The 72,089-nt window shown below is 34.7% G+C and overlaps 4 protein-coding genes across 4 annotated transcripts; all 4 read right to left on the reverse strand.

The window, feature by feature from the left end:
- Positions 1-9,111: 9,111 nt before the first annotated feature.
- LOC114302161 (tyrosine--tRNA ligase 1, cytoplasmic) lies at positions 9,112-14,568 on the reverse strand. The gene is made up of 10 exons (XM_028247153.2): positions 14,361-14,568; positions 14,092-14,242; positions 13,318-13,607; positions 13,144-13,240; positions 11,698-11,803; positions 11,525-11,607; positions 11,193-11,338; positions 10,811-10,916; positions 9,691-9,750; positions 9,112-9,429 (listed from the first exon to the last, which is right to left on the reverse strand). The coding sequence occupies exons 1-10, from the start codon at positions 14,456-14,458 to the stop codon at positions 9,409-9,411; spliced, it is 1,158 nt and encodes a 385-aa protein (XP_028102954.1). The 5' UTR covers positions 14,459-14,568; the 3' UTR covers positions 9,112-9,408.
- A 3,466-nt stretch (positions 14,569-18,034) lies between these two features.
- Positions 18,035-22,286, reverse strand: LOC145797310 (uncharacterized). Its single transcript, XM_082884086.1, has 8 exons — positions 22,053-22,286; positions 21,926-21,955; positions 21,586-21,836; positions 21,130-21,505; positions 20,948-21,034; positions 20,511-20,852; positions 20,330-20,413; positions 18,035-18,105 (listed from the first exon to the last, which is right to left on the reverse strand). Exons 1-4 carry the CDS (start codon positions 22,282-22,284, stop codon positions 21,287-21,289), a joined length of 732 nt encoding a protein of 243 aa, XP_082740212.1. The 5' UTR covers positions 22,285-22,286; the 3' UTR covers positions 18,035-18,105; positions 20,330-20,413; positions 20,511-20,852; positions 20,948-21,034; positions 21,130-21,286.
- Positions 22,287-22,433: 147 nt separating this feature from the next.
- On the reverse strand, positions 22,434-26,035 carry LOC145798283 (uncharacterized). Its single transcript, XM_082885792.1, has 4 exons — positions 26,017-26,035; positions 23,376-24,639; positions 23,187-23,286; positions 22,434-23,110 (listed from the first exon to the last, which is right to left on the reverse strand). The coding sequence occupies exons 1-4, from the start codon at positions 26,033-26,035 to the stop codon at positions 22,460-22,462; spliced, it is 2,034 nt and encodes a 677-aa protein (XP_082741918.1). The 3' UTR covers positions 22,434-22,459.
- Positions 26,036-34,989: 8,954 nt separating this feature from the next.
- Positions 34,990-38,217, reverse strand: LOC114302160 (gibberellin 2-beta-dioxygenase 1). The gene is made up of 3 exons (XM_028247151.2): positions 37,534-38,217; positions 37,079-37,427; positions 34,990-35,455 (listed from the first exon to the last, which is right to left on the reverse strand). Exons 1-3 carry the CDS (start codon positions 37,935-37,937, stop codon positions 35,207-35,209), a joined length of 1,002 nt encoding a protein of 333 aa, XP_028102952.1. The 5' UTR covers positions 37,938-38,217; the 3' UTR covers positions 34,990-35,206.
- Positions 38,218-72,089: the final 33,872 nt, after the last annotated feature.

The following is a 72,089-nucleotide window of genomic DNA, read 5'->3' on the forward strand; positions in this document are numbered from 1 at the left end:
CACAAAATATCTTCTAACACATCGTGGTTCTCACTGTTGTGTTCATTTTGGCCTTGAACGCGCCTGGTTTTTATAAGTGTTTCTAGAGAATTTAGCCTTTGCATTCTCATAGAACCGGCCCCAGTTCAACACTCATATAGGTGATTCTTATTGTGAGTATCTCTTTATACTCGTCTTGATTTTATGCCTTAATCAAGATATAAGTAATCATTAAAAGCAAAGCTTATCCTGCAGACAACATATGTTGCAGATATCACTCTCACCATAGGAATGGGTAGGAATTTTAATCCCTTGGTAATTTCTAGTGAGCCATACATAACTTACTTGTTCCTTTGAACTTAGTTCTTGGGATCTCCAGTCATATAAGTAGGGTTACCATTATGACGACTCTTATTTAATAGGCTTTAATCCCATCCCCTTCGATGAACTATACACTAGCTCTTTTGTCAAACCTTTGGTTAACGGATCCGCAATATTCTCTTTAGATTTTATATAATCTATTGAGATTATTCCGTTTGACAACAATTGCCTTACGGTATTATGTCGACGACGTATATGTCGTGACTTACCGTTATACATGTGATTCTGTGCCCTGCCTATTGCAGATTGACTATCATAATGAATGCAAATAGCTGGCACAGGTTTTGGCCACATTGGAATGTCTTCTAAGAAGTGACGAAGCCATTCTGCTTCTTCACCTGCTTTGTCTAAAGCAATGAACTCGGATTCCATTGTGGATCGTGCGATGCACGTTTGTTTCGTGGACTTCCAAGAAACAGCAGCGCCTCCTAGAGTAAAGACATATCCACTAGTGGATTTTGAATCTTTAGTATCCGATATCCAATTGGCATCACAATAACCTTCGAGTACTGCTGGATATCGAGTAAAGTTCAAACCATGATCACGAGTAAATCTGAAATATCTAAGAACTCGAATGATCGCTTTCCAATGGTCTTCTCCAGGGTTACTAGTGTACCTACTCAATTTACTTATAGTATAAGCTATATCAGGACGAGTACAATTCATTAGGTACATTAGGCTTCCAATGATTTGGGAGTATTTTAACTGAGACACTGCATCACCTTTATTTTTCGATAAATAAAGACTGATGTCTACAGGTGTTCTAGCTGAATTCAAATCATCCTTGATAAATTTATCAAGAATTTTCTCAATATAATGAGATTGAGATAATGCATATCCGTCAGATGTTTTAGTAATTTTCATTCCTAATATAACATCTGCGACCCCCATATCTTTCATATCAAATCTTTTGTTAAGCATTTGCTTAGTTGATTTGATCATGTTTTGACTGCTTCCAATGATAAGCATGTCATCCACATAAAGACAAACTATGACATATCCTTGGTCAGTGTTTTTAACATAGACGCATTTGTCACATTCGTTTATCTTAAACCCATTAGTAAGCATTGCATGATCAAATTTTTCATGCCATTGCTTAGGTGCTTGTTTTAATCCATAAAGGAATTTTACAAGTCGACAAACTTTCTTTTCTTGCCCTGATACTACAAACCCTTCGGGTTGTTCCATATAGATCTCTTCATTTAGATCACCGTTTAAGAAAGCTGTTTTAACATCCATTTGATGTATTTCTAATTTAAACAACGCTGCTATAGAAATAAGCATGCGAATGGATGTTATTCTTGTCACAGGGGAATATGTGTCAAAATAGTCCAGACCTTCCTTTTGTCTGTAACCTTTAACAACAAGTCTTGCTTTATACTTGTCAATTGAACCATCTGCTTTCATTTTTCTCTTGAATATCCATTTATATCCAAGAGGTTTACAACCTGGTGGAAGATCCACCAATTCCCAAGTATGATTTTGCATAATGGATTCAATTTCAGTATTAACAGCCTCTTTCCACAAAGGTGCTTCAGGACCTGTCATTGCTGCCTTAAAGCTTTGAGGTTCATTTTCTAACAAGTATGTCAGAAAATCTGGACCAAAGAATTTTGATGTTCTCGCTCTCTTACCTCGTCTTGGTTCATCATTAGTTAAATCCTTTTGGTCGAGACTATTACTAGTCTCTTGTGTTTGATTGTCATTAGTCTCTTGACTTTGTGTACAATCATAAGTTCTTTTCTGTGAACTTAATTCCTGTCCTTTCTTGTAAGGAAAGACATGTTCAAAAAACACAGCATTCCTTGACTCTATAATAGTGTTCACATTTATATCAGGTATATCTGATTTATAAGTCAGAAACCGATATGCACTACTATTCTGAGCATAACCAATAAACACTCAGTCTATTGTTTTTGGTCCAATCTTAGTCTTTTTAGGAACAGGTACTTCAACTTTTGCCAAACACCCCCACACTATTAAGTATTTGTAGGAAGGTGGTCGACCTTTCCACAATTCATAAGGAATGCTTTTGGTTTTCTTGTGGGGTATTCTATTAAGAACATAATTAGCAGACAATATTGCTTCCCCCCACAAGTTCTGTGGTAAGCCTGAACTTAGTAACATGGCATTCATCATTTCTTTGAGAATTCTATTCTTCCTTTCAGCAATTCCATTTTGCTGTGGAGAATAAGGGGCTGTAGTTTGGTGAATAATGCCATGTTGTGCACAAAATTCATTTAATGGTGCATCATATTCACCACCCCTATCACTTCTATTATAAATCAATGAATTTTTAAAACAAATTCAAGAAAAAACCAAAATAATTATGACTACTTAAGTCAGAATTAATGTTTTGACAAAATCATATCCTCATAAAAAATTTTGCCTAAGAATCAAACAATTCAAAAACCCATTTGATTGTATACATTCTTGCAACTCAATAACAAATAAATGTCACTGTCATAAAAATATTTGTGACAGAAGAAAATTAAATTATCTCAACTAATGCAAGAGATACACCCCCATATTAATAAAATGGTTCATGGTTTAACAAATTCTACTACGCAAGTAAAATAATTATTAATGACATCTCATGTCACATAATTCAATAATCAACATAAAAATTTCTTAAATTACTTCCCAATTAAACAGACCGATATAATTACATACATCTTCATGTTTAAATTTCTTTGGTGTTTAAACACCCATTCAAGATTGATTAGAAATATTCAAATTAACCTGCTTATGTCCAAAGTCGACATAACAATTTATCATTCCAAATCACTTGAAATTATTGTTAAGAAATAACTTGAGTTGATATCATACATGCATATCAAACGCATCAACTAAAAATAATGAATTAACAAAATAAATTAATCATGCACGATCCTATCACTTGCATCATGAAATAAAAGGATTCTCAAATCATAAATAAAATCCAACGCATTTAAACTTTAAACTTCAAAATGACAAAACATACCTTCATTTAATCAGTTTGATTTGTACATAAATAAACAAATTAAATATGCATTAAAATGTTCTTGTGAATATATATATATATATTTTTTCCCAACTCAAGTGCAGAAACAATTCAAGACTATGAATCCACATTGTAATAAAAATAAAATTAGTTTGTAAAACTAATATTTTTACTCTAGAAACAAATTCTTCCAAGTATACTCATGATGAACTATGATAAAGTCAAAATAATTAATACCTTTTCACAAAGGATTCAAAAATAAATGGTCTACCAAACGAAATCATAAGTTACTTACAAAATTAACAGATTGTGACCGAGTCACAAAGGTTACATGATAGATTAACAAAATTAATTTTCTAGTTACTAAAACTAGAAAATAAATTACAATACAAAATAATTTTATTTTCCTTGTTACTAAAATTAGTAAAATAAAATACCGAAATAATATCTGATTACAAAAATCAGAAAACCAAACCATAAATTAATTTTCTAGTTACTTAAACCAGAAAATAAATTATAACACAAAATCATTTTATTTTTCTTGTTACTAAAACTAGAAAATAAAATACCACAAAACTATCTGATTACAAAAATCAGAACAAACACAAAATAATTTTCTAGTTACCAAAATCAGAAAATAAATTAAAACACAAATTAATTTTCTAGTTACTAAAACCAGAAAATAAATTATAACAACAAAATAATTTTATTTTCCTTGTTACTAAAACTAGAAAAATAAAATATCACAAGAATTTTCTGTAATACCAAATAATATTCTGAATTGTTAATGACACCAGTATCGTACTACTAGATGTTGTCAAAGAAAAGAGACAGTATATTACTACTATCTGTCAAATAGCATAAATCACTATTTATTTTTCCAACCAGAATATTAATTTGAAAACACAGAAAATTAAATACAATGAAGATACCCAAAAAGGAATCTGTCTTAAGATTGTTGGACAATCTTCACTGTATTTAAAAGGATTTAATTCTGTTGTGTACAAAACAACAACAAGAATAAAAGAAATAGAGAAAAGGAGAGAATATGTTTGATTACAAAAATCAAACTCATAATAAAAATAAATAAATAAAACCACAGATTTTATTTTGTTACAAAAACAAAATTAAAATCTGATTAAATAAACAAATAAAAACAGAATTAAATTAAACAACTTACTTGGTTAATTTATATGAATAATATTTCTGATCAAGTCCAGTGTTTAACACTGTGTCCTTAAGACAGATTCGTCCTCTCCACGGTGCTTTCAGAATATGGACGTCTATCTCCCAGGATGAAATGATCTACCACAAACAATAGCAGCACTACAAATTGTTTGCCTTACGAACACACTAAGTGTTTACACTCTTTCTTTCGAAAATAAAATGCAGCAAGATGAAGAATAGAATTAACAGAGGTGAAATACGAAATTTCTGAATGGAAAACATCAAATGAGGGTGGTCCTATTTATAGATATGAAGGTGGCTCTTGGATTTGAATTGAACAGGTATGTGGCTCTTGGTTTTGAATTGAACAGGTATGATACCTGTTGGGTTTTGAATTCAAACAGATTCAACAATTCAAACAGATAGCAATTACGGGAAGGGCCCTGTTTGGGCGTGCATTAATTCCAAAACAGTTTATTTCGGTTTGAAAACCGGGAAAGGCCCTGTTTGGATGAACAAAAAATCCAAACTAATTTAATTTGAATTCTGGATTTTATTTTAATAAAAAATAAAATAAAATTCAAATGTTTTTGGCCCAAAAAGATTAGAAGCCCAACCACACACCCGCGCCCAGGCCCAGCCCGCCCGACCGGACGGACGGTGGCGCGCGTGTGGTGATTTTTGGGTCCAATGGGTCTAGCCCATTTTGCCCATAACCTCTCCCTCTAAAACACTTGGGTACCCCTTGGGGCACACCCCAAGTATCTCACCCTAAGCCTTATAAACCCTTTCAAAACTTCCCACCAAATCAATGTAGGACAAGCCAATTTACAACCTTAAGGAATTTCCACCAAAACTCCATTTCCATGGAGCACACTTTGGCTTCAAGTTCCCATTCACTCGATAATGGTTTTGAGCAACCAAATATACAACGTGAATCACAACGCGGCATAAAACGCGTTACCACTTTGATCCGAGTAAATCGACACTCGGGACCCACCTAAAAAATAAACCATTTCCAACAATAATGTGACAGACTCTGTGCCCATTGACTGCCCAGCTTTCTGCTGCTGGTGGTTTCTGTTGCTGGATTTGATGGTCACCTTACTCATCTAAGTTCTTTCTTCTGATATTTTAATATCAATTTTAAAAATTCAAAAGCTCAGTAGCACACAAAAGTTGGCTGGATATAATTAATTTGTTGACTTGACTGTTTGTGCATCCAACATTAGAATTGCATTGACAAAATACTGGGGCTTTTGTTTGAATCTTTCTTATAAATTTTATCTTTATTGATTTGATTGAAACTCGTATTTATAGTAATACGTAGGGATGTGTACGGTGCGATTTGAACAATTTAAGAATAAAATTATAAACTAAATTGTGGATTAGCGGATTGGCAGATGGGCAAATTGTGGTTTGATGATGGATTGAAAAATATTTTAATCAATTATTAAGTTTTTGCATAATATATAACATTAATTTGTAATAAATTTCACATAAATAACACAAATTTTTCACATATATGACACAAATTAATTTTACATAATATTTTTTATATACGTAACTATTAATTTATAATAAATTTCACATATTAAATATCTTTCACACTCATTTTTATTTCGATAGTTCATCATAGATTAAAATATGTGTACGTATTAACTACAGCGGAATGGAACGGTTTCAAAAGCAAATTATAAATTTTAAAGCTTAAACTGCGGTTAGCGAATAAAGCGATGCGGATTAATGCGAATCAGTACGGTTTTGGCAGTATTTTGCGCAGCCTTAGTGATATGTGATTGAATTTATTTAAGAAATCTTTTAATTTATATACAAAATCTTTCAATTGATAATTATGTCAACATATTTATTTAAGAAATATAATATAATATGATTGAATTTAATTTAATTTTTTTTACACATACAACCCAATATTGAGCTTAGGTTTTATAATTATTTTTGGAGTCAGAGTTTGGACAGATGTGTTGGAATCGGGAAAAAAAAATTTATTATGTAGTGTCAAAGTCGATGAATGTCACCTAGTTCAATTCAAGTGGCAATCTGATGAGATTGGCTTAGTTAGTAAAAATATTGATAACATATTTAGAGTTCTTAGAATTTTTCAAACAAAAAATTTCAATTTTTTAAAAAATAAATCCAAAAAACTAAAATCAAACATTTTTCTTTTTTAGGGCCAAATTTGTAAAGACGGGATTAAGCCCTGTATCAGGCTTGGGCCCAACTCTACAATTTTTTAATATACATTTTTTTATAAAAAGTTAAAAAATTATCTCAAATAATCATTTTTTTTCCTTAATTTTTAGTCTAAAAATTTTTAAAATGTACTTATTTAGAACACCCCAAATAATCCCTTAATTCACAACATTTGCAAGAAGAGGCTGAAGAAAAATAACCCAAAAAACAAAAATAATGAGTTTTGGTTGCCGGGACTTGAACGTGGGACTCTCACTGAGAGCCGAGTATATCCTGACCAACTAGACTGCAGCGGATTTGGTAATTTCAACCATTCATTTGTTCCACCTCTTAGGTGGTGTTTGTTTTGAGAAATTGAGGGGTGTTATTAGACTATTGGTTCATTCGGACTAATAGTCTGTGTTTGGTTCAAAAATTTTGCGTCAGATTATTAGTCTCAAATCTATTGGACTATTGTGTCCCATGGAGGGATGGGACGCAAATGGAGGGATAAGAGGGATATGGAATTAGGTGATAAAACGACCATTTTGACTTTATACTATTTAATTATGTATTATATTTAGTAAAATTCAATAAAATTTAAATGTCTCAATTTAAAAATAAAATAATTTTGTTTAATTTTTATTGATGTTTTATTTATTTAATTTTTAAAATAATTTTTTATAGATATTTTATTGATGTTTTATTTTAAAATTTTGTTTATATTTTATGTTATTTCATTATTTAAATTTTAATAGATGTTTTATTTAATTTCATTATTTAATTATTATTTTTTTTTTAAAATAAATTTATTTAAAATTTTGATTAAAAAATAACATATATTTTTATTGATATTTTATTTATTTAATTTTTTAAAAATAAATTTATTTAATTACGTAAAAAATAAAATAAAATAAAATTTTATTTAATCTAGTTTAAAATAATTAAAATATTAAAGATATGTTTAATATTACTATTACTTAGTAAATAATTAAAAGGGTAAAATAGTTATTTGAACATTTATCCATCTCCATAATATCCCAAACAAGCATAGGATTTATATTTTATCCAACCAAATAGTCATTTTCCGACATTTAATCCCATGACTAAATAAACATGGAATACAAATCCAGTTCAACTAAATAGTCAAGGACAATGTATTTCAAGACTAACAACAATTCAATAGATTCCAATTCCCCTTATTTAGTCCGTCTAAATAAACACACCCTTATTTAATCCATTGTCATCGCTTCATCCCTTTTCCCTATCTACTATTACTTCTCCCCCTTAACACACAAAAAGTCGTTAAATATTGGAATGCTCAAAACTAGCGACATTGTTTTAACTAATAAATTATTTTAACATATCTTCAGATTTAAAATATATAATCTTGTTAATGTGTCTTATGATCTTATCCTAAGGGGTTATTTGTTTCATTGGTGTTGGATTAGATTTCATATCCAATAAATTTATTAATTCATCGTTTGGTTAGTTTAATAAAGGTCGGATTAATGGTTAAAATACACATCATTTCTAACTAAATAGTTCAGAGACTATTTATTTAAAACTGCCTGTCTATTATATTATAATTCGCCCTTATTTAATCTGTCTAAACAAACACTCTCTAAGAGTATATGTTTCGAAACTTGAAATATTTATACAAATTTTTTAAACTCTTTCCCTAGGCAATCCTATCATATCATATACATCAAAAGACTTCTAATTTCAGCTGGTAGTTCATTCACCACTAGAATTTCCTCTGGTCGGTCCGCTCCCAACTTGACTAATGCATCAATACGTAAGTTCCCTCTTTGTAGACATGTTAAATTGTGCACTCACATTCTAGCATGATGATCTCGGCGTCCTTCACTGGGCATGCATTTTTATACATTTTTAATGCATGCATCTTTATGCACAAAGTACAAATATTTTAAAGAAAAAATTACGAGTCTGTAGTGTTTTCAAAATAAATTTCAAATCAGTGATAAAAACTTGTCAACATTAATAATGGAAATTATAATCTTTTTCATAATATTGTAATTTTTTCTGGTTTTACCACCAACCCACAATTTTTCCTATTTTAAATTTCTTCACATGTTCCATAAAGAGACATGTTAACAATATCCAAAAATAAATTAATACAAATCTATCAAATTATTCTAATATAATTTTTGCATTTACATACCATTATTCAAAATTAACTTTCCTATCCAGTTATCTTCCTTTAAAAGGAAAGATGTATTACTATCATTTGGGTTCGTCTTACCATGCAAAGAAATAAAAATTATTTGACATAACTTCTGTTCACAACCTGAAAATGCTGATAATATCCAAGAGAATTGAAAAATAAGTTTCACTAAACAGGCCGTTGTCCAAATGATTAAGAATGTCTCCGCTGAACCCAGATGTTTGGAAAGGGATTTACTAAGTAATCTTGGTCGCATCGTTGCCAAGTTCCATAATCAAGTTGTCGAGTTCCATAATACAAAATGTAATCAAATCTAAACGAACTAAAAAGTACTCCATTTATGAGCTATTAAATTAAAGTGTACAGAAAATGAGTCAACGTCTTGTGCCAAGTAGGGACCAAAGGATAAATATAAAAATAAAAATAAAAAGGTGCTGCTTCAAGCAAGAAAAACAAAATTCAATTTAGACCCAAGACAGCCTCCAACAGAAAAAGGTGTTCAGTATTCATGGCCACATCACCTCGTGACTTTGTAACCCTGCATTTAATATAAAATACAAAACATTGATTAGATCAATGCAACAAAAAGATTGGAGAATAAAATAATTTTAAAAAAAAAAATACAGGAATGAAGTTACAATTTTTGAGTTCTTGTAATCTTTTATTTTTTTGGATAGGGAGTTCTTGTACTGTTAATTCAATAAAATTGAAAAATGAACCTTACAATTCATTAAAAATTTATAAAGTAAAAAAACATTTGGGGTACTAAACAAGGCAAAGATACAGAACACATGCGTACCTTAACCCTTTTCAATAGCTCCTTGGCAGCAGGATCATTCTTGAAATGATCACGTACAGGCTGCAGAGTATGAGGAATGTTAAATCATAATGATGGTAATAAAATAGACAAAAAGCAGTCCACCATTGCCCGGTGTATTAGAATAAGAAAAACCATGATCCATCTCTACAGAAACAGGTGACATTTATTTCTAGACCAGGGAAACTGATTCCCCCTCTGAACAATCTAAGACACAATGACACAGATCAATTTGGCAATCTGATTTTTGCAAATACAAGATAACCACAATCAGCCTACTCATCGAGGATGATTACTGCAGTCCATAGATGATATTGTATCCTTCCATGCCAATTTCAAGAGGAATACTTTGAGAGACTTCGAAAGAAATGCAGGGAGTATTAGGGAATATTACTACTTTCATGTTTAATGCTGGTAACAAACAAATAAATTATCACATCAAATGCATGATTTTCCAACTTGCTTGTTTAATGTTGGTATTGGTAACAAACAAATCAATTATTACATTAAATGCATGATTATTACATGACTCTTCAAAATAAATCGGATACTCACGTTGGACAATCGACACTTAGACAAAGGTGTGGAATGTGTCCAATACTCTTCATTGGACAATTCTTATATATGTGTATTTAACACTAACATTATATGTATGTATTATTGTATAATTGTTATAAAATGTGTCAAATGCATTTTTGAATCTCACATAATTGATTAAAAATATAAAAATATGACTATTTTTTGCTGAGTCCGCATACTCTTAAATTTGAGGTTTGATGGGTCGAACATCAAATATGAACCCGCACCCGACACTCGTACCCAAGTCCATGTAACATAGGTTACAAGACAATAATGGAAATAGATAATAGATGGGCTAATTGAGTAGAAAAAAGGTATGACGTGGTGAATCAGCCCAAAATCCTTCAAATCCAGAGCTGGATATAATACAAAAGATCTACAATAAACTAAGCAACAAAAATCATGGATTCAATATTAACTTTTAATTAGGTGAGGACTAAAGACCAAAGCGACCAAATCACCAAAACTGGCAATATGAAACATGAGTCAGAGAGGAAAGAGCAAATCAGAGAAGAAAGAAAACCTGCAATATCTTATTTAATGCTTTTGATAGAGCAGGTTTCAAATCACCAGGATGCAATTGCCCACTTTCATAGTCTGCAACTAGTTCTTCAATATTGTTGAAGGTCCTGAATTTCAAACATGCACACACATACAAAGACAAGGCCATCAACAAAGGGCAATTATGGTCGAGATTTGAGAAGAAATAGAATCATGACACACCAGACAAACACAACAATCTGGCAATTTCAAAGAATTACAATGCTTTGATGGGTAAGTCTGAGAAAGCAGTGGCAGTGGTATCAATGCTGACATATGATCAAAGACTACTTGCATGAATATATGAATGAAATCAAAGAGAGACAAGTAGCTGCCAATACCATCAGAAGTCAAAGATAACTCACTTTTCACCACCATTGTCAGGACCACGTTCAACTTTGAATTCATGAAACCATGGGAAGATAATGTATTTAAGGTATTCCAGGCATGGGTTCCCTTCAACTACCATTGGAGGGCAATATGCCTTCTTTATCTTCAAATTTACTTCAGCCTGCCACAATAATTACATGTTACAATACTTTTATATAATGAACATGCACCAAAAACTAAAAATAAGTCAAATTCCAAATGAGGCTTTTAGTTACAGGCCAGTTCAACACTGAATTCAGTATTCATTAACAAAGACTGCAAAAAAAATGACTCCTTGACATTCCCTTTGTGTAGCACAGTATAATACCTCTTCATCCTCCATAAAGATGGAAGACGATGGATCACTTTTTGACATCTTCTCTTGCCCTTGCTGCAGGCCAGGAAGCATGTCTGCATGTCACAGTAACCAAGAGAAACTAACATCTGATGACAAGGAATATGAACTCAAGTAAAGTAGGAAGAATCATTATAGGGGCATACGGTGAGACAATATGATAGGCTTGTTTTTCCTCTTGATGTCATCACAATACTCTCTCGCAAGGACATTCACTTTCCGCTGATCCATGCCCAGTTGACAGATATCAGCCTGTTGAGATTAACAGATTGTTTATTTATTTGTATTATCAAAATGCAAAATCAACACACCTCTCAAAGTCACCTATAAATCTATGATCAATTGATAATTATTATCTATATGTACAACTTAACCAAGGGAATATCTTACAAAGTAAACTACAATGATACAGATACTTTAGCAAGGAAGTTTATAGTTGTCTCTACCGTCCGGGCTAATGGAAGTAATGAGAGTTCACATTCATACGAGTACCACAAGATGCATATAAAAACATACCAAAATAGAGCTTTTAGTTTCCTTACGTCAAAAGAAATCATAGGAAACAAATCACACGTGTGAACCCAAAAACAAAGACACAAATTAGTTATTCCTTATTTGGTCCTGCTCCAATCTTTTTGCAACAAGCCCTAAACAAGTTAATTATTATTCTCTTGGCAATCGGTCTCCCTTACCATTTGCATTACAAAAAAAAAAAAAAAAAAAAAAAAAGTATATCCCTTTATCTGCAAAGATGACAGAACCTAGGCATCCAAGTAGAATACACCCATACCACAATGTAGTTAACAAAGATGTCATTACAATCACCTCAGCATAAGTACATTTTAGTAGAATTAAAACATTATCACTGCTTGAGTCCTACAAGATTGTACAATTGAATGAAGTGAACACAGATCTTGCAACCTGGGTGGCTGGTTGAGAAGAAGAGGTGAAGGGGATAGGGGCATGTGGTTGGTTGGATTTCTTCCATAGCCAAATTTAAGTATGGAACAAAGTTTTTGAAGGCAATTGCCTAACATGAAGTGTTTTACACCTTGTTGTGAGGAATAAGCATTTCAAATTCTGAAGTTTTTATATTTAGCTTAGCAAATAAATAGAATATTTTATAGTAAAAAAGTTAAAAATTAAATATAAATGTATAAATACATACTCTTCTCACCGAGTTGTCGAACATTTAAAAGCAAAGAAAGAAGCTTGCTATCATTGAAGGTGAGATTATTCAGCTTCTCACTCAAAACCTTAGCTTTGTGCCTTTTTCTTTTTGCTGATCATTTACTTGCTTTTTATCATGGGGTATTGTTACAAAAGATGTTATTCTTGTTATGTTTAAACGTGTACACACTAAATTTAACAATAGTCCAAGGCAAGCTCTCCATATGCATATTTCTCCAATGTTTATAAGCAAAAGATGTACAAGGCGCACTTGACGTGCACACACCAAACTGTTATGCACAAGCCTTTGGAGAGTGTTTGAGGCCAGGCTCAATAATGACTTTCAAAACTTCGGTACTGAAAAGTGCTTGAATCAGCAGCCCAAAGTATATAAACCCATGATCCATAAGAAGAAAAGGTACCTTAAGGAAAAATATATCAGCACATTGCATGCATGGGTAGAGAATTTGGGCTGCCGTTAACTCATCCTGCTCACTGCGGCCCATAATCTGGACACACCTGCAAAGGATCGAATGTTTAGTTGTGCTAGATTGAATTCCCATCCAAGAGAGTACTTCCAATCTAAAATATTCTACCTCATTATCCTAGGAAGCTTGTTCTTTCTTGCAATGTCCATTACAAGAGGCCAGTACTCATGTGCCCGGGAGTTAATTTCTTCCGAAGACCATAAAAATTCCACTTTATCTCCTTGGAGATTTAACCCCACAGCTTTCCAAATCTCAATCATGTACTGTCCAACAGTTTGAATTTTTTTTAAATCCCCCCCCATTTTGTTGTTCAACTGTGCAAACCAATCTGCAATCCAAATTTTTACTTTGCAACCAGCAGAAGTCAGTTTGTTGACACTAATGATCTTCATAACGCCCTGTTCAAAAATAAAATGAAAATGAGAACACACCCAATCAACAAAACTTGTTACCACAGTTTGGAAAACCAAAAATTGAGAGAAAAATTTCAACTTCCAACAAGGCAGGGGAAAAGAGTTTGATTACCACAACAACCAACTTTTTCTAAACACAAATCAACAAATAAATACACATCTCAAGGGACTGCCAGGAAAAATCTAGGATTAAACAAAAAAAAAAATGACGCACTACAACTCAAATAATTTTAAACCAATATACTTCAATCATCTCATCAATAAATTCAAGATTAAACCCAAAAAATAAAAATAAAAAACTCAAAGAATAATCAATTCTAAAATGCAACAAGAACTTTCTAATGACAAAGTGGTTAGCTACATATGAACTAGAGAGTAAAAAATGAGCTTCAGATTACAGTATAATTTCTGAAACTTGCAAATTTTCGAAAAGGGTAGGTGAATATTGATGAGTTTCTGAAGAACAGACCTGGGCAATGTGCATTCGACCGGAGGGTTCAAACCCATCGTAGCAAACAGGTTCGGGCTTCTTGGTGAGAAGGTTTAGCAACTCATCCTCTTGAATACACTCTTCCCCAACACTCCTCACGATCCTGAACTTCTCTTCAACATTCATCAACCTATCACAAACAATTCACCAATTGAACTTTCAATTTCACAATCACACACACACCTCTACACATTCAATTATACGAAACAAACATAGATATATATATACACACAAGTATAGGGACTTACTCGGATGTGGAATTTGACGAATTGGAGGCGGAGACTTGATCGGGAGACGAAATCGAGAGAGATTCCATGGTCTGGGAGGTCGGAGTCTGGGGATCCATGGGAGGCTCTCCTCTCTCTAGGGTTTGATGTGTCGTGGGTTTAGCGATGGAGGGTCAATTAGGGTTTTGGGTAGAAGAGGTGAATTATGAGGAAAGTGGGTGGGCATTTTTGAAGGGTCAGTAGGGTGCGGTCAATAGGTGGCTAATAGGTGACTGCCACGTGTCACGTCCAATGCTATTATTCATTTTTTACTACCTACAATATAAAAATAGAGTGTGCTTTTTATTTTACCTAGCTGACTTGTTTTGACAACTAGATTAAAAGTTAGTTTTTTATTTTTTTGAGTTTTTTTTTATTACATCATTTATTTATTTTTTTGTATATTTTTTAAAAAAATTAAAAAGAAATTAAAAAATATTAATTTTTAACTTACTTTTTAAAATAAGCTTATTTTTTGACATTATTTTTTTTATTTTACATATTTATTAGTTTAAAGAGTCTCACAATACTCTTCAAATAAAATTAGCTTATAAGAATCTTGTATTATTCTTTTAGATGGTTTACAAGAATCTGTTCTTGAAGCTTTGATAAGGAGAAAAATGCTAGATGCAACTAAACTATGTGTTTATCCAAAATTAAGAACATTATAATACTTTAAAAAAGAATCATAACACGAAAGAATAAATTATATTCAGATTTTTAAAATTTGAAAATTTTCCTGTAGAGATAAAATATAGATGGGATTGTGTGTAAAATTATTCTACAATAATTTTGTTAGAATATCGACCGTACTAGTTAATTTGTTAGGATAAATAAAATAGCATAAAATAAATTATAATAGGTAACAAATATTTTTTAAAAAGTCCCTTGGAAATGCTCTTTGAGATAAAATTATATGCCTAAATTAATTGTTTAAAAAATATAGTAAAAGTGAGTCCCAATTTTAGGCATTGATAGTTTGGTAAATTAGTGAGTGCATAATTATTGTAATAGATATGTTAAAGTTTATTTGAAAAAAATATAATTTATTTTAATGCATTTTATAGTAATAAAATTTAAAAATATTTCTGTCACCTTACTCTTTCTCTTTTACTTCTCTTTCTCCTCTTAAAAAAATAATTTTTTTTTTTTTAATTCTGAAATCAAATTCTAAGAAAAACATATAAATCATTTAAATTTTTTACTATACTCATAGTTTTTTAAGCTATATTTAAATTATGAATTTAAATAAAAACTTGAAAAATGTATGAATAATGTAAATAAAATATGAATTAATTTATTTCCTTAAATAGCAGCTTTTTTTCACATTACAAATAGTGGTTGGGCCCAGGCTAGATCCAAATCCATGATAGGACTTGAGGGGATTGGGCCATGGGAATTAATGATGGGATCTAGAAATGGGCCTAGGCCCAGTGGTTGGGTTGTCACTTCTACAAAATAGGGGACCATCTACAGAGCCCATGTGACACATCTATGTACTTTGTGCTTCCCAGCACCCAAACAGCCTCATTGTCAGAAATGATTTTTTTCTAGTGTTATTACTTAGGCCTCGTTTGCTAAGTGATTTTTTTAGTTAAAAAGTCAAAAAGTCATTAAAAAAATCAAAAAATTAACAATTTATACTAAAAAGTTAAATATTTTATTCTCTCTACTTTTTACACATTTTTTTGTAAAAAATCAAAAAGTCATTCCAAACATACTATTTTTTTATATCACATTTTAATCAAAAAATCAAAAAATTACTAAAAAATGCTATTCCCAAACTAGGCCTTAGTACAATACTCACAATTTTAAAGAAAATGAGCGAGAGCACTAATTAGTGCTATCACTAATGATGTGGCAGTAGGCCCTACCAGGAATGATTTGATGTTTTGGCCTTGGTGTTATATTTTTTTTCTTTTTTTATTGAGTGCCATGTCATTAGTGGTCTTTTTAGAGCTCCAAAATTAGTGGTCTCTATCATTGTTGCAATTTTAAAATGTACAATTGCTCTCTCTTGTGGCTTCAATTGGCTTCTGTAGAATTTTATGCATCTCCATTTTAAGCATGTGTCTCTTCATCAATATTCTCACCATAGATTTTCCTTTCCAATTATTAGAAATCTATATTATTGAAAGTGATATGACACTTTATGTTCATTAGATTTCCAACATTTTTTCATATTTCATAAATCAACATTACTCTCACAGTACACATTGATATGAAAATTAATATCTTACCCGTTACTACAATATTTCAAAGTATGTGACTCATATTTATTTGAATTTCACACAAATAACTTTGTTTGGTGCAATTTATAATCAAGATTATTTGTAACATTTTCAGGGCCGGCCCTGCCCTAAGGCAGGTAAGACTTGTGCCTTAGGCCCCATATTTTGGCTCAAAAATAGGGCCCCTAAATTTAAAAAATTGTTATAGGTTCAACTTTTTTTTTTTTTTTGTTTTAAGATCAATTTAAAGGGCCCCAAATGTTTTATTGGGCCCATGTATAATTTAGCCCATATTTATTTATAAATGTGTTTGGCCCATATTTATTAAAATGAAAATATATAAATAAATAAATAAAAAAACAATAGGGCCCCTAAATTTGGTAAAACATATAAACATATATAACATAGGGCCCCTAAATTTGGCCCAAAAATAGGGCCCCTAAATTTGGTAAAATATTATAGGCTCAATGTTTTTTTTTTTTTGGTTTTAGGATCAATTTAAAGGGCCCCAAAATATTTTTTTTGGTCCATGTATGATTTACTCCATATTTATTTATAAGTGTAGTTTGGTCCATATTTATTAAAACGAAAATATATATTAAAAAAAAAGTGTTTGGGCTCAAGAAAAATAATACATACACTACAGGAAAACGTGTTTTTTGCGACGGCAAAACGCCGTCGCAAATGGTCCGTTAGCCGTCGCCAATACCTTTTGCGACGGTAAGTTGGCTTTTAGCGACGGCAAAGGGGGGTCGCGACAGGGGGGGTTGCAAAAGGGATTTAGCGACGGTAGGTGCCGTCGCCATTGTTTTTTGCGACGGGAGGATGTCTTTTTTGCGACGGTAATTTTCTGTCGCCAATAACCCAGGAAAATCTGACTTTTTGCGACGGCTAAGTATTTCCGTCGCTAAAAAAGGTTTTTGAGACGGCAAAAAGCCGTCGCTAAAAGTGTGGTAGCCTATACTATTGCCGACGGTAAGCTGAGCCGTCGCTAAAGGTTTTAGTTTAAATTAAATTACTAGCTTTTGCGACAGGATGTCTGCCGTCGCAAAAGCCTCCAAAAATGTTTTTGCGACGGCTTATTATGCCGTCTCAAAAAATTAAAAAAAAAAAAAAAAACCTGCTGGAAAATTATTAAAAAAATAAAAATAACCTGTATTAAATGAAAAATAACTATAAAAAAATCCAAAAATTAAATTTATAATATAAATACATACATAAATAAAAGTTGACAAATAATAAAAATTCATAATGTTGTTCCATTCATAACAATACAGAAATAAAAATGCATAAAAACAAAAATTATGCCACTACATAATGTCGCATACTACATACACAATGTTATTCACAAATTTAAATAACATAAATCAAAATCAAAACCAAAAGTTTTCGTCTTGATGTTATTCACAAGTTTGCGACGGGTTAAAAAAAAAAAGTTGGTAATAATCTTTGTACGCCCACATTCCACAAGAAGCAAGCTGCTACTCAGGAAATATCTGAAAAAAAACAAGATAAAAATAATTAATAACCATATAATGGTGTTAATATTTTAATTACAGAAAAATATAAAAAAAAATTGACTACTATATAATTAGAAAGATAGTTTAGTAAATAATTTCGACTAGACCGAAATCCGGCTATAACTCCCAAACCGGGAACCCGTTTCGAGCCCCGTCTTCTCCCACAAGTCTCTCGTGCCTAGGCGGACGCGTGTGCCAAGTTTCGTGCTAAAGCGACGCCGTTTGGTGATTTTGGAGCATTAACGCCTCGAATTCAAGTTTCTTAAGGAACTAGTTTGCCTAAAGTGAAATCCGGCTCTAACTCCCAAACCGGGAACCCGATTCGAGCCCCGTCTTCTCCCACAAGTCTCTCGTGCCTAGGTGGTCGCGTGTGCCAAGTTTCGTGCTCAACCGACGCCGTTTGGTGATTTTGGGGCGTTAACGCCTCGAATTCAAGTTTCTTAAGGAACTAGTTTGCCTAAAGTGAAATCCGGCTCTAACTCCCAAACCGGGAACCCGATTCGAGCCCCGTCTTCTCCCACAAGTCACTCGTGCCTAGGCGGCCGCGTGTGCCAAGTTTCGTGCTCAACCGACGCCGTTTGGTGATTTTGGGGCGTTAACGCCTCGAATTCAAGTTTCTTAAGGAACTAGTTTGCCTAAAGTGAAATCCGGCTCTAACTCCCAAACCGGGAACCCGATTCGAGCCCCGTCTTCTCTCACAAGTCACTCGTGCCTAGGCGGCCGCGTGTGCCAAGTTTCGTGCTCAAGCGACGCCGTTTGGTGATTTTGGGGCGTTAACGCCTCGAATTCAAGTTTCTTAAGGAACTAGTTTGCCTAAAGTGAAATCCGGCTCTAACTCCCAAACCGGGAACCCGATTCGAGCCCCGTCTTCTCCCACAAGTCACTCGTGCCTAGGCGGCCGCGTGTGCCAAGTTTCGTGCTCAACCGACGCCGTTTGGTGATTTTGGGGCGTTAACGCCTCGAATTCAAGTTTCTTAAGGAACTAGTTTGCCTAAAGTGAAATCCGGCTCTAACTCCCAAACCGGGAACCCGATTCGAGCCCCGTCTTCTCCCACAAGTCACTCGTGCCTAGGCGGCCGCGTGTGCCAAGTTTCGTGCTCAACCGACGCCGTTTGGTGATTTTGGGGCGTTAACGCCTCGAATTCAAGTTTCTTAAGGAACTAGTTTGCCTAAAGTGAAATCCGGCTCTAACTCCCAAACCGGGAACCCGATTCGAGCCCCGTCTTCTCCCACAAGTCACTCGTGCCTAGGCGGCCGCGTGTGCCAAGTTTCGTGCTCAAGCGACGCCGTTTGGTGATTTTGGGGCGTTAACGCCTCGAATTCAAGTTTCTTAAGGAACTAGTTTGCCAAAAGTGAAATCCGGCTCTAACTCCCAAACCGGGAACCCGATTCGAGCCCCGTCTTCTCCCATAAGTCACTCGTGCCTAGGCGGCCGCGTGTGCCAAGTTTCGTGCTCAACCGACGCCGTTTGGTGATTTTGGGGCGTTAACGCCTCGAATTCAAGTTTCTTAAGGAACTAGTTTGCCTAAAGTGAAATCCGGCTCTAACTCCCAAACCGGGAACCCGATTCGAGCCCCGTCTTCTCTCACAAGTCACTCGTGCCTAGGCGGCCGCGTGTGCCAAGTTTCGTGCTCAAGCGACGCCGTTTGGTGATTTTGGGGCGTTAACGCCTCGAATTCAAGTTTCTTAAGGAACTAGTTTGCCAAAAGTGAAATCCGGCTCTAACTCCCAAACCGGGAACCCGATTCGAGCCCCGTCTTCTCCCAGAAGTCACTCGTGTCTAGGCGGCCGCGTGTGCCAAGTTTCGTGCTCAACCAACGCCGTTTGGTGATTTTGGGGCGTTATCGCCTCGAATTCAAGTTTCTTAAGGAACTAGTTTGCCTAAAGTGAAATCCGGCTCTAACTCCCAAACCGGGAACCCGATTCGAGCCCCGTCTTCTCCCACAAGTCACTCGTGCCTAGGCGGCCGCGTGTGCCAAGTTTCGTGCTCAACCGACGCCGTTTGGTGATTTTGGGGCGTTAACGCCTCGAATTCAAGTTTCTTAAGGAACTAGTTTGCCTAAAGTGAAATCCGGCTCTAACTCCCAAACCGAGAACCCGATTCGAGCCCCGTCTTCTCCCACAAGTCTCTCTTTAACTTAGAATGTCTCAATTATGCAAAGATACATTTTAGCTTAGAATGCAAAGATACATTTTATACCTGATCTTCTGGTGGTGGTGTATATGGATTCTCGTCTTCTGCAGATTCCCTAAATGCCCGGTGGCCACTCGATGCATCAGGAACCTGTGATAGTCAATACATAATGTGGTAATCATATTCGATTTTTATACATAATCTTGTGTGAAAATTGAACAATCAAACAATTTAATTTATATCGAACCTGTCTATTGGGATCCACACTTGCCCCCTGTGACACTAAGGCCATCATCTCAGCTCTCATCTGCTGTAAATGTGTAGAGAACTCTGCTCGCAGCTCCTCCCTCAACTCATCCCTTAGCTCTGCACGAACCTTCTGCGTGATCTGATCAATAGTCGATGGCTGGGGTGTTGATTGTGATGGCCCAGCACCATCTTTATACACCGCTCTTCGAGGCACAATTCTCCCGTATGTGCGACAATATCCATGTCCGTCATGACCTATCAACTCATGGAAAATGGCATTCCTAGCCTCCAAAGTCCGACCATCCTCAGGTAGCATAGAGAGTTGACGATTAAACTCATCCTGTATTGAATAAGACATATAAGTATATGCCAAATTAAGATGGTTGACACACAAAAAGTAAACTTTAAATACAATCAAAGGTGTTTGGAAACTACCAAGGTCTGAATAACCTCTGGGTCATCTACTCTACGTGTCATAAGCCAAACATTCATCTTATCAGTAGACTCCCCCTTACTGGTCATCTGCATTTTTTTAGAAATATGAAAATTAGAATGTAAATAATTTGTAAATATACAATGTTTATTTATATACAAAAATATAACAATAAAATGTAAACCTCATGCCGTATCTGAGAGAAAGTAGTACGCCCTGTGGTATGAGCTATGCCGTGAGCTCGCCGATTTTTAGCGTTCCTACTTGCGATTTTCTATAACAGGTTCGACAAATGTGAGTATGTAAATATGATTTGTATGTTTACATATCATAAATATAACTTATTTGTATACCTCAGCATCAGAAGTACGCCAATACTCCACAAGTTCTTCCCACTGGCATGGCACAATGTGCATAGGAACATCATCCTTCAGATTAGGATCAGAACTTCTAGGCTTGAAATACTTTGCCTTAAGCTTGTTCTTGTGATCCTTCCATATGCTGTTGCAGTTTTTCATGCAGATTGGCTTGTACTCCTCTGGACATATATTCAAATTGTCCTATAAAACACAATTTCAAAGTTTAAATAATAATAACACAATTTTGGAATTCAAATTTGTGGACAAAAATATACTTTTACCTTCACATCCTTCCAGATAGCATCAATAATATCATCAGGCACATTGTTCCAGTCAAGAAAAGTAAGAGGAACAATGTTACCATTCCGCACAATAATGCCAAGTTGAGTAGTTAACTTAGCCACGTTATCCCCTATTGGACAGTAATTTCCATCAAATTGTATGTCTAGCTTTTTACCAGTACCCCACTCTTTAATGCCCTTGGCACATCCTCTACCACGCCTAGTCGAGGTTGATGAAGAACTAACATGACCTGTGAGATACAATAACAATAAACAATATGCAATGGTAATAAACAAATGCAAATTTAAATAATGTGAATACAAATCATATCACATAAACCTGAGGTGGGCTGTGAAGAAGTCGAAGGGTCTGCAAAATACAATGAGAATAAACAAGTTATATATAATGAGCATAAATAAATGTATGTTTAAATAATTCTCATACAAATCAAAGAAAATTTATATACCTGCGGATGGCTCATAAGCTGATGATGATAGCTGCAGTGGTGGCACTGATGGTGGACGCACCGATGGTAGGCGTGGAGGCTGAGTACATGGTAGCTGCTGTGGTGTCACTAAAGGCCCCTCCGATAGTGGCCGATGTGATGCCTCCTCTGATGGTGTTGCTACTGATGTCCTGTTATGTAGCACATCAGACATCATGCGCCGGGGATGATCAGGCTTCCTCTTCCTTCCCATAATAATCTGCAAGCAATATAACATTAATTGACATTAGAAACATAGACAATGGTTTGTTGTCAACTATAATATGACATTAATTGAACTAATACAATTATAAAGACAAAGTAAATTAAGAAATTGATGATTAACTACAACCTTGGCCTTAATTGAATTACTAATGTTTCCATCACTATCAGCCTATTTGAACATCAACTGTTTCCCCTTCTGCGGCTTCCCTCACCCAACCAACTTCTTCATCACGAAGCATTATATTTTCTTCCAATTGTTGGCTCATGTATGGCTCGATTTGTGGATCAGTCGAACTCATATCAAATAAACCTCTTTGAGACATCTTCACCACGACTTGCCAGTCTGGTTGTAACGGGTCTGCAACATACCAAACTTGCTCTGCTTGGGACGCCAAGATGAAAGGTTCATTGGTAATTCGATCATCTCGGTACAACAAATGATTGAAGTTCACCAACGTGAAATTGAAGACATCTTCTTTCTTTCCGTGAATGTTGTCAATCCAATCACACTTAAACAACACATGTTTCTTCTCATTGGAATATCGAATCTCAACAATATCTGTCAATTGTCCATAATAGTACACAGACCCCACACGAGGATTCTTGTCTTTTCGACTAGCATAACTTATGGTATCTGCCTTCAAAGCTACACCACAATTTTGTGTGGCTCGACGATCATCCATGGCCTTTACTCGATACCGAAACCCATTCAGTATATACCCGTTGAACCTCCTTGCCAAGTTATGAGGACCATTTGCCAATAGAATAATCTCTTCAGAAAATATGACATCAGTAGTCCTTCGCAAAGTTTGGACCTATTTTACACGAAAATGTAAAATTTAAAATGTAGTTCGACTTAAGTAACTAGAATCTATAGAGTTAAATACATACATGTTCCTTGAACCAAATGTGAAAAGTTTCAAAATGTTCACGCCGAAGCTGATGATCGTCAACACGAGGCATTTTGAGCTTAAGTACTTCAAGGTGTTCGCTGTGTAGATTGAAATTTTAGCAATACAAAAAATTTTGTAGAAAATTCAATAAAACATAATAAAATATTGAGTGAGTGACTTAACCTACTTTATGAATGGTTGAACCGCGCTTGTATTGAATAAGATGTACCGATGAGCTTGTACCCAAGAAGTATTATCAAGATAAAAGCTTGTGTTTTCACCAATAGCATGACCCAAATTATCAGCACCACTATAGTTCCTCACGGGTCGACTAGATTTGGTTTCCACATCATTGAGATATTGTGCACAAAAATTCAGGCATTCTTCCATAAGATATCCTTTAGCAATTGATCCTTCAGGATGAGCTCTATTACGCACGTATTGCTTCAAAGTAAGAAGATACCTCTCAATTGGATACATCCATCGAAACTGAATCGCTCCACCCAATAAGGCTTCATCAGCTAGATGTATAGGCAAGTGCTCCATTATATCAAAAAAACTCGGAGGAAATATTTTCTCTAGATGACAAAGTGTTATAGCGATACGATCTTGAATATATTGCAAATCCGTCGCACGATTCACTTTTGAACACAATTGTCTAAAGAAATTGCTCAATTCAATCAAGGGTTCAATTACATTCTTCGGTAACGATCTTCGAATAGCCAATGGAATAAGTTGTTGCATCAGAATATGACTATCGTGGCTCTTAAGACCCCCAATACTTCTATCATGTGAGCGCACACGACGTGATATATTGGATGAATAGCCGTCGGGAACTCTTACTTCCTTCAACACTTTCAAGAACAAATCTTTCTCATCCTTGGTCATTGTGAATTGTGCTGCTGGTAAATAGGCTTTATTCGACCCTCTTAACTGCAAATGTAGGGGTTTTCTAATATTCATATCTTGTAAATCACGCCGAGCATTAACGCCATCCTTCGATTTTCCTGCAACCCCTAATATTGTCCACAACACATTGTCACAAACATTCTTCTCTATATGCATCACATCGAGGTTGTGTCTTATTAGATTGTGCTCCCAATATGGCAATTCATAAAAGATACTCTTTTTCTTCCAACTGTGGGTGCGATGTCCAGCTTTCTCCTTCTCTACCTGTCTCCTATGCCTCTCCTTAAGGTCATCCCTCTTGTACTGGGTTAAAATACCCTCAGATTCTAATTGTAGCAACATCTCAGTTCCAGACAACAATTTGGGTTTGAGTCGGACTTCCCGAGTACCATCAAATGATACTTTATCCTTCCGGAATTTATGGCCAGTAGGTAAAAATCTGCGATGACCCAAGTATGATTGTTTCCTACTATGCTTCAACCAACACGATGTAGTTTCCTTATTGCAACAAGGACATGCATATTCCCCTTTAGTGCTCCATCCTGACAAGTTTGCGTATGCAGGAAAATCACTAATTGTCCACAGTAAAGCTGCATGCATTTGAAACATTTGATTTGTTGATGCATCAAATGTTGACACACCCTCATTCCATAGTTCTTTCAACTCCTCAATCAACGGTTGCATGTACACATCAATCTTGTCACCAGGTCCTTTTGGGCCGTCAATAAGCACGGCTAAAATTAGAAATGGTTGCTTCATGCACATCCATGGCGGCAAGTTGTATGGAACGAGCACAACAGGCCAAGTGCTATGAACTATGTTCATCGTTCTGAATGGGTTAAAACCATCAGATGCTAAGCCAAGCCTTACACTTCGGCAATCATTGCTAAACTAAATATTCCGACGGTCAAAATCTTTCCATGCAAGGGAGTCAGCAGGATGCCTGAAGACACCATCATCAGTTCGTTCCTCTGCATGCCATCTCATTAACTTGGCCGTCTTGGATGACATAAACAACCTCTGCAACCTTGGCTTTAAAGGAAAATACCTCATCTGTTTTGCAGCTATTCGTTTGCCACCTTTGTTAAGACCATTTGAACCACCATCACCATTTGATTTCCATCTACAACTGTTGCATATGACACATTTATCAAGATTGACGTCCTCGTTTCGAAACAACATGCAACTGTTGGGACATGCATCCCACGTCTCATACGTGAAGCCCAAATCTGTTGTGACCTTTTGAGCTTTATAATATGAGTCCGGGAGTTTCACACCCAACGGGAACGCCTCATTCAATAACTCAAGCAGCATGTCAACAGACTTGTCTGTCCACTGATTAAGCACCTTCAAATGTAAAAGTCGAACAATGAATGACAAAGATGTGAACTTCTGACAACCCGGATACAATTCACTTTGTGCATCTTGAAGAAGTTTGAAATAGTTTGCAGTCTCTGCATTTGGACCGAGCTGGGGTTCAAATGCATGGGGATCAGGCCCCTGTGGTTCATCACCCTCAACACTTGTATCGGCATGTGGATTTCCCATAGCCCCTTGTATCATTCCAATCATATCATCCCCAATGTCTGAATTAGCTAATGTTTCATTCTCTCGATTACCATGCAGAGATACGTAAGATTCTCCATGATTAATCCAATGTTTGTATTTTTTAAAAAAACCATTCAAAATCAGATGCTCCCGTACACCCTCTCGTACAAAATAGTATCGATTCTCACACTTCCTACACGGACAACTGATCATCGAACCTTCAACCCTATTGGTGTAGGCAAACACAAGGAATTCATCAATCCCATTAATGTATTCGCTCGACATCCTATTTGGAAAATCGATCCAACTCTTATCCATCATCTGTACACATCCACAAAAATATCTCATCAAAGTAACTCTAAATATAATACCAACGTATTCATGTACCATGATACCTATCCATCCAATTTCTCTGAAATAGGTAGGTAGTCTTATCCTAGTTAATTATTTATCGATTTAATAGGAGAACATAAAAAATGATATAATTTCATACTTTCTGAGTCATAACTTAAAAAATAAATAAATCATAACCAAACACCACATGAGACACAAGTTGCACCTTAGGATTTCTATTCCATAGAAAGATTTTGTCAATTATCAAAAAGTTGAAATTGCAATATTCAAAGGAAACAACCAGGTAGTTCAAAACCAATATAGACGGATCACAAAACGAAATAGGAGTACCATTTACATTCGAAAATGCAAGCAGTGTTATTATAGAATACAACAAATAAAAAGAATAGACTCTTCATAGCCCATTTTTGCAATTTACAATTCCGATTACACTTTGGCCTTTCAGCATGAAAATGCACACCCTTCTTCATATAGAAAGTCAAATATATGAAAATAAACATATAGGGAGAAAATATTACAACTACAGAACTACTTTCCATGTTACCTTCCTAATTTTCATAAATGAAATCAAGTAGAGTCACTTCCTCCTGACCAAACTATTCTTGGACTAATTTGGTTGCATTTCGTGTTCAATTTTTTTTCCTAATTTTTTTTTTACATATATAAAAATAGGTTGTGAATTTTTAAAAGTTTATTATTTGTCAAAATAATAAATGTTATTATTATTTATAATATTTCCATAAATGTCAAAATAATAAACTTACTAATTTGGTTATACTAATTTTTAATTTGGTTATAAGAAACTTAATAATTTAGTTATAATAAACTTAACAATAAACTTACTAATAAACTTGGTTATAATAAACTTAATAATAAACTTAATAAGTTTAATTTGGTTATAAACAACCTAAGTTTAATTTGGTTATAATAAACTTAATAATAAACTTATTAATTTTTTTTTTTACATATATAAAAATAGGTTGTGAATTTTTAAAAGTTTATTATTTGTCAAAATAATAAATGTTATTATTATTTATAATATTTCCATAAATGTCAAAATAATAAACTTACTAATTTGGTTGCATTTCGTGTTCAATAATATTTCCATAAATGTTATTATTATTTATTTAAATATACAGATTTTATAATATCAATGTAATTAGAATTATAATGTATATATATATATATATATTTATATATAATTTACATATTTATATATATATATATATCAATATGTATATATATATATAAAGATGCTACAAATTTATATATATATATACAGATTTAATAATGTATACATATTAATTTACATATTTTTATATATATATATATCAATATATATATATATATATAAAGATGATACAGATTTAATAATGTATATATACAGATTTAATAATGTATATATATATATAAAGATGAGACAGATTTATATATATACATATTGATACAGATTTATATATATAGATTTAATAATGTATATCTACAGATTTAATAATGTATATATATATATATATAAAGATGAGACAGATTTATATATATACATATTCATACAGATTTATATATATATATACAGATTTCATAATGTAAATATTATCAATATATATATATATATATAGATGATACAGATTTATATACGTATATATATAGATGATACATATGTATATATCTATACAGAGAGAGAGAGAGAGAGCATACCGCACCACCGTTCGTCCTCGCCGCACCACCGCCGCACCACCGCACCACCGTTCGTCCTCGCCGCAGCACCGCCGCAGCACCGCACCACCGTTCGGCTTCGCAGGGATTTGGGGGAAAGAACTTGGTTTCACAGATTTAGGGATTTGGATATAGGTTTCACTTTTTGATCGAGCGGCAAGATGAAGAGGGGGAAAAAAAAATTCACTTTTTGCGACGGTAGGTTTTAAACCGTCGCAAATGTCAAGTAATTTATGCATAAAACGACGCCGTTTAACTTACACTTATTTGCGACGGACAATTGCCGTCGCAATATGTAACATACTCGCGACAGCAACCGTACGCCGTCTCAAAAAAATTGCTTTTGGCGACGGTAAAAATAACCGTCGCTAATACTGATGCATTTACTTCCTACTGCGCATTTCTTATTACCGACGGGGACAATGCCGTCGCTAAAGCCCTCATTTGCGACGGTTGAGGCTGCCGTCGCAAAAAATCATTTTTTGCGACAGGAAAATTGCCGTCGCTAATGCTTCCGTGTTTTTTACCCCCTTTTCTTGTAGTGATACAATATATGGGCCTTATTTTTTTATTTTTTATTTTTACCTTCTTTATCTATTAGATTTTAGTGGAATAAATAATTTTGCTCAAATTTTTTTACCTAGGTCTTTATCAATTTTAATTGAATAATTTTTTCCTAATTTTTTTGTTCTAATTTTGTTTTATTAAATTGTTTTATTTATAATTTTAATGATTATATGTGTAAGTAAATTTTTTTATGGTTACAAACAAATAAAAAAATTGTAACTTATCGTTTTATTCATGAATTTTTTTTCAATATAAAAGGGCCCCCATTTTCAAAATTCGCCTTAGGCCCCGACGAACTCAGGGCCGGCCCTGAACATTTTTTAGGTTATTTGAGATATTTTTATTACAATTAAGATTTTTGAGTTAGTGATCAGATAGCACAAGTCTGTAATGTGAGATTACAGGTTCAAATTTTATGGAAAAAAATTTGAAACCATATCTGTGTTACCCCCTTCTCTTACTAAAACAAAATCAAAAACTATTTTTATCGCATAGTGTGATTATATAAAAACAAGGCCTAAAAGTTAACATCAATGCTTAATAGTATGTTTAATTGATATATTTATTAATGTGTATTTGTGTTCCTAGCATTATTATTGAAAAGTTAATGTCATTTTCATATCATCAAAGCATAGGAACTATTAATGAATATAGTAAAATTGATTGAGAGGACAAAAAATGTTGATACCAATAACATGTTTAGAGTTGAAAAATAAGAAAACTTAAAAAGAATTAAACAATTCAAATCATAAATGATCGGATGAGAATATCTTCAAAACTAAATTGTACATGTCCACACCACCATGTACTCAGTTGGGACCATTATTATTATTATTATTATTATTATTATTTATTTGAATGTGGCTAGGATGGTGACTACTGAATGGGAAAAAGATCCAAGCCATCCAAGCCCATAATTTCTATTCTGTTTTTTCAAGCTTCCACAACCTTCCCATTGAATTGGCAAACATTTGTTTTCACCACTTTAAATGCACTCACCCTCCTAATATTTAGTTGTGAGATTTAGAAAAAAAAAAAAAAAATATGTGTAAAATTAGTTGAAATTTAAACATATTCATTCACATTTCACCTTTCTTTTTTATTTTTCTTTTCAAATCCTTTCTCAAATCCTCCAATCAAATACATAAATAGTTCTCTAACTTTGAGTAAGATCACACAATGGAATATCCTCTCATGTACATATGTGAGCATAGATATTCGTATTAAATGTTAGTTTGAAACCGATTGAGGTGGTTCGCACTGATTTGTCAGTGCTTGAATGGGCTTGCAATATTGACCAATTAGTGTCAATCAATTCAATCGATTTCATTAATTTCGCTTTCAGCTTGAATATGATAGTGTGTCTTCCTATAGTCCCAACATTGATTAATTTGATAGTTACTAATTGAGCGATCCATGAAATGAAAGTAAACATCTTAAATTATATTTTCATTAGGGATAAAGTTTAAATTTAACCCACTCTATGTGATTTAGAAGTAATTACATATATATTTTCTATGAAAGGTATCCACCCTTTTGGGTTTTGACAAAATGGGCACAGCATGGAAGCCAACCTCCATTTGGATAAAAACACAAATATTTACATAATTCAACTTAAATTAGGATTACATAATCTACTGTTGCAATTTTATTATGATTTTAAAAAATTATAACATAATACAAAATAATATAATATGACACTTTGACTATAAATACACAATACCATTATTCCAAAATCAATAGTTAATGTTCATGATCCACACTACCCAATAAAACATATACTGTTAGAATAAATAAATAAAGTGCGCCAAACAGTGATTAAAACATATGAAGTGATGGATAAAGAGTAACCGACTTGCAAGGGCCAAAACAGTCCAGATCCCCTCCTTGAGCCCCTCTTTCATTCCCTCCTTGCAGGGGCCTTCGGGTCCACTTTGAGGCCCAGTTTTGATAATCCGAACTGTTCATATTTTTAGATTTATTTAGTATATTATACCTGTAAAAAATCAAGTTGATCGGATATCAGAAAGTATGCGTTCAGAAAATTGAGACTACAAACTATTTTTTAATAAACAGTTTTTCGAACACATACTTTATGATATTCGATCAACTTGATTTTTTACAGGTATGATATACTGAATAAATCTAAAAATATGAACGATTCGGATTATCAAAACTGGGCCTCAAAGTGAACCCGAAGGCCCTTACAAGGAGGGAATGAAGGAGGGGCCTCAAGGGGAGGATCCCAATTCCAAAAACAAGGCTGACATGCATGTGTGTGTCCTATGACTTTAGACAAGTCCATAAATATCTTGGAAAAGTCTAACATATATACACCCTTAGATGAAAGGTGTATTATATATATATATATATATATATTTTAATTATATATATTTTTTAATTATAATATTATTTTAATTATGACTCATAAATTTTTTAATTATGTCTCATATTTTATTTAGGTATTATATTTTTTTATAATTATAATTCAGAAAATATAAACTTATATTATTTTATTTTTTAATTATAAAATACACACAATATACACATTTTTAAAAGATATGTATCATAGTTTTTCTAAATATTTTTTAAAAACCCCAATGTCTCATGTGTGCGTTTTGAACAAATTAATTATTTTTTCATTAGTTTCCCAACAACTCCATCTTTATCCCTTTAATTAATGATATCTCTGTGTTCTAAAGCTGTGTTGGTCGGTACCGACTATAGTCTATATCACATTTTTTTTTTGCTATAAATATAATTATTTATTTATTCATAGAACCTTTTTTGACTTTTGCTATTTTAGGTGAGAAAATAACATTTTTAATGATTGCAGACATTGGTCGATTTCTTGTCTCCCCATGGTCTCTGATTTTGAGCTTGGGTTGAAAATCTTTAAAATATTGTATAGTTTTAAACAATGAAAGAAGTTTCGAAAGATATACATAATGTTGTACATAATTTTATTTTTTATTTTTAGATACAAAGTAATAGAATTTTATATTTATAAATATATATAAGACTTGATTACTTATGTTTTAAAATTAAAAAAAAAATAAAATTATAAGTTGCATTTTTCAGTCTCTTCATATTTCTTCAAGTTGAGTTTTTTAATGCTTTCCCATCCATTGTCACTATTCTTTATAGATTTAAGTATTGTTAGAAATATTAAAAATTTTATTAAAATTTTTACTAGATGTTTTATATAGGTGTAGGACCCACACAATATAGGTTCCATGTCAGTCTCGCACTTATACGAGACATTTGATAAATTTTTTAGAATTTTTAACATTTTTGTATAGATTTATTAACAATCTTTGAATTATTACACATTTATAGTGTAATTACTAATTACTGCATAATTATTGTTTAAACATTTTAAATTACAATAAGTACTATTTAAGTCTATATATTATGACTAATTAACGTGTTTAATTGTGACTGGTTATTACTACAGTAGGGCCAGTGCTAAACATGTAGACATGTAATTTGATTTTCAACCGTGCTGGGGACCCCAGTGGGGGGTGACCCCAGCACCCCCAGTCCACATGGGGCATTGTGATTGGCAGATAGGAAAAAAAAAAAAAAAAAAAAAAAATTTCCAGCCAATAAGAAAACACTGGGGGTCATGGGGGTTTGAAAAATTGGGGGTCCAAATCATTTTTGTTTGATTTTTTAAAAAATAATTTTGTTACAAAGTAAAAGGCCCCACAATTCAGAAGAAGAACAAAAAAAAAAAATAGACCCTACTTTACTACTATTATGACAACATACAATTAGTGATGTTTTGAAAAGTAGGTAAAAAATTAATTTTTAAATTTTTTTAATAATTTTTTTGACAAAAAAATTGGGATGTTTTAAGTTAAAAAATTGACCTTTTTAACTAAAAAAATTAAAAAATCAAAAAATTGACCTTTTTTTTCTTTTTTTTGTAACTTCCCAAAAGACCTCGACCTTCTTGCGTTTTCAAAAGGTGTTTTTGACGATTAATATTCTTGTGCTTAAAGAGAATAATAAAAAAATTATTATCTGCCATGCCATTTAAGGTTTGTTTCGAAAGAAGGATTGGGTTGAGTTGGGATTATTTTAATCAAAAGAAAAAATAATTTTTTTAATTTAATAAGATAAAATGTCACATCCAAATCATACTCATTTCATTTTTTTCTTACAAAGTCAAAAAATTCATCACAAACAAAACTTTTTAGGTCAGGTTAAAAAAATTAAAAAGTCAAAAAATTAACTCGCATCCTAAAAAACGGCTTAGACATAGTTTATCTGGGTTCGTTTGGGAAGTGGGTTGGCTATTTGGTTTTTTTTTTTTTTGCTATTCTAGACTTTAGTTAAAAAGTCTCGTTTGAGAAGGATTTTTAGTTTTTTTTTTACTTTTTTGTAAAAGAAAAAATATAATGATTATGAATTGGATATAATATTTTGCCTTATTAGATTGAAAAACTTATTTTATTTTTTGACTAAAATAGTAGAAAAAAACTCCAAACTTGACTTCCCAAACGAAGCCTGAAAGGGTTTAAGGGGCTGTTGAGTCCTTTATAGAGTTTCATTCAGTGTATTTTTATTACTTATTTTGTAAGATTTATTAAGTAAAAGGAAATATTTACATGAAAAATTTAATTAATCAAAAATTGATAGCCATATAATTAAATTATATATATACATATATTTAAAAATAGCAGATAAATATAATTTTAAAAATAAATAGATTTTTTTTATAAAATAAAAGATAAATTGCAGTGACTTTTTTGAAATTTAGAAAAAATACAAAAAGCCCCACAAATATGACATAATTACATTAAACTCTCCTAACATTTTGATTAACATAAAATGAAAAAATATTCATATTATTATATATTTTACACAAAAATGTATATATTATATTATTTATCTATGTATTTTCACACTATCTACATTATTTATTATCTTTTTAGTCTTATATAGAAGGGAGATCAATATAATTACATAAATAATTTATTTTAAAACAAATATATTAGGTATATTCGATTAATATGGAAGAAGAAAGTTAATAGGGCCTGGTCTGCAAGAGTAATATTGGCTGTGAGTTTGAAAAAATTATTGGTTGATTTAGCGGTATTAGGTGATTATATTCTTGATTAATTATAAATTATTATATTTTTTAATTATTTAATATAAAATCGTAATTTTTTTTTTTTTTCATCCATCACAGCATATATAAAATATTACGTCACGCTGTCCTCAATCAATCAATGCCTTCTCGTGAGTCTGCATATGAAAGGGAGGAGGCTAGCAATGGCATGTTCCTGACCACCAAAGAGGCATCTTTCTTACCAGACAAGAGAAAGAAAAAGAAAAATAAAAAATAAAAAAATAAAGCACTATCTATCAATCTATGCAAACTCATTGCCCATTGGTTCATTCCCTACAACACGGTTCTCTCCTCTCCTCTCCTCACGCCTCTGACTCAGACTGAAAGCTACTTCCAACTTAACTTACCCAAAACATTTTCCATAAAAATAATAATAATAATTTAAATAAAATAAAATAAAATAAAATGAAATGAAATAGGCTAAGATTTTAATAAGGAGCAGTGCGTGCTTGGAAAGTTCAATCTTCTCTTTTTCACGTGATCTTCACATTTAGGGAGGGTCGGGCTGTCACAGACCACAATTTGTGCCACTTGTTTCTTTGGGAAGTTGTCAGACCCCATAGACACTCCTCCTCCTTCCTTCTCTCAATAACCGCTTTTAGGATTTTGAATATTATTATGACTTTGCAACAGGATTTTAACACTTGATACATATCCACATAAGGTTATGGTGTACGAAGATTATATAAAAGTAAATCTTTATTTAAATACAAAAATATATTCAAATATATAAGAAGATTCTCAAAAATACTTTTACTTTTGGAATCACTCACCACTTGATTTCACCCTTTATGCTTGTCTTGTCCCTTCCAAATGGTTAGAATTATTTTGATCAAGAACTATTATTAATTCTTTAAAATATTCTTACGTATACTCATACTTTTCAATATTTTAGAACTCTCTAAACTATTTTGAGTATATAATAACACTTTCTATACTTTTAAAATATTTTAAAACCTTCCAAAACCTTTTATATTTCTCTAAATTTCTACATATTTTTCTAATATTTTAAAATCTTAAAATATTTCAAATTTTTTTAAATATTTTAGAGTCTTCTAGATCTTTTCAAAATCTTCTAAATTATTCAATATATACAATTAATAATTTAAATAATTCTAAAAAAATCAATGATGACTCTTACCATACATAAACCACATATGTGTATGGGTTGTCATTGTTATGAAAATACATTCGATTGCTAGTCAATTGTCTGATGCTGCTAGAGGGGCCAAATATTGTCGATTTTGTAATTCGGACACTCTTATCTAATTCTATATATATATATATATATATATATTCCTTTGGTTTATAAAAAAATAAAAATAAAAATGCATTTATTGATCCAATATTAGCATATTAAATTTGATCTGCATCAATTACAATCAATTATATTAAAAAAATTAATTCTTTATTTTCATTAAAGAAATGATTAAACATTAGATTCCCTCTCTATATATGTACATATTTTTTTTGATGTGACTCATCATATTAAATTACTCATTTGTTATTGAATCTGATCATTTTGATTGATTCTCAATCATATCATGAAAGCTTCTACATTTCATAATGGTTACATGATCAACGAACTTCTGTTATTAACAAGAAGAGTAGTTACATGAAGTATGAAAGCAAAGAGGGAAAAAAAAAAAAAAGATAAATAAGAGAAACAGAGAGAGAGAGAGAGTACAGAGCTTTCAGATTTGATCAAACTATTCTAAAACCCTAATTTTTTGAGACTTGAAAAAACCAACCATTTCCTTAATAAGGTGGGGACAAGGGGGGAAAGATTATGAGGCTGCAATTTTCTCAAACAGGCCCAACCTATTATCAGCAAGTCTAGACTTGTATGCAGATTTTTTGTATTCAAACCATGTAAACTCTTTGTACAAGCTGTCTTCTCCTTCCATGAGTGAAGGCAATGGGGCTATCTTTTCACTCAATGGTGGTCCTCCAAAATATATCATTGAAACCCTTGATTTCAAACTGTTCGCTATAACTCTATGCCTTACACTTTTAAACCTCCCATTGGTCATCACCTGCAAAACCCACCAGGCACATTTCAAAACCAAAAAAATTACCCACTAATGCAAATCCAGAATTGAGTACCGTTGCCAGATAGTGAAGTAGAGATGAACCACACATACAAAGACCCCACAACAACAAAAATGAGATATCATCTTGATAGAAAATTTTTAATTGTACGGTATTCGATTATATAATTAGATACAACTATCTCATATGAAGAGAGTTATAGCACATTTTGTGAATAAATTTTGTGCACGTAGAAAAACTATTCACCATAAGCGAAAAAGACTCTTACTCAGGTATTGCGGTTGGTAGGAGGACATCTCATCTACAACCAATTCTTTAGTTTTTATTGAAAAAAAAAAAAAAAAAGAAAAGAAAATAAAGGACAACTTGAATAAAAGATCATATAAAAAGTTATATAGTAACTTTCGCAAATAAAGAGTGTCATGAAATGTTGCTCATTAACTGCAAGAGATATTTGAAAATCTCAAAATATCATCAAAATATATTAGATATATCTGTTTAATCTCTATTATTAGTATTCATGCAAATACCAACTTTTGCATATAAACAGTGCCATGAAATCTTATTCATTAACTGCAACAGAAATTTGAAAATCTCAAAATATCATCGAAATATATATACATATATATATAAATATATCTATTTAATCACTATTATTATTTGATGTGAATGCAATTTTTCCATGTGCTCAGTTGAAAATTTAAATTTTTATTAGTTACTGAAAAAAACTCTCATTTCGGCTGTCATAACTCATCTTCCTATATTTGACAGTTTTGTATCAATATGCACGAGCAATGATAATTTTTTCCTAAAGTTTCCTAAAGTGTTACAGTGTATGGTTGAGATTTATTGGCAAGTCACATCAATTTTTCTGATGTGACTTGCCAGTAAATCTCAACCACACAATATAGCACTCTAAGAAATTTTAAGAAAATTTTACTCTAGAGGATCCTTGGTGAATATGCACATCATATGTGTCCAGAGTCAAGTATATAAAATAGATAACATTTTTAAAGTTGACACATTTCTTACCCCAAACATGCCCATGAATAGCTTGCAACAACTTTTCGCGTGCACAACTCGACAGTCACAACTCATCTACCTCAATCTATATTTTGGCGATTGTATCAATATGCACACCATACGTGTCCAAAGTCTAGTATATAAAAAAATTTGAAGCTTTGACACGTTTTTTCCCCCTCAAGAATGTCCGTAAATAACTTGTAACAACTTTAAAAAAAAAAAAACAAACACATGTTGCCTACACAACTCGACACTGACAACTCATCTTCCTCAATCTGTATTTTTACAACTGTCTCAATAAGCACACAGAATCTAGTATATGAAACACAATATTTTTAAAATTTTGATACATTTATAATTTGTAACAGCTTTAAAATTTAACTCGTCTTTCCTCTTCATAGTAAAATTATCAATAATGTTAAGAATCATAAAAAAAAAAATATCATGAAAATAATCATGAAAGATTGTTCACCTCTATACTATAATATATATATATATATATATATGAGCACAAGCTACACCAACATAGATATGTGTGTGCATGTATATCTATATCTATATTTATATTATAATAGTAACCGTACCTGCAAAGAATCACCAACATTAATGAAGAAGGAATTCTGGTCAGGAGGGACAGAAATCCAGTTGCCATCTTTCAAAGAGATTTGAAGTCCAGATGTGTTGTTGGATCTCAGAACAGAGATGATCTGAGGGTCAGTGTGCTCTCCAAATCCAATAAAATTACTACCATTCATTTCTTGCAGCTCTGGGTATGGAGGGTAGTGATTCAGCCTAAAAACAGAGTCACTCTGTTCATCCATTAACAGCTTACTGAACACATTCCTCTGCTGAATCTTCAACCCATCAGCCAATAACTCGAGAACTTCACAGGCCATTCTCTTCACTGCCAACACATAATCATCCACAGCACAACTGCAAAACAATCAAAAACAAACAAACATACAAACAAACAAAATCAAAAATTGAATTTAACCCACAAAACAAACAGTTTTTGATCGACTCTGTTTCGATTTCATACCGAATGGTTTCTGGGGTTTTGCCGTAGATTGATTCAAATCCCTGGTAATTGAATTCAGGGTTGGTTGTGAGGAGGAGATATTCGACCCAACCCACATCGCCGTTGGATCCAATGCTCTTGTTTCCATACCCGAATGGATTGGGAGGCCCTGCTTTTTCTTTCTCGGAAAGTGGTAAGGAAAAGAAACTGACAGCTTCGGATTCTAGTTTGGTGATGCATTCAGTTGGGACGCCATGGTTGATCACTTTGAAGAATCCAAACTCTTCGCAGGCCTTAACGAGGAGGTTCTTTGAGTCGGGTTTCGATAGGTCTATGATGGGAATTCCAGAGAAAAATGTGGTGGTGAGCTTGCAGGTTTTGATGGCTGATAACTGTTCAATTGCTGGTTTAGCGAGAACCACCATGGTTGGTGAAGATGAAGATGGAGAAGAGAAGGGCGATTCAAAGATGGGTTCTTGGAATATGTTTGACTAATGAGAGAGAAAGAGAGAGTGTTGGTGATAGGAATGAAGGTGAAGGAGGAGGAGGAAGAGATTGATGATGCTGTGTTAGAAAAAAGTTTATACACAAATGGCTTGAGAGATGTTCAGCTATTTATAGGAGGGGGAGGGCTTTAAATGGAAAAATGAATGACCCCAAAAATAGGTGTTTTTTTTTTTAAAGTCCTTCTAAACATGTTAAATTACCGTTACCGATTAATTCAAAAAACTTAAATAGATAGGAAACATGGAAAAATGAATGACCCCCAAAATAGGTTTTTTTTTTATTTTTTATTTTTTATTTTTTATTTTTTATTTTTTTAAAAGTCCTTCTAAACATGTTAAATTACCGTTACCGATTAATCCAAAAACTTAAATATATAAGAAATGAGTTCAATGTAGAGATAACAAGATCTAGAACTAAAGCGCTGTTAGATTATCAATTACCTAATAATGTATATCAAACTAACAAAAATAAAATTTATTATGTCCTTTTAAACTTTGAATAATATACGTAAATACTGAAGTAAAGAAAAAAAAAATTTAAAACTTAATTTTTATCTAAAAAATGGGTATATTTGTACTTATGAGTCAAAATAGTGGGTGCTTGACTCTTTTTTTTTAATATCACAGAAAAATCATGATTTGAAAATTTTGAGTGAATATCATTACTAGTCATACAACAAGAAAAAAGAAAAAAATCAACCACAAAAAAAAATATGTTACTTGTTTATTATTTTAGTAGAAAAATCTTGACTTTCTAGCGTTCTAGTAATATATCAAGCAACGAGATGCTAATGTCGGAAAGAGAGAAAAAAAAGTATCTAATTTTTATAACAACAATGATTCATCCCACTAAAAACATCACCACTAATAGCATTAATGCATTAAAAAAGTAAAAAAATAAATAAATAAATACAACTCCAAAACTAAAACATCACATCATTAATAGCGAGACCCACTGCCACCTAATTAGTGGGAGCACTAATTTGTGCTCCCAAGCATTTTTCTTTTTATAAAATATCACTAGATCATGTCATACAAATCACACATTACATATAAAGCACCGCTTGGGGAGAAGAATATGGATTTTTTTTTTTTTTTTTTTAATCATAAAAGATAAAATAGGTTATTTTAGTTATAAAAAATAAAATATCACATTCAACCCATAATCATTACACTCTTCTCTCACAAAAAAAGTCAAAAAAGTTAAAAAGTCAAAAAATCTTTCCCAAATCAAACTTTTTAACCCAGGTTAAAATAGCTAAAAAAATCAAAAAGCCAATCCACTTTCCAAACCAACCCAAAGTCTCATATTATCTCTATATCATTTCGTTAATTAATTTTTAATATAAAATTATGAATCTTACCATAATTTCTAGAATAATACTATATGCATTAATTAATATATTAATTAGTGTATCAATTGATGATAAGACATAATTTAAAATATTTTTGGTATTTATAATTTGTATAATGAATGGGGTCAATAATAATGTCATAACTAGTGTTAGTACATTAATTAATACACTAATTGATACATATAACATTACTATATTCCCTAATTACAATCTTCAAAAGCATCACTTTCTCCATGCTGAGGAGCTGTTAAATAAGTACACTTTTTAACTTTTTTATGAAATATGGATAGGTTTAAAGTTAGATTTAAAGTGATATATTAAAGAGATAATGTAATTTAAATAAAATGATGTATCTTAAATAAGATAAAAACTTTTTAACTTTTTAATTTTTTTTTAAACATGTAAAACCAAGCTTTATTGAGCAAGGAATAGCTTCACATTGGAAATTGAAGCATACTATTTTTCCCACACCCTTTTTTCTTCACTCAAAATTGAAAGCTTGCGGATAAGTTTTAAATTGATGATAATACTGTATAAGGGCCACCATCATGAGTGGACATGTTTATCCTAATTTTTTTTCTTATTTTCACGAAAGAACATATTAGTTTGAGTAATGTTACATAAATAAAATAAAAAAATAATACTAAATTTTTTTGACAGAAAGAGAGAAATAAACTATAGCACGATACAATCAAAGTTGGTGTCAGTGGGGTAGTAGTATGTTGATCACCATATGAAGAGATATATCAGACATAAATGAATTATGGAAAAAATAAAATTAAGGGTTGGTTTGGTTTCCTGTCTCAAGCCAAGTTCAGGCTTACTTACTGGCTTGTTGACCATCCTATAGTAATTTGGTGGCCTAGTTTCATACAAAGGTCACTTGCCTCTTAACAGATTCTTGGCATCTGGTGCCTTAACCAAGGATGGCAACTGGCTAAGACCACTTGGGTATGCCCTCTTGTTGTAGGTACTGACTAGCCTACGATCTTTCTGCACATCTTTGTAATATTGTTTCTTACCAACTGGATGTCCTTTCAACCATTTGTAACTCAGCCTGCACCTGGGACACATTCGTTGCATAACAGCTACTTCGAGCGAGTCATCATCTAAAGTTTCTTCACTGGAATCATCCTCTTGGCCCACGAAGCTTTGCCCACTTGCTAGTGAACCCTGTGTGTTCTTCTTAATGGTAGTTTGGCTAGCAACATGCATTTGCACGTTGACCTCATCTAATTCCTGTAAGGAGAAGTTCTTCACACTTCTTGGGCAGGGTAGTCTGGTATGCCAATATTGGCTGCCGTTTCTCTGATCTTCGAAAATAGGTCAATGTCTATCTCCATTTCCTTTTTTGCTTTGGCTGGAAATTTTAGTCTTCCTTTCTGAATCTGCTATTGAATCCTGTCTAAAAACAAATATAGTTTTTAGCTGAGTGAGACCAACGGTTATGTCATTTATAATACATTTTGCCTTTAATTTCTTACGATGTTAGGATCTTAACTCCCTTAGGCAATTTTAGAAAATATGTTGTTAGCGAATGATCAAATATGTCAAGAATATTTTCTGTGAAGGTCTTTCTTTTTAAATTGCTAATCAATGGTTGTATCCCTCTAAATTGATGCTTCGCAAATCATAGGCTCTTTTCCTATGATCTCCACTACATTAATTTGAAAATTAGGCTCCCTATAATAGGTCCAATAGGATGCATTACTTTGATCTTGTTTGTCCTCAAGTAGAGTTTCATATATGGTGACATTATACGCTAATTCTCCTAGATCTCGAAACTCTATAGAGTCAAACTTATTTCCAAAGTTAAAGCCCATTATGGGCTAACCTCGCAAATTCAAGTTCAAGTAGTATGACCCTTAAACCTTTACTGTTCTTATTTTTATGCATCTGAATTATCTGCAACTTTTTATGTAGTCATCTGCATCTTTCTGATTTATTTGATTTGAGCTGTCAGGATTGAGGCATTACTTTTGCTATGTAATAAATCTCATTAATTCCTTCTACAGCTTAGATTGTGAGGTCCAACTTATTAATATCAGGGGATATGAGTAATGTATTTACACCATAAAAAACAACAATCTTCTATGAGCAAAATGTTTGTAAACAGCAGAAAACCGATCTTCTATACGAACTATGCTTGTTAACATGAATAGAAAGTTGATTTTGTGGCTTATATGAAGGTTAACTATATGACATCTGACCTTTTCTCTTCCTCCTAATTTTGTTTCCACTGCAGGGTTGATGCTGTCATCCATTTTGCTGGATTAAAAGCAGTTGGTGAAAGTGTGCAGAAACCCTTGGTGTATTATAATAATAACCTTATCGGCACAATCACTTTGTGCAGAAAAATAGAGAAATAATGTGATAAAAAAAAGATAAAAAGATGGATTATATAGCCTATGTCAAACCACCCCTAAAAAGATGGATTATATAACCTATGTCATTTGAAAATTTCAATAGTTTTCTTACACTTTAAGCCTCTTTCATTTTTTGAATACCCGACTTAGAAAATAACTGCACATTTGGTGCACATACAACAAAAATTTACAAATGGGAACTAAAATATAATGTCTCATCGTATGCAATATTATGCAAAATAAAATGGATTAAATTAGGTGATTAAAGAGGCATCATACTACTTTACTAAGAGGATAAGGGGTTTGACTATCATTACCCAAGTGTGATTGTTTTCTGTTATTTGATATTTTAATATTATAATGTGTTATAGGTATGATTTTTTTTTTCTCTCCAAGTTTTCTTCGCCTTTAAGTCAAGGTTTTCTCTCTCCAAGTCTTTCAAGTCTTTGCCTAAGTCAAGTCTTTTTCTTTGCCTTCAAGTCTCCTTCAATGAACTTTTTCACCAAGTTTCCTCTCTTATACTTATCCTCCAAGCAACTTCTAATAATCCTCCAAAAAACTTGTCAAAGCTTTCATCTCCTATAAATTGAGCTAACCTCTTATCTTGAAATATATAAGAAATTTTTGTTGTTTTATTATGTTTGTGTGAGATTATCAAGCAAATAAATAAAGGGTGTATGTGATAAAACTTTGGATTTAACCAATTGTGCAGTATTGGTGAACCATACGACTTAGTCGGGTTATTGTATCTTGGGGGGACAAGTCTAGATTTTTTCTACTGTACCGGTGTGAAACTTTGCCTAATCGCAGAGGACTTGAATCTCCTTAAAGAGAATGAATTTCCCGTGCCTAAGCCCTTATAATAATTATTATAATTTGAATTTTTTGATATTTTATTTGTAATTATCACTAATATTTTCCATTTACCTTTTGTTTAGAGTTCCTTTTTTATTTGAGAGCTGTTCATATATGCAATTTCTTTGCGATGTGGAGAAAACAAATAACACGTGAAATTTAAATTAAGTCATCAAAACTCCGACAATTGCATATTAATGGCATTCGTTTCAAATTAAATTAGTTTTTCAGGAGATTGTTTCATTCTTTTGAGAAGACAAGAGACTGACAATCTATAAAGTATGGATACTTTGAAAAATATGTTGTATCTGTATTAGTTATTTATCAGCGTATGGTATCTCGTATGGTACTTCTGTATATATATCGGGTACACAAAATACGTATGTAAATTTTTTCTTCTTAATTTTTGGCGTACCCAGATGTACTTACTGTGGGGATATATTTTTTGGATACCAACATGTGGCATGGCGACGCTGACGTGTCAGCCGAAGTGCCACGTGTCGTGGTAGTTACGCCGAGGTGATCTCGGAGTTACCGAGGTTATCTCCGAAGATATCAAAATCCGAGATAAGCAGATAACGGACAAGAGTCCTAGGACAACGAGGAGACTTAGCCAAGATAAGGATAAAACTCTTAGGGAGTTTATCTTTATCTCTTGAAGAATCCAAAGTCAGTATTGAATTGGAGTCCATAGAAGTCAGGCTTCTAGTGGGACTAGGATTGAGTAAACTATAAAAGAGAGGCACCCCCATGGGTCTAAGGTACGCAGTTTTATACTCAAGCTTGTGAGTTTAGCACTTGATTATCTTTGAGAGATATACTGACTTGATCGTCGGAGTGCCCCTGGGTGGAAAAGCCACCACCGGAGCCTTTTTCTTTCTGTTACAGGTTACTAAAGCCATCTATTCTGCCGGTGCTCTCCAGCTGATTACTAGGCGGGCAGTGTGGTCGGAAAATCACCCACACAATTTGGCGCCGTCTGTGGGAATCTTAGAAGAATAGATGGCCAATAACGGACAGGGGGAAAATATTGGAGGCAATACTCCTGCTGAGAGTGGCAGACCAATTAACCTTGACATTGAAGGAGACAACCACAGTACAGGAAATCATGGCCAGAGCCACGGAGAAAGAGACGTCGGCCAGGAGGGCAACGCTTCGAAGAGGACAGACCAAAGTAAGTATTATAATGAAAATAACCTTTAGGTATGGAAGGATAGGTGCCTACGGAAAGATGAGGAAGTAAAAGACTTGGCAAACAAGTTGACGGACCTACAGCCAGTGGTCAACTTCATGATGCAAAACAATGTTATGCAGCCACCATACCCGCTGCAAGATACGTCGATGCCAACAATTAATGCCCAGAAGGGAGGAAGGAAAGCAATCCCCGAAGCCCCTCAGCACACCAGGAGTGGAAGGCACTCTCACCAACCTTCCAGGGAAATCAGACAAGAGGAGCCAAGGCAATAAGAGTCCCAAAGGACACATCACATGAAGGACCCAAGGCCCAAAGAACATCGGAATATTCAAGGTCAAGCACTCTGCTTTGACACAACCCATGGAGAAAGATCGAAACGGGCCCACCACGAGGCCGAAAGTAGTGTACCAAAAAGATTGAAGTCCAGAGATAGCCGAGCTCCAGGAAGGAGTAAGGAAGACTTGAGGGATTACCTCAAAAGGAGGCAGCAGAATGTTGAAGCCGAGGTGACTTCCACAGTTAAGCCGAGAACACCATTCTCGGTGGAACTCGACAAATTTAAAGCACCAAAAAGATTCAGTATGCCGATGTTCCAAATTTATGATGGTAAGTCAGATCCCAACTTTCATGTTAGACTATACCTGAACTCAATGGCTTTATACAGTGGCAACGAGTCGTTGCTCTGCAAAGTATTTCCCTCATCCTTTGGGGAAATTGCATCCGATTGGTTCCATAAACTACCAAAGGGAAGCGTAAAGACATGGGAAGGCCTGGCCGAGATGTTTGTGGCCAGGTTTGTGACGAACAAACTACAGCCCTTAAGGGTCGACGCCCTAATGGCTTTACGAATCACCAAGGAAGAAGGCCTTAGGGCCTACGCGAAGAGGTACTACGAGGTGTTCAATCGAATACCTGAATGCAACCAAGAAGTGGCGGTCGTATCTTTCAAGAACGGCCTGAAAGATGACTGCCCACTACGGAAGTCTTTGGCAAAAACACTGCCAAAAAGCATGGAAGAACTCATGGCAAGAATCGAGAAGTACGCCAGAGCCGAGGAAGATACATCGGGAAACAAAGAGATAAAGCAGGAGAAAGGAAACGGCTCGCCGAAGCAAGGCCGAGGTAACAACGGACTGACCAAACAAGAAACAGAATTGAAGGGTAAACAGGCAGTGACCACGGTGTTCCGAATCCCCATCCATAAAGTCTTGGATCAAATATGAAACCAACCCTATTTCAGAACTCCAGCAAGAGCACCAGGGGAATTCATGGGAAGAAACATGGGTAGGCGTTGCGCTTACCACAATGAAGAAGGGCACCCAACCCAGGGTTGCAGAGCCCTAAAAGCACACTTAGAAGACTTAGTAAGGCAAGGCCATTTGAGGGACCTTGTTGATGAGGCCAGGACCAGAGAAGAACAGGCAAGATTGCCTCAAGCACCAGCAGCTCCACCACCTCCAGTACAGCAACCACAGGCAGGAGGACCAAAGGTGGTTAATGTGATCCACTCAAGGGTCAACGAGAACGAAGTCAGAGGAGAGACCCAGAGGGTAAGGCATTTACAGCATGTCTACCAAATCGGGGAAAAAAGACATCGGCCAGAAGAGTGCCAAGGGCCGGTGATAGCCTTTACTGAAGCCGACCTGGAGCTGGTCCAACATTCGCATAATGATGCCTTGGTAGTATCCCTCCAGGTTGGGGAATACTAAGTGAAACGCATCCTAATAGATCAAGGCAGCTCTTGTGACATCATGTACGTCAGATGTTACAAGGAGCTAGGCCTTTACCCAGACGACCTGGAACAATCCAGCAACCCTATGGTCGGCTTCAATGGAACACCGACATGGCCACTAGGCGCAGCAAGCGTGGAAGTACAAGCTGGTACTAAGAAGATTAAAACAGAATTTATGGTGATTGACACACCCTCGCCGTATAACATAATCTTTGGAAGACCATGGTTGTATGCAATAGGGGCAGTTCCCTCAACACTGCATCAACTACTACGATTCCCAACAGAGCATGGGATTGAAGAAGTCAGAGGAGATCAACTGCAGGCAAAAAGTTGCTCCATGGCAACAATGAAGTCTACCAGCTGCATTCGGGAGCCAAAAGAGGCAGAGATTGAAGACGAGGACATAGAGGTCCTAGATGATGTCGGCAAGGAGCCAGCCGAAAAGAGTGAAGAGACACTAAAGAAAATCCTTGTCTAGGAGGGCGACGAAGAACGCTTCTTTCTTCTCGGCTCAGGCTTAGCCGAAGAAGAGAAAAGAGAACTGGAAGACTTTTTGAGAGCCAACATTGAGGTGTTCGCTTGGACACCCTACGAGATGCCTGGCATTGACCCCGAGGTCACTTGCCACAGATTGAATGTCGACAGGTCGGCAAAACCTGTGAGTCAACGAGCGCGAAGACCGACATTAATGCACGTCGAAGCAGTAGAAGAAAAAGTAGATAGACTTCTGGAGGCCAGGGCCATCCGAGAAGTTTACTACCCAACTTGGCTATCCAACACAGTAGTAGTGAAGAAGAAGAACGGCAAATTGAGGGTTTGTGTAGACTTTACCAGCCTCAACAAAGCCTGCCCCAAAGACAGCTTTCCTCTGCCCAAGATTGACCAGCTCGTAGACGCAACTTCAGGGCATGAAAGAATGAGTTTTCTGGACGCATACAGGGGGTACCACCAGATTGCCATGTACCCTCCAGACGAGGAGAAAACCGCATTCATCACCCCTAAAGGCCTGTACTGTTACAAGGTAATGCCTTTTGGGTTGAAAAATGCAGGAGCAACTTACCAAAGGTTAGTAACAAAAATGTTTAAGCACCTGATTGGCAAAACGGTAGAAGTCTACATCGATGACATGGTCGTGAAGACCAAGGAATCTAAGGGTCATCTTGCCGACCTAAAAGAGGTCTTTAATATACTCAAAACATACCGGCTCTGACTCAACGCATCAAAGTGCGCGTTTGAAGTTGGATCAGGTAAGTTTTTAGGGTATCTGGTAACGAGAAAGGGCATTGAGGCCAGCCCAGACCAAATCAAGGCCATCCTAGAGCTGCAGAGCCCAACGTCGGCAAAACAGGTTCAGATGCTTACTAGAAAGGCCGCAGCCCTAAACAGATTCATCAGCAGAAGCTCAGATAAATGCAGACCCTTCTTCAACTTGGTGAAAAAAGCCACAGACTTTCTGTGGACAGAAGAATGCGAAGCCGCCTTAGCCGACATAAAGAAATACTTGACCACAACCCCGGTTCTTTCCAACCTAGAACCAGGGGAAGAACTGTTTTTGTACTTGGCAGTCTTAGAACACGCAGTAAGTGCAGTACTGATCCGAGAAGAAAAAGGTGAGCAAAAGGCTGTTTATTATGTTAGTAAAACCTTGGCCGATGCAGAAACAAGGTATCTACCACTGGAGAAATTAATGCTAGCCTTGGTAATGGCTTCAAAAAAGCTAAACCATTACTTTCAGGCACATAAAATTGTGGTCTTAACAGAGCATCCATTGAAGTCCTTATTACAGCAGAGAGACTTAACAGGAAGGATAGCAAGATGGGCCGTAGCCCTAGGTCAGTATGATCTGGAGTTCAGGCCGAGAACAGTGATTAAAGGCCAAGTTTTGGCCGACTTCGTGGCAGAATTCACCCCTGAAACCACCGAACATCGGGCTCCGTTGAGCCAGGATGAGCATTGTCCCAGCAAGCAAGGAGAATCTCAGCCAAAGACCAAAGAGCAAAGAAAGGAAAAACTCAGACCCTGCAGCATCTACATCGGTAACTCATTCAGACTATTTGTCGATGGAAGTTCAAACCGACAAGGCGCAGGGGCAGGAGTACTGCTGATATCTCCAAATGGAGAAATAATAGAACAGTCCATCCGTTTGGGGTTCAAGGCCTCAAATAATGAGGAGGAATACGAAGCATTAATTGCAGGGCTAAAACTGGCAGCAGCAGCAGAAGCAGATGAGGTAATAGTTTTTTGTGATTCACAACTTATTGTTAACCAGTCCACAGGTGAATTTGTAGCCAGGGACGAAAGAATGTCGGCATATGCAAAAGAGGTCATCAGATTGGCAGCCCTATTTCAGAACTGCCGACTACTGCAAGTCAGCCGAGATGACAACACCCACGCCGACGCGTTGGCTTACCTGGCAAGTTCAATACAGACTAGAAAAACAAGAACAATTATGATCGACTATATGTCGAGCCCGAGCATAAAACCAAAGAGCACAAAGTAGCAACCAATGTGTGTGGATATGGGGCCAAGCTGGATGGATGCAATTGTTGCATTCCTGAAAGAAGGAAAGTTGCCAGAAGATCGTAAGGAGGCACACAAAGTTAGATTGAAATCGGCAAGATTCAGTCTGACAGAAGATGGACACCTCTACAGAAGGTCCTTCGCTGGACCACTTTTAAGGTGCGTACACCCTTTACAGGTTGAAGATTTCCTGTATGAAATTCATGAAGGAATTTGTGGAAGCCATACTGGGGGCAGATCATTAGCCCACAGGGCCATTACCCAGGGGTATTGGTGGCCCTACATGCAGAAGGATGCTGAAGCCTACGTAAAGAAGTGTGAACAATGTCAAAAGTTTGCACCTTTGATACATCAGCCAGCTGCTGACCTAAACCCAGTATCCAGCCCTTGGCCGTTTGCCCAATGGGGCATGGATCTGGTTGGAAAACTTCCCCAGGCAACTGGGCAAAGAAAATACCTGCTGGTGGCAACAGATTACTTTACAAAATGGATAGAGGCAGAACCTCTTACCAAAATCTGAGATGTGGACGTCAAGAACTTTATATGGAGAAATATCATCACCAGATTTGGGATTCCAAGAGCAATAGTTGCCGACAACGGAACACAGTTTGACACCAAACTCATCAAGAACTTTTGCGCGAAATTCAAGATCAAGAATTACTTTTCAACACCAAGTTTTTCCCAAAGTAATGGGCAAGCAGAAGCATCCAACAAAGTAATTTTGGATAGAATAAAGAAGAGGCTGCAGGCAGCAAAAGGAAAATGGGTAGACGAATTGCCCAACGTGCTTTGGGCATATCGGACTACGCCGAGAAGATCAACAGGGGAATCCCCCTTTGCCATGGCTTATGGCACAGAAGCTATCATTCCATTGGAGATCGGCATCCCAGGGATCAGGACCCAGGGAGTAGAGAATGGCACCAACGACATACTCTTAGCCCGAGATCTGGATCTTTTGGAAGAACGAAGAGAGAAAGCTGCAATTCAGCTCGCAGTATACCAACAACAGCTTGCCAGAGCTTACAACAAGAAGGTCAATCCAAGAGATTTTCAAGTCGGCGACCTAGTCCTAAGAAAAGTCGTCGGCAACAAGAAGAATCCCAGAGAAGGCAAGCTTGGCCCAAATTGGGAAGGACCCTACAAAATTACTTCGGTATTAGGCAATAGAGCTTATCGGCTAGAAGATAACGAGGGCAAAGCACTACCAAGACCTTGGAACACTTGTAATTTGAAATTCTTCTATCATTAGATGTGCAGTATTTTTAGCTGATGTCATCAATAAATCTTTTCCCTTTTCTTAAAACACATATATTTGATGAAGTTACATATTGGTGTTTTTAGAAACATGAATAATGAGAACCCAAGTAGAACTCAGGTTCATATTGGGGGTAGAGAGAAGACAGAGACACTTAATTCACTTGTTGAAATTTATAGCAATTTACAAGTTGGAATTAAGCTGATTCCTTATCTTCACTTGTTGAATTTTGTAGCAATTTACAAGTTGGAGTTAAGCTGATACCTTATCTTCACTTGTTGAAATTTGTAGCAATTTACAAGTCGAAGTTAAGCCGAGATTATTCCTTAATTCACTTGTTGAAATTTGTAGCAATTTACAAGTTGGAATTAAGCTGACTCCTTAATTCACTTGTTGAAATTTGTAGCAATTTACAAGTTAGAATTAAGCTGATTCCTTATCTTCACTTGTTGAAATTTGTAGCAATTTACAAGTTGGAGTTAAGCTGATTCCTTATCTTCACTTGTTGAAATTTGTAGCAATTTACAAGTTGGAGTTAAGCTGATTCCTTATCTTCACTTGTTGAAATTTGTAACAATTTACAAGTTGAAGTTAAACCGAGATTACTGTTTCTCTTCACTTGTTGAAATTTGTAGTAATTTACAAGTCGAAGTGAAGCCGAGGTTATAGTCTGCAACTTATAGCAATCTACAGGTTGATCCAACCAAGGAAGATGCTTAACACTTGTTGAAATTTGTAGCAATTTACAAGATAATGTTAAGCCGACATGTGATCATCTGTTGAAATTTACAGCATTTTTCAGGTTGAAGTAAAAGCTAAGTATATTGTTCAAACACTTGTTGAAATTTACAGCAATTTACAAGTAGATCATTATTTAACACTTGTTATAACTTGAGAACAGTTTACAGTATATGTTAACACTTGTTGAAATTTGTAGCAATTTACAAGTAGGTTAGACCGAGATCACTGTTTACATACTTGTTGAAACTTGAGAAGAAACTTGCAGAGTTAATATTGAATAGTATATATTAAACACTTGTTGGAATTTATCAAGAGTTTTCAGGTCTGTATCTTGCCAAAGTAAAGTTTGATGTTGTTGTACCCGAGGTATATAACCCCGAGGAGATTGCACAAAGGTGGCAAAAAAATAAAAGGCATACAACCATGTAGAAACAAATCAAAGAGAAATTAAAAGATTGAAGCATCCATAGAAAAACAATTGCAGCTATATACAAAGGAAGGCACATCGGCCATAAAAGGAAGTTTACACTGTTTAGAAAACAAAACAGAGTATAAAAAAGGCAAGGAAATAAAGACATTCAAATCAGGATTCTTCAGCATTGACAGCTGGAGGCGCTGGAACCTCGGAAGATTCTGGTGGAACCTCCTCGGCAATCTTTTCTGCTTCAAGCTCGGCATCAATCTCTGCAAGTGTTTTGTCAAGACTTCTTTTAGCTAAAAGGAGGTCGGATGATAATATCCCTGTAACAACTTCCCTAGGCGCCTCTCCAACCTCATCACCCTCTTCATCCAAAGTTAAGTCCATGACTTGCTCAGTTGAAGGAGGGGACTTGGCCTCAGTAGCATCCTTGGATTTCCTCACCAAGGCCTCATCTTCATTATTATCTTCATCCTCAGCCTCAGATTCTGCATCATCTTCAGCTTGACTTGAAGATGGAGCAAGAGGAGGGAATGGGAGAGGAATAGCTTCAGCCTTGTGCAGAGAAGAATCTTCAGGAACATTGAGCTTTTTGGCCAAGGACATCCAACCAAGGGAAAAGCCCCTGTTGTATGCCTGCCTAACTTGCAGTTTGTAGTCCTCAGCAACATCGGCCATTCCTTGGGCGTAAGCTTTTTCATCGGCTTCAATAATTTCGGCGTTTTTAGTGGTCAAGGTCTGCTCGAGCTCTTTTTCGGCTTGAGCCTTTTTTACCACGGCATCTTTCTTCTCGGCCTCGGCAACTTTTTTGATGGCTTCAGCAGTGTCACGACCCAAACCCGGCCCTATGGGTTTAGCACCGTAACCGGCCAGTAATCTGAGATTACCGAAGGCCTGCAGAACAGTAATACAGTAAAACAGAGTACAGGGCCTGGCGGAAGCCAATACAGTAATTAAACAATGTCCAATGAGCTGTGACAGTCTGTATGCCAAAAAGATTTTTCATGCATTCATACATAAACAGTACAGAACAGTATGCACAATAATTACATTCATTCAACTAGGGACTCAACCCTACAGAACAGTACAGAAAACATTCCGTCTGTACAAAACAGTACGGTCTATACAAAACAGTAAAACAGTACAGAAGGGGGAATTCTTAAAACACCCCCTAAGCCTTAGCAGATAGGCTTGGAACCTCGCAGTGAGGCACGAAGGCTGGCTTGACAAAACTGGAGTTACCCTGACGCCTCTAGCTGCGGTCTGGTGCCTGTACACCTACATATATATATGAGCAGTGAGCTAAAGCCCAGTGAATAACATAAAGCGTAAAGGGGTTTAGAATGAATGTCCTTACAGTAATGAAAACAGTTCAATTCAATCAGTATTTCAGTCGTTCAGTACAGTAAACAGTCATATGTGGTACATCCATTAGCATAACAGTAACAGTAGGTCTTGAAAGACCGAACAGTAATGATGGCCATCAGTCAGTAAACAGTAGTGGTTCCACGAGGGAACCGACAGAGAATTCTGTCGCAGTAACAGTAACAGTAAACAGTAGGTACTAAGGATGCCACAGTACAGTTCAGAAATAAAGGACATACATTCATTCAGTAAATAATACCAGTTCAGTAAACAGTTCAGTTCAGTATTCAAAAGATAATCAGTTGAACATATCTTTACACAATTGTTACTCACAGAGTTCTGGGCTACAGTATGCTAGAGCGTGTCTCCCCAGTTGCCAACCCTACACAGTTCACAGGTTGAACACACACTAAGCTACACAGTTGGGCAATATCATAACTTAATCCCTAATTTGCCTCGGTGTGTTCTACGTCTATATCCTCAACAAGATGTCTTAAACTAGGCCTAAGAATGCCTAGAATGGGATGAGGATGCAAAGATGTACATTTAAAAGCATTTTCAGAAAAACAGAGTCCCGCTCGAGCTCAGGTTTACCCGCTCGAGCGGACATGCAACAAAGGTACATGCTCGAGCGTAAACTTTCCCGCTCGAGCGTACTGTGAAAGTACTGGATGGGTGAAATCCCCGCTCGACGCCCGCTCGAGCTTGAGACATGACTCCGCTCGAGCGCCCAATCCTCCGCTCGAGCGGACTGTAAAACAGTGCAAGATGCTGGAAGCTCGATTTTCCCGCTCGAGCGGCACTTCCCCCGCTCGAGCGGACAACTGAAATCTGGAAATCCCAGATTCGATCTCCAGGTCTAAAACCAAGCTCAAAAGCATCAAAACCAATCCTCTTGGGCCCATTTTCTGGAAAACACTTAAAAACACATAGGATATCATGTTTCAAAGCTCAATTTTTAAGAAATCAAAGCCCAAGGGTGTTTAATTCAAACCCAATTCCAAATCATTTTCAAGAACAATCTTCAAACATGACATGCATGATCTTAAATCGTTTTCAAAGCTTTAATGCTGTTTCAAAAGAGCTCAAACCTTCAAAGATAAGATGAACTCATGGAGTATGACCAAAAGATGGACATGCATGTGAGGTATGGTGAACTACCACCTCAAAACTTCAATATATGTACATGCATGCAACACTTAAGCTTCAATTGATGCTCTCAGGAGCCAATTCTTTTTCAAAACATGGTGAAATCATGGACTTAAACATGATTATGAACATGCATGTAACCTTTTGCCATGAAAACAACTCAAACATCTACACCACAAACATGCATGCAAAGATTGAGCTTCAATTCACCATTAATGGACCAAATCATGACTTAGCTCTACAAATTAACATGAACCATGCAAGAATCAACTCAAAACATGAACAAGAAGACAATGGAGCTACCTTTAGTCTTGTATTTAGGATAGGGAAGCTCAAATGTACAAAAACTCCTTCAATTCTTCAAGATTCTCAAGCTAAAACAACAAGAACAATTCTCTCTCTCTCTAACTCTCTTCTAGGTCGGTTAGAGGCAACACAAGAGCTGATGAAATGTTGATTTTTAATCAGATGCATTAAGTGTAATAAGCCTCAAAAGGTTTGAGGTAGTGGCCCACTACAAGGCTAGTTTGGTAAATAAGTCCAATTCATGCGATCAACTCATTTTAATCTAATTTAATCATACCTAATCAGTTTTCAGATAAATATTCCATAAAATTACATAAATTATGTTGATCATAAAACACCGATCAATTTCTAATTCGGTCGCCGATAAGGCCTTCAATTAGCAGTTTAAACATATAAGCATGAACAGATAATCATACTGTCAACAGATAGAATGCAATTTAACTAACATATACTCAATCAATTCGGTTTCCAATTTCAATCAGTCAGTTCAGTACTTTAATCAGTTCAATTATCAGTCAGTTATCAGTCATTATCAGTTCCGTTTAACAGTAATCGGTGATTATCGGTAATCAATCCGTCATTAATCAGTAAACAGTATGGGGGTTGTTACAAGCAGACTCCGCTTTTTCTTCGGCCATCTGTTGGGCCTTAGTGGCAGCCTCGGCCTAATCTTCCAGCTTCTTCATCTTTGTCAGAATAGCTTTGTTCTCCTTTTTGAGGGCAGAAACCTCCCTCTTCATGTCGGCCAATCTTTGCCAATTTTCAAAAGATTGCATTGAAAACGAATGGGCGTGCTGGATGGCCTAAAATAAAACAAAAGTGTTAGAAAATCTTCTAAGTATGAAGCAGAAAGAAAAGTCAAAACAGGAAACACTTACTTGAACGGAGTGCTAGAGCATTTGCGCGTAGTTTTCATACTCGTTGTACCTAGCATTTCGCTCTAGATCGCTTGGAAGAAGAAGAGCAGTACTGAGGGCGACACTGACATTAATGTCGTCGGCACTCTCAGTTGACATAATTGGCCTATCCTCCAAAGTCAACTTTGGGGCCCAAGGGATCGGGTTTCTTAGAACCCGAGGTCGTCACGGACGATGACCTCGGCTTCTTTGATTGAGTGGATGCTGATGGTTGGGCCTTAGCAGACCTCTTGGCAGAAGTAGAGGTACTCTTTCTATTCTCGGCCAATTGAGAGATGGGCAGAGCATCCTCAGCCTCAACCTCAGCGGCTTTGGCCTTGGGCTGAGCCTTTTTTATTCTTTTGGGCTTTGGTGGGGGCATGGATTGAGCTGGAACAGCATCAACATCGGCAGGTAAGTCGGCTAAAAGATCTACTACAATAGGCTTCGGGTGACCCATCTCAGCAGTCTTGACAAGTCGACGCCGACGTTTTCTTTCTGGTATTGGGACTAAGTATGGGGCTAAAGTAGATGGCAGATCGACTGGGTCGGAATTGGATCCTTCGTCTGCTTGTGATGTGGAAGCAATGGGAGGAGTTATGGCAGAATGTGGAGAAAGACTCTTTTTCTTCCTTTTTGGGATGTCGGGTAGTGTGGATTTGTATATTGGAATAAAATTCAGTAACAGGGGAGCCTTGCGCTTGTGGATTGGAAGATCAAGGAGCTTCTTTAAATCTTTTCCTGGGAAGTACGATTGGCGAAAGTTTTTTGGTGGCTGATGAAGATCTACAGAACAAACAGACATTAGAAGCAAACAAAGTTTTAAAGACTTAGAAATAACTAAGTATTGATGTTGGGCTCTTACCCTTGTCCTCTTTAACTGTTCGAGGAAGAGGGTAGAGGTGAACATCTTCGTCTAGACCAAATTCCCAATTTCCCGAAGCAATGACAAAGTCATCCCCGGCTCCCTTGTTGGAGTTCGGGAGGTCGGCTACAATTTTGAATTCAGTAGACCTCAGCTTGACGTAGTAGACGTAACTTCTTTCCTTCAGGTTAAGGGGGGCACATGGTATAACAACATTGTACATCGGCAAGGGTGATCCTAACATTTTCCTGCCTAGTTAGGGCTATGATACCATTAATCACTCGATAGGAGTTGATGGTAAGTTGCATGGGGTTCAACTTATAGAAGTGGAGAACCTCACGAAAAAGGGGATTGAGTGAAAACCGGAGTCCGCACTCAGTAAAAGCTACTATAGGAAAGGGTATTGAATTATCTGTGGGCATGATAGAGTCATTATCTTCAGCTAGCCTCAGGTGGACATCGGCAGGAATGGAAAATTCTTGCCTAAAAAATTCAAGTTTAGTTAGGGTGTTTACCCGGTGTCTCCACATACCCATTACGTCGGCCTAAACAAAGAAGGTTGTGTTTCAAAAGATAGGTGTTTCAGAAGGGTTGCTAGAACCTCGGTTTCAAACCTGGGTAAGGACTGGTAAGGTTTGTTTCAGTTTTTCCTAAAGATTGAAGGTTCTACAGACAAATCCCAAACCTAAAACTATAAAGACGAAGATCGAGGGCACAGATCTGGTAAAGACACAAAAAACAGAGAACAAAAGCGAAGTTTCAGAAACAAGAACAGGGATGGGCTATCAAGAACACGAAGAATACAAAGGGTTAAGGGCCAAGAACAGTGGTGAAACAGTGCAAAGTGTTCATGGCATGTGAAAAATCATGAAATAAGACGCATTCAGGTGAATGATTCACAAATAATGCCTACGAAGAACAGTAATAGCAAGAAACTTCAGAAACAATCAAGAATTAGAAAAAGAGGGTAAGGGGGCCAGTTGCTTACCGGATAAAATGAAGCCGGAGCGATATTCGCCGAGATCAGACGACAGTTGTAACAATGGCAAAAGCTTCGCAGGAATGGAAGAATAAAGACGGTCGCAGAATTTGGGGCTTAGAGCAATGGCAGATTCGAAGAATGCTAGAGCTTTTAGAGAGAGAAAAAGCAAGAAATCAGAATGCAAAAAGTGGAGAAAGGAAGAGGGAAAGAAAAGTTTTATCAAAAAACTTGAAACGGCGGCAAAAGTAGGGCATTTATTACACCTGGAGCAACGCACACGTCAGACGGCGCAGACGAGTGAAAGACAGCTTTCAGGCGCGTCACAGACACGGGCCAATAAAGACAAAGCACGTGAAAGGAACGGTTAGATGTGCATGACAGCTCATGCGCGTGGTGGAGTTCATTTGAATTCTTGTTCTCCGAAGAGAACACATCGGCTTGAAAATGAATTATCTCGGCCAAACAGTTTTTTAGCCACTATGCAGAAAAATATATCGATATAGGTTCCATCACCTCAGAATGCCGAGGTAATAGAACCTAGGGGGCAGTTGTGGGGATATATTTTTTGGATACCAACACGTGGCATGGCGACGCCGACGTGTCAGCCGAAGTGCCACGTGTCGTGGTAGTTACGCCGAGGTGATCTCGGAGTTACCGAGGTTATCTCCGAAGATATCGAAATCCGAGATAAGCAGATAAGGGACAAAAGTCCTAGGACAACGAGGAGACTTAGCCAAGATAAGGATAAAGCTCTAAGGGAGTTTATTTTTATCTCTTGAAGAATCCAAAGTCAGTATTGAATTGGAGTCCATAGAAGTCAGGCTTCTAGTGGGACTAGGATTGAGTAAACTATAAAAGAGAGGCACCCCCATGGGTCTAAGGTATGCAGTTTTATACTCAAGCTTGTGAGTTTATCACTTGATTATCTTTGAGAGATATACTGACTTGATCGTCGGAGTGCCCCCGGGTGGAAGAGCCACCGCCGGAGCCTTTTTCTTTCTGTTACAGGTTACTAAAGCCATCTATTCTGCCGGTGCTCTCCAGCTGATTACTAGGCGGGCAGTGTGGTCGGAAAATCACCCACACACTTACTATATACCCAAGCTGTACCTTACCTCAGTTGAAATAATATTTTCTTCTACTATAAAGATAAAACTCCTTTAATTAGATTTCTTTTTTATTTTTAGTTTTATACTTAGGATATTTTTAAAACAACAATGATTCATCCCCCCTTTTCCCCCCACCCCCTTTGACCCCCTCTCTCTCTCATTGGTTACATTTTCTTTTTCTTTTTCTTTTTTTTCCTGCTCCTCCAATCCCCACCCGCCACGTGGCAAAGGGGATGAGGGGGTGACCCCCAAAAGGGGGTCCCGAGCATTATTCAAAAATTAAACTATGGTTTGTAAAATATATTGACATTTAATTTTGATTTATACCTTTATTTTTGGCATTAAATGTTAATTATAGGTTGAATCTTAACAAATTAAATCATTTAATTAATTTTTACATAACTATAAATTAAAAATAAATATTTTTTTACAAGCGTACCAAACCGTATCCGTATCTTACTTTTTTTGAATTTTACCGTATCAACATATCCATATCGTATCAATATCAATATCTGTACCCGTATCCGTACCCGTGGCTCATAGCTGAGAATATAGCATGTGAGCAAAGTAGATATGTAAATGCATCTGTTATATCCAATAATTTTTAGAATTAATTTTGAAAAATGATATTTATTCTTCTGTATTAACCTGTAACACTTTCCATGGGAAACTATGACTATCATATAAAGAGAAAAAGTGTAAGATGCACAAGGGCCTGTTTGGTACAGCTTAATTTCAGTTTATTTTAGCTTTCAGCTTAATTTAAGTTATTTTGATGTGTTTGGTTTAGCTTATAGCTTATAGCTTATAGCTTTGTGGAAGTCAGAAAACAACTTATTCTTTAAGTGGGGCAGGAGATGCTTTAAGAATAAGCTGGAAATCAGCTTAAGCTGAAAGTTATAAGCTATAAGCTGTTTAGCCATAAGCTATAAGCACTTTCCCACAGCTCTACCAAACAGGACCAAGGACACAAAATGCTGTAGAAGAGAAGGAAATATAAACAGTCTGTACGGAAAAATAGAAATGAGCACACAAATAGCAAAAGTGATTGTAGAGAAATTGTAACTAAAATTGGAAATTAGTTTTTTCAAATAAAGATAAATGAAAAAAAAAAATGTGTAACCAAAGAATTTTCTTTTTTGGGGCATACATTTATAATGACCTTGGACCAATGTTATTAGCTACACGGAAATTGCACGGACTCATTTTCCCTTTTATATTCTTGTAATTATTTTAAATTCTTTTGATTGATTTGTAATTCTTCCTGATTTTTACAATGTTAATTATCCAAACCAATAAAACAGTGGTACATAAATACGTATTTTGGTAGGAAAAAAAAAAAGAAAATTGACTTCGACAAACTCTCATAATAGTTGAAATACAGCTATAAAAAGGAAGTGAAATTTATATGGATAGAGATTGCCAACCAAAATGGGAGTAATTGCACTCTACCATCAAAAGATTCTCTCTCTCTCTCTCTCTCTCTCTCTCTCTCTCTCTGCGCGGGGGACCATATATGGAGGAACGTCATAGAATTGTAAGCAATTTTTGCCAGAAATTGAGGTAGTCCAATTTCTTAGAAACAATCATTTTTAGAATAGTCAGTTATTTGTTACACTCTAATTTCTTTTTTGAATTCAACATCAACAAGATTGAGACTTAAAAACCGTGCACATAATATGTGTATACATATATAGCGATGGATGGAGATATACATTGAATCAATAAACAATAATGCACAGTCATATCAAGAGTCGAAGAAATTAAAATTGACATATGACACGCTAAATTCTCACTCAACACATCCGAAATTCAACATGATAGGTACTAAAAAAAAAAGTATTAATTATTGCTTAGTAGGTAATGTAAGCATTTCAAAATAATTGAAAAGTAAATGATAATTATATTGATATTTTCTCTACTTTAACAACTGCACTTGTTAGCATGAATGAGAGAGAGAGAGAGAGAGAGAGAGAGAGAGAGAGAGATATGTAAGTGCGTATGTATAATTGGAGTAGTCCAATTCAAAGCACATGACTAGTCGGTCTACTTTTTTGAAGTCATGGTGGTGATGGTGGCTGCAGCCTACTGGTGGGGGCAAAACCCATCAAGGAGAAGAGGAGATGGATAGACTTAAATTAATTGTGAATTTTACCTGTTATCGTGATTTCTGTAATATAAAAATAATTTTATTTTTTAAAATAGTGAATTATATTATTTTTAAATATAATGTGTTCTTTATTGTCTTTTAGATTCATGTATGAGATATTTATTTATATTGTGGATCTATCGCTTTCAAAACAAAAATCTCAATAGAATGTTTTTTAATTATGAAAGTATATCATCTCTTATAAAATATTTTATACGAAAATTGTATTTAAAAAAATAGCATTTATTTTTTTAAAATGGGTGAACTGCATCTGTAGTTCTTTAGTTTTGTTTTTTTGTAAATGTTGATTTTGTTCTTCTAATTTTATTCTAAATTTTTTAACATTATGTAATTTATTTCAATTGATAATGCCGCTTTAAATATTGAACTAAAATAAAAAAATTAAAGTAGTTTATTCATTCTTTTTAAGATTGGGGGAATGGAGAGCTTCTATTTACACAATGGGTAATCCTATGGCACATGCTCCTCAAAAAAATGTGTATCATATGAATTATTGTTACGTATTTTTGTGATTATATTATATATTTTTATAATAAATATTACATATATTTTCTATTAAAGTAACGATAATTTGTGATTCATAAATGAAGCTATTTATTTTGTGGTAACGTTATGCATTTTTGTAGTGTTACACATTTTTTTGTTTGAAAATATTTGGACAAAAAATGTATAACATTAATTATTACAAATGGGTCTCTATTGTGCTCAAAGTACAGCAATGACTGTAATGCATTCGTTTGAGGTGTATTATGACCTTATTTTTATGATCTAAACCGTTTATTTTGTAGGTTTGTTGAGTACTTCATACCTACAAAAAATCGTGTTAATCAGATATCAACAACTATATAATCGTTAACCAAAAAAATAAATAATAAGTTTTCTTTTAAGAAATAGCATAAACAATATGCAATTAGATCATATGGTTATTGATATTCGATTAAGATAATTTTTGATAGGCATGAAGTATTTAACAAATCCTACAAAATAAACAGTTTAGATTATAAAAATAAGGTCATAATACACCTCAAACGGAGGCATCAGAGTCACTGCTGTGCTTTGAGCACAGCAGGGACCCTTTTTAACCACAATTTATTGTGACTTTCTCCAAAAAATTCGTAATATTTACCACAAAAATATGTAATATATCTCACAAAAATACATAACAAAATGCATATAGTATATATACCATTGGAAAGGTATATACCATAGCATTTTTCTTACACCAATAGATTTGTCTCATTACACCATTTTAAAATTTTGATTTTATCTCTTTATATCCCTAAGAAAAATGTTAGGGATCATGAAAAATTTTTCATGCAAATGATGATGAAAGATGTGTGACCTTTAGATTACCTTGATTAGTGTGTGGTGATTTATTCTAAGTGTAATCCGAAGGTCACAAAACTTCCATGATCATTTTCATAAAAAGACTTTTCATAATACCTAACATTATTATATTCCTAAATTTCCATTTTTATTTTCTTTATATTCCTCAATATCTCAAATTTAAAAATTTAAAATTTAAAACTTTTTGACAATGACTTCTGTCGGCATAATAGAAAAAGTTAAGAGTAAATTACAAATTACCCCTCAGATTTATTTAAAAATGAGTTGTTCCAGTTGATTCTACAAATTACAATACCCAGTTCTCAAAAAAATTTATTTAACAAAAAATAAAACTTCTAACTACTTTTTTATATAATAACAAAATTATCTAAATTATTAATTGAAATATATTTCTGACATTACTAAAACTACTAATTGAGTTGATATTTTAAAATAGGTCATTTGTTAGAAATTTGAATTGGCTAGATGTAATTTTTAAAATTATAAAAGATAATCTGTATTTTAAATAAAAATTTTAAGAGATGTATTTATATTTTACTCAAAAATCAAATAATAAAATTGATGTCAGTGAAACTATATAAACAATCAGGGCCTTTGATATAATGGTTGTGTAGTATCATTTTATGATATGAATTTGTGGACTCAAATTTTAATTGTTCAATTTAATGTAATAATTTTATATTCTTAACTAACAAAATATATATATATATATATATATATAAAACAAAGGTGAAATTATGAAAAGCAATGGCCTAATTCAACTTCATAAATTAAAAAGGCTGAGCAAGATAGGGTGCCTTCTGGGTTAGATCCTAAAGAGTCGAGACTCCAGTAAGCCTCCTTAAGATGGTATTACATAATAAAGTCACTTAATTATATAGCGATAAATCATAAATTTACATATCAGTAGAAATTCAATCTCATACTCCTGACATTAGATATGCCTAGACTTAGATGGTTCATCTTATCAACTATATTTAGTATAATCTGAATAATTAACCTCAGAAAGGATGAAAGAACTCAAATATCATACCTCTAAGGCTTTATTTGGGATGTGAGTTGGTTTTTTGACTTTTTAACTTTTTGAATATTTTAACTTGGAGGTAAAAAACTTGTTTTTTTGACTTTTTTAAGAGAAAAAAATAAAATGATTATAATTTGGACGTGATATTTTGTTTTATTAACCTTTTAACTTATTTTATCTTTTCATGATTATTTTAATCAAAAAAACTCAAAAAATTATATATCAAAGGAAAGCTAAAAGTGATTTGAAAAGTTTGTTAAAAATTGACCTTTTAATTTTTTTATCCTTTTGTATGTAAAAGGTATTATAATCCAAAATAAATTAAAAACTAAAAAACAAACTCCTTTGCTGAATTGTCACACCCTAAGTTATTCAACTTGATAAATTGTTTTCAAAGTTGTATTTTTATTTATTTATTGCTTGGTTGCTGATTTTGATGATATATGATGTTGATGGGGGCTATGAATGGAGGGTTTTCATGAAACTTATTGAGAGGGAGGGGGGTGAGGGGGAGGGGAATCAAAAAGAAAACACGTGTAAAAAAAATAGGGAAGGTGGGAAGGAGGTAGAATAGTAAGCGGGTCGACGCGTGGACAGTTTGAGATACCAGGCAGGGGCAGGTCGATGTAAAACTCCGAGGCGTGGCCGAGTCTGAGTCGCAGTTTTGGATGTCGGTCAATATTACCCCCACGTCCCCCTAATTATTGTTCTGCTTTAGTCTCTCGTCTCTCTCTCTATCAAAAAAAAATTAAAATAATTGATTTTAAATTTTTTTAATATTTATAATTTTTATAATTAATAAGGTCAGTAACAATATCATAACATATATTGATATAACATTAATTGATAAAGACAGCATTACCAAAAAAATTATCATATAAATTCATCCTATATCCTACATAATATTCTTATATCCTATGTGATATATCTTTATAATTTTGACTTAGATCTCGTTTGGAAACAGACTAATAGTAAATTTTTGATTATTTGGTTAAAATATGAGCTAAAAAAACTTGTATGTTTATGATGATTTTTTGATTTTTTACGAAAAAAATATGCAAAAAGTAAAGAAAAAAAAAATCTTTGAATTTTTGGTATGAGTTGTTGGCTTTTTAATTTTTTTAGTGACTTTTTAACTTTTTAGCTAAAAAAGCAACTTGGCAAACGAGGCCTTAGGGCATCCATAATGGGATAACCAAAATTGTTTGTTAAAGTATGTGTTATATGACAAAAAGTGATAAAAGTGGGGCCCAAAAATATTTGTTAAGATGTGTTAAGAGTTTGTTAATTTTAGAGAATGAGTGGTGGTGCAATGGATGTCTTAAGGGGTGTGTTAAGGTGTGTGTTAAATATATATATGTATATATAATAAATAAAATAAATAAATAATTTAGTTTAATCAAAAATTTCAAGCCCAAAATTAAATTTCAAGTCAAAAAAAAAAAATCCCAACATGTAAAAAAAAAAAAAAAAAAATCCGTTGACCGATCAACCGGCCGGACGTCCGGCCGGTCAACCCACAACACAAACAAAACACTTCCCTACGCTAGCCGCAGTTAACAAACAATTTAGCGACTGACGCTAACGAAACTCGCTAACACACACACTAACAACTCCATTGCAGCCCCAAACACACACCACTGCTAACCAAAACTTGGCAATTGATACTAACAAACACGTTAGTGTGTCAATTGTGGATGCTCTTAGTAGGTTAAAAATTAATTTTTAATTTTTTTTTTTAAATATGTAAAAGACAAAGAGGTAATGTAATAAAAAAAAACTAAAATACTAGTTTTTTGTTAAACTTTAAACCCAATTACCAAAATAAGCCTCTATTAGTTACATACTAATTATTATTTTTTATTATATATTATATAAAATAACTAATAAAATTGAAAAAATACAAAATCTAATTACAATTTTGGATAAATTATAAATACACTCTTGAGATTTTCTTAAATTACAAATGCCCCCTAAGGTTTCTAATTTCATAACAAATAAGTCATTTTATTAATAAATTATCAAGTTAATTAACAGTTTTTAATAATGTTAAAATTTATTTCAATTAATAATTCATATAATTTTATTATTGTATAGGTAAACAATTAGAAATTTTACTTTTTAATTAATTTTATTAAATAAAAAATTTTGATAAAAAAATATTTATAATTTTTTAAATTATAAAAAAATAATTTATATTTTTAATAAATCTTAAATAATGTATTTGTAATTTATCTTATAATTTTTGAAAGATAAAATAATTCCTCCTCTCCGAGTTGTGCGGTAGTTGTTGTTGTTGTGGGCACTGTGTGAGTGCACTGCAGTAGTAGGAGTAGTAGTTTTACTTATAGGTTACAGTAGGTAGGAGGTCCCAATATGATATCTCACAATCCAGGTTCGCCGATGGCGACCACTGTGTCCCCCACCCCCACACTCTCTCTCTCTCTCTCCCAGGTGAGAGAATAGAAGAGGGAGGAGAGAGAGAGAGTACTACCTTTTTATCCCAAGCTGTGTTGTGTATAATTGACGGCCATGCTTTGCTTCTTGGGTCCCATTCTAACATTGTACCAATAATTGGCTTGTTTAGAGTTTATTTGGGATGTATTAAATATGTGTATTTTTTTTTTTAAGATTAAAAAGTTGAGAAAAAAGAGATGAATATTTAGATTAATTTTTTATTTTTTATAAAAAAAAATATGTAATAAAAAATTATATAAATAAAATGTATAGTGGAAGAAAATAGAGTGGTTGTGCGGCTGCCTGGCTGCCCCAGCATGTCTTACGCAGAAAATAATTGTCGCCTTCGAGGCAAAGTGTTTGGACAGTAATGGTCGATCGGTAGGGTCACCATGGGTCACATTTTAATAATCTGAACCGTTTAATATGTACAAATTATCGAGTATTATATGCCTCTAGAAAATCACGTTGATCAGATATCAATAGCTATATGATTGATTAGTTTTTTTTCAACAGTTAACTATCACACCATCTGTTTTGTTTATACAAAACTTATTTGATCATATAGTTAACGATATCCAATCAACGTGATTTTTTATAGACATATATTACTCGGCGAGTTCTACATATTAAACGGTTCGGATTATGAAAACGGAACCCTTAGTGGGCCTCTAAGGGCTCAACATTACCATCAAACTTTGTAGCTTTGCATATGTAATTTTTTTTTTCTTCCCAAAAAGTGTATGCCTTCTGTTTCACAAACACGGCTGACAGAGCTATATCACACTTTTGTATTATAAAAATGTATAAAATATTTTTTTAATATTTTTTATTTATGAATAGTAATGACTTTTTTATTTTTTGGGTAACTTTTTTATTTTTTGAATTCTTTTGGACTTCTCAAACCAGTCCTTAGTTAGAACTGGTTTGAAATATAGATTGATTTTTTAATTATTTTGATTTAAGATTAAAAGATCTCGTTTGGAATAAGTTTTTAATTTTTTTTAATTTTTATAAAAAAAATAAAATAATAATAGATTAAATGTGACATTTTATTATGTTTATATAATTATTTTAGCCGCAATATTCTTACAAGTTTTTTTTAATAGGCCACTCCTTCCTGATCGTGTTTTTTTTTTTTTTTTTTGAACTACACTCATGATCAAATTAGGGATTTTTGTTTATTATAGGGCGAATTACACTAATAGCCTCTATAGTTTGGAATTCGTATTATTTTGCTCTCTAACTTTTCAATTGTAACATATTTGACCTTGAATTTTGAATCTTGTTCTAAATAAGGACAATTGAAAATATTATTACTTAGTTTTAAGGGCAAAATTGTTAATTTGATAAAATATAAACTAATTTGATAAAAATAAATGTTAAAAAATATTTTTAAATTTATAAAATTATTTCTACCCACAAAAGATAAAATTATGTAAAATTGATAAATCTTTTAAACATTTATTTATTTTACCAAATTAATTTTTATTGTGTGTTTGGAAAATGATTATGTAATGGATGGTTGTTAGATTTTAATGTATAAATATATGAAATATTTTTAGTTTTGGATTTTTTGATTTAATGGATTGGTTTAATAATGATATCAAAGTTGTTGCCATATTTGACTTTTGAAAAAATTGAAACTTAGATAAAAACAACCACCCATTACGTGATCATTATCTAAACACATAATAAAAATTAATTTAGTAAAATAAATAAATAAATAAATGTCTAAAAGATATATCAATTTTACATAATTTTATCTTTAGTGTACAGAAATAATTTTTAAAAATTCAAAAAAAAATTTTTGACATTTATTTTTGTAAAATTAGTTTATATTTTATCAAATTGACGATTTTGTCCTTGAAATTAAGCAATGATATCTTCAACTGTCCTTTTTTGAAACAAGATTCAAAATTTATGATCAAATATGTCAAAATTAAAAAGTCAGGGACCAAAATGACATAAGTCTCAAATTATAGGGAGCGTTAGTGTAATTTTCCCTTTATTATATAGATTATGTTTACGTGATATTTTTAGTAACGCTCCATTTGTCTAATGTCTTGTTTGTTAATTATATATTTTAATTAAAAAGTTAAAAAGTCACTATAAATTATCACATCACTCTTTCTATTTTTTTGTACATAAACGTCAAAAAATTACTAATATAGCCTATTCCCAAACGAGACCTAAGTCAGAAATATTTTTTAAAAAACATATTTATATATTTTTTAGTGATTGATATGATAAAAAAATAAGAGTTAATAAAAAATATTTTTTATGATCAATAGAAAACAAGTTTATATGAGTAAAAAATATTTTTCACTTATAAAAGACAAAAATATTTTCTGAATTAAAATTCTACCAATGCTACCACACTACTATAACTACTCTTACCTCCGCCACCACACCACAAACACCATGGCCACTGTCACTATCATCGTCGCTATTGCTTCACCACCATGTCACCACCTCTACTTTTACCCTTGTTCCACCACCACCACTACCAAACATATAAAAATATTTTTTGGAGAAAAAAATTCATAAAAAATATTTTTTTACCCAAATAAACAAAAGGTAAATGAAAATTTTGCAACTCACACAAACTTTTATTTTTATTTTTCAACTATTTAACAAAAGTGAATCATCTTGTTCCATCGATAAAATTTCTCACTACACTATATGTTTTGAGGGCTCACTTTAATAAGATTTTTAAATAAATTGTCAAAATATCTATTTCAATAAGGAGAGATCAACAATTAACACAAAATTTAATGTTTATTTTTAACTTACCCCGGTATCTTACACTAATAGTCCATATAATTTGGGACTTGTGTCACTTTGGTCCCTGACTTTTCAATTATGACACATTTGATCTTGAATTTTGAATTTTGTTCCAATTAAGAACAATTGAAAATATCATTAGATTTTTCAAGGGTAAAATAGTTAATTTGATAAAATATAAATTAATTTGACAAAAATAAATGTCAATTTTTTTTTTTATTTTTTAAAAATTATTTTTATCCACCAATGATAAAATTATGTAAAATTAATAAAAATTACATTATTAATTTTTTAAAATTAATTTTACATGATCATCATCCACACACATAATAAAAATTAATTTGTTAAAAAAATAAATAAATGTCTAAAAGATTTATCAATCTTACTTAATTTTATTTTTAGAGGGTAGAAATAATTTTTAAAAATTCAAAAATATTTGTTAGACATTTATTTTTTGCAAATTAGTTTATATTTTATCAAATTGACAAATTTACCCTTGAAAAATCTATTGATATCTTTATTTAGAATAAAATTCAAAATTCAGGATCAAATGTGTCACAATTGAAAAATTAGAGACCAAAGTGACACAAGTCTCAAACTATAAGAACTACTTATATAATTTGCCCTTATATTTATTTGCTATATTTCTTGTATAATATTTTTTATTTTTTTATTTTTTTATTTTTTTTTTGTTCTATGCTTGTGGTAATGAGTTATTGTACTTTCTTGTATATAACCGTCCCCCTATTAGTACTTGAAAATCTCCTAGACTCAATCCTTACATTTGTTACATGTCAATAGTCTTTCCCATTTACTACTTGTAAAATCTCCTAGCAGTGATGTAAGGACACTTTTAAGCCTGGTTTTGGGTAATTTAGGGAAAATACTAGAAATTCCAAGTTTTCTACCAAATAAATGATTAAATGTCTCACATAGGTGTGGGGCCCACAAAATTGCAGACCCCACACCCATGTGAGACATTTGGTCATTTATTTGGTAAAAAATTTGGTGTCCCTAGCATTACTCTTATTTTAGTCAATCTTTTATCTTTTTTGAGTTATATCAATTAATATTTCTTCTATGTTTTTTTACATATTTTTTAAAAAAATTTAAAAAATACATTTATTTAAGATATCTCTGTAGGAGAGGGTTCAAGAAAGGAGTTGGAAAATTCGAAAATCTTCGAAGATCCTTGAAGAACAACTTCGAATTCTCTAAAAGAAATGTGAGAGGCTTAGATTCTTCAACGGTCTCAACTTAAGAAACACAAAAGAAAGGAGATGATGGAGATAAGAGATTGGGTGAAGAAGAAGGCAAAATGGTTAGAGAGAGAATAATGGCAAGGCTCTCCCAGGGATCTCCCACTTTCACTCTCAAGGTTGATAATGGAGATGGGAAATTAGTTCTTTCCCAAGAGTTGAAAAATCTCCAAAATTCATCCCTTGTAAAGCTATGGGTGGGTGCTATTTATAGGCACCTCATGATGTAGGATGGAGCCCATGTGCAAGGCACATGGGGGATATTCTCTCTAACCACCTTATCCGAGGAGGTGACCTCTCCGAGGAGGTGACTTCTCCGAGGATGAGAAAACCCCGAAGAGGAGATCACTCCCTCGGCGAACCCTTCTTCTTAGCCACACCTAACCAATGATCCCCAATCATCCCAAAGGGTCAGGGGTAGTCCCAGAGGACGTCCTGCCGCAAAATATTGCCGAGTCTCATGGACCCCTCGGGGTCGTGCCACCTCGACCCGGGTATAGGCTAGTTTAACCGAAGAGTGAATTTGTCTCCACTCACCGTCCTCGGGATCGGGTCCTTTGTTCGAACTCCATTACGCCCATGGTTCTGGTGCGTAGATCCCGGAAAGCTCCGAGCCCGCAAGTGTTCTGGGACTCATTAACGGAGCGACTTCTAGATTGCGTTTGAATCCGTTCGAAGCCAGGTGCTTCGGATCTCTAGGTTCGTGGATCCGAACCCTTTCGAGTCCGAGTGCCTCGGATCTCTAGGCTTGCTTAATACCCTTTCGAGTCCGGGCTCGAGTAAGTCTCTAGGTTCATGGATCCGAACCCTTTCGAGGCTTAGAGCGATTCAATCCGTTTGATGGCGATAAATCTGGGTCCACCGATTCTTGGACTTGCGATAAATTCGGGCCCACTAATCTTGGGCTATTGGGCCTAAATAATTTTGTGGGCTCAAATTAGCCCCTCTTACATTTGCCCCTTGCGTGTATGAGAAATTTTAAATTTCTCAGACATGCATACTGTCATTTCTTCGACCCTGTTTCGCATCACGTTCCCCAAAAAAAAAAACATTTTGTCACGACAGAGCCTATGGATAAAGTTGATCCTTTAGAGGTCCGAGCAGAAACGAGGCTGTCCCTCGGAAGTCCGAGTGGATGTGCACTTCTACTTCGGCAGCTAATGGAAGCAAAGGCTATCCCTCGGGAGTTCGAGTAAGAGTCCACTCTACTTTGAAAAGAAAGATCCTCGGAGCTCGTATTAATGAAATCGAGGGCTGTTCTTCGGACCCGCACTAATGAGAGCAAGAGTTGTTCCTCGAAAGGCTCTCCCTCAGAAGTCCGAGCAGAAACAAGGCTGTCTCTCGAAAGTCCGAGTGGATGCACACTTCTACTTCGGCAGCTAATGGAAGCAAAGGCTATCCCTCGGGAGTTCGAGTAAGAGTTCACTCTACTTTGAAAAGAAAGATCCTCGGAGCTCGTATTGATGAAAGCCATGGCTGCTCTTTGGAGGTCCGAGTGGAAGTATACTTCTACTGTGTCAAGAAAACTCCCTTCAGGTTGGTAACTAAGTCTACCATTCCTTTTTCTTCTTTGAGGGGCAACAAAAAATTGAAAACTGTTTCAATCAACATAACACAATGAAGATATACAATGTAGCGAAAATAACTTTTAATGGAGATACATAATATGGAGGAAATAAATTTCTTCATAACATAAGAAAGATAGAACTTCATGGACAATGCAGTAAATGCAAACTGTAAATGTCATAGGTAGACTTCTTTTACGGAATGTTGACATTTGCCCCTAGAGTTGCAAGATCATTTGGAAAGTTTTCACCAGCTGCTCGGGTTGTGACCGTCATATACCATCATAGCCATGTCTTTGGATCTTTCTGTACAGACTGATATCCCCATCCCCGCAGGATTTTTCATGAATCTGTTGCAGTCGAAAACTTGCTTCTTGTTGGCCAACACACCGGGCTAGGAATCCGGTACCCCCTCGGAAGTAAAGTTCACCTTGAATAATTGTGAATTGGGCAAGCTTGGCCATAGTCAGTTTTCCAACTTTGCTTCTGAGTTGTTCGAGGACTTCTCCTCTCCAGTCCTCCGGAAGGTCTTTGTCTTCGGGTATTATTGAAGGTTCTGTTCTCTTCTTGATAACAATTGTTGCCTCTTCCTCTAGAATGTCAACTCTTGCCCCTAATGTTGCGAGGGCATCTGAAAACTTGTTGTCGGAGCGAGGCACATGCTCTATTTCGACCTTCTGAAATTTGTCAAGAAGCCTTTGGACTGTTGTTCGATATGTGGCCAAGGCAGGCTCCTTTAAGATGAACTGTCCTGAAACTTGCTTCACTATCAGCTTTGAGTCCCCCCGGATCTGAATCTTCTTGATACTGTGCTTATCAGCTGCTATCAAGCCTAAAATAAGAGCCTCATACTCGGCTTCGTTATTCGAACAATGGAAATCCAGTTTATAAGACAAATATAACTTTTCCCCACTTTTGCTTATAAGGACTACCCCGGTTCCTCCTTTTCCTCCGGTTGCTACTCCGTCAAAGCTCAATGTCCAAAAGCTTTCCTCGGAAGCCATAGCTGCATGCACCTCTCCTCTTAATTCTTCATTCACTGGTTCGTAGTCACCACTTGGAAATTGAGCAAGGAGATCAGCTAAGGCTTGGCTTTTGATTGCCTTGGGAGCTACACATGTGATTTCAAATTCACCCAGTGCTAATGACCATCTTGCCACCTTCCCGGTTAGAGCAGGCTTGTTGAGGAGGTATCGGATTGGATCACTTTTAGTGAAAATCTGAATCTGGTGTGCTAAGAAGTAATGTTTGAGCTTTTGGACAGTGAATACCAAAGCTAAACAATGTCTCTCTACCGGGGTATATCGGACTTCTGCTCCTCAAATCTTCCGGCTGATGTAATATACCGGGCGTTCTGCTCCATCTACATCTTGGACCAATAATGCCCCTATGGACTTGGGGGTTGAAGTTAAGTACAACATTAGCGGCACCCCGGGCTGCGGGGCTATCATGGTCTGAGGCGAGGTCAAGGCTGCCTTGATTCTCTCGAAGGCCTTTTGGTGCTCCTGGTTCCACTCGAACTTGGCATCTCCTTTTAACAATGAACCGAAAGGGGCCGAGATCTCTGCAAGTGCTGGGATAAACCTCCGAATATAAGACACTTTCCCGAGGAACTTCTTTAACTCCTTCTGAGAATGCGGGGGAGGCATTGCTCTGATAGATTTGACCTTGTCTTCATCTGCCTCGTTACCATGCCTATGTACAAGAAACCCGAGGAACTTCCCGGTCGTCACCCCGAAAGCACATTTGAGAGGATTCATCCTCATTTTGAATTTCTGGCACCTCTTGAATACCTTCTCAAGGTCTCGGAGATGGTCTTCTTCTTTCTTGGATTTCACCACTAGATCATCAACATAATCTTCCACCTCATGATGGATCATGTCATGAAAGATTGCAGTCATAGCCCTTTGGTAAGTTGCACCGGCATTCTTGAGTCCGAAAGGCATGACTGTATAGAAGAAGTTTCCGAGAGGTGTTCTAAAAGCAGTCTTTTCTGCGTCCTCTTCAGCCATCTTAATCTGATTGCATCCACTGAATCCATCCATGAATGAGAACATCTGGTGTCCCGAGGTAGTATCCACGAGGGTGTCGATGTGAGGAAGAGGAAATTCATCCTTCGGGCAAGATTTGTTCAAATCTCGAAAGTCTACACATACTCTGATTTGGCCATTCTTCTTCTTTACTGGCATGATGTTTGCTAACCACGTGGGGTACTGTATTGGCCGGATGAAACCAGCCTGTTGAAGTTTTTCAATCTCCTCCTTAATCTTCTCTTCGAGATCTGGATGATATTTTCGAGCAGCTTGCTTAATTGGCTTGGAGTTTGGGAACACATCAAGATAGTGGGAGACTA

This window comes from Camellia sinensis, chromosome 8 (assembly GCF_055761805.1).
Source record: "Camellia sinensis isolate YWXY chromosome 8, ASM5576180v1, whole genome shotgun sequence".
NCBI lineage: Eukaryota > Viridiplantae > Streptophyta > Magnoliopsida > Ericales > Theaceae > Camellia > Camellia sinensis.

Coding starts and splice junctions, on each gene's coding strand:
- LOC114302161 (XM_028247153.2), bottom strand. CDS start 14,458: ATGGATCCCCAGACTCCGACCTCCCAGACCATGGAATCTCTCTCGATT. Junction 11,608..11,697: donor GCCTATCATATTGTCTCACC/GTATGCCCCTAT, acceptor TGTGACATGCAG/ACATGCTTCCTGGCCTGCAG. Junction 11,339..11,524: donor TCTTTATGGAGGATGAAGAG/GTATTATACTGT, acceptor TTATTGTGGCAG/GCTGAAGTAAATTTGAAGAT.
- LOC145797310 (XM_082884086.1), bottom strand. CDS start 22,284: ATGGGAAGGAAGAGGAAGCCTGATCATCCCCGGCGCATGATGTCTGAT. Junction 21,956..22,052: donor AGCTTATGAGCCATCCGCAG/GTATATAAATTT, acceptor TGTATTTTGCAG/ACCCTTCGACTTCTTCACAG. Junction 21,837..21,925: donor TTCTTCACAGCCCACCTCAG/GTTTATGTGATA, acceptor TGTATCTCACAG/GTCATGTTAGTTCTTCATCA.
- LOC145798283 (XM_082885792.1), bottom strand. Junction 23,287..23,375: donor GCGGTTCAACCATTCATAAA/GTAGGTTAAGTC, acceptor CAATCTACACAG/CGAACACCTTGAAGTACTTA. Junction 23,111..23,186: donor ACATTTGGTTCAAGGAACAT/GTATGTATTTAA, acceptor CGTGTAAAATAG/GTCCAAACTTTGCGAAGGAC.
- LOC114302160 (XM_028247151.2), bottom strand. CDS start 37,937: ATGGTGGTTCTCGCTAAACCAGCAATTGAACAGTTATCAGCCATCAAA. Junction 37,428..37,533: donor AAAACCCCAGAAACCATTCG/GTATGAAATCGA, acceptor ATTGTTTTGCAG/TTGTGCTGTGGATGATTATG. Junction 35,456..37,078: donor ATGTTGGTGATTCTTTGCAG/GTACGGTTACTA, acceptor TGGGTTTTGCAG/GTGATGACCAATGGGAGGTT.